The sequence below is a fragment of the Emys orbicularis genome, chromosome 1 (assembly GCF_028017835.1).
Source record: "Emys orbicularis isolate rEmyOrb1 chromosome 1, rEmyOrb1.hap1, whole genome shotgun sequence".
NCBI lineage: Eukaryota > Metazoa > Chordata > Testudines > Emydidae > Emys > Emys orbicularis.
The window spans coordinates 324,049,186-324,121,274 of NC_088683.1; the positions used below are offsets into that span (position 1 = coordinate 324,049,186).

Consider the following 72,089-nt stretch of genomic DNA (forward strand, 5'->3'; position numbering starts at 1 on the left):
GCATTTTTGTTTATTTGCTAGGTAATCTGCTTTGATCTGTTTGCTGTCATGTATAATCACTTAAAATCTTTCTGTAGTTAATAACTTGTTTTATGTATTATCTAAATCAGTGTGCCTTTAAGTGAAGTGTCTGGGGAAAATCTCAGCTCAGTTAACAAGGCTGGTGTCCATTGTCCGCTCCACATTGAGGGAGGGGCAAACTGGATAATAAATTCATACTGGTCGGCCTTTAGACCAGGGCAGGGTGGTATATCTCTGGGGTCCTAGGCTGGGAAGTTGGGGCTATCTTGGCTGTAGCCTCTCTATTGTTGGTGCATGCAGTGGCTGGTCAGAGCTTGCATGTAACTGCAGCTGGGTGTGTCCCTGCCTGTGTGAATGCTAGTGGGATTGTAGGACTGGGAGCAGTCTGCAGGTTGTCACACAGCACAGTGTGAGAGGGAGCCCAGGCTAGTGAGTCAGAGGGCTCAGTGGTACCCCAGCTCCAGGTGATACCTGGGGGGAATCTGTCACAGATAGATCCTACATTTATGCTCCCCTTACAAGTCCCCATTGTAGCAATCTGCATGGAATTTGGAGGGAGGAGCACAGGTTGCCGGAGGGAAGAGGTTGGAGGAGGCACTAGGAAGTCAGTCTCTTTGTCCATGGCTGGAATGCCTGCTACAGTTGTAGCACCTCTTTAAATAGTTTTCTTAAATAGCTAGTTTAGTTTTAGAAACATGGAGATTTCTTATATCATTACCCAGCATGTGTTACATGAAACACACAAAACTTCCCTGAGAAGTGTGAACATTCCCAAGCTATAGTCCCACTGTGATGGACCTGCTCACAGCTGCTGGGCTGTGACTCCCCTATGGCAAACAACAGGAGGTTTCCCAGAAAGAGAAGGTGCTGCAAAAGGCAAACTGGGGTGAAAAGGAAGGTGCTAGCAATAGGTTATTTTCATCAGGGTTCCTCACATCTGAAATTCACTCCCCAAGATTTTGTTAATCTACAAGGTGGCCAGCTACAGGGGTTATAATTGTTTTAGCCTGCGTTGTCTTTGTTGGAGAGTTCATTACATTTAAAATACACAACAAATACAATTAAAAAATCCTGAAAAATATATAAAGTGTCATTGGGCATCTTTGTATGGAGAGTGGAACATTTTTCCTCATTTTTCTTTTATTAAAAGGTCTGGTTGCTGCTGCGTATGGTGCAGGTTGAAGTCTAGGGGCTTCCATAGCAGCCCAGCCACCCACTCACGTATTGTAAATTGCAGGATTGGAGCGTAGGTTATTAAAAATGGCTTTTGATGCTAAAATGGAGAAGGCCATACCTCAGTTTTTCTGTATCATTTAAACAAACAGACAAGAAATGAATATATAACAGTGGTAACACTTCATACGAGTAGCTAAAGAACAGCTTGTTAAATATTTTTAACATAAAATAGGGGTATTTTTTACAGTTTTGACAGTCTGATAAACTTTAAATATTATAGACACTTTATTATTTATCTAGAAAATTAAAGAAAAAAACTATCATGTATTTTTTTTTTTGCTCTAAAAATGTTTCAATGATTGGTGAGTTCACCCATGAAAGCTATGTCCCCTTTTATGTTGACAATCAATAGTAAATAAAGCAACAAAACCTGTTCTAAACAGTGTTTCTCAAACTTATTTGATTGCGCGACCCCCCCACTGTGTCTGTAGACGTTTACGCTCCCCCCCGCCACACAAGTACATATACCACCACCTAAACCTGAAAGCAGAGCGGAGACTGGAGGCTGCTGGCCGGGCACCCAGTTCTGAAGGTAATGGTGCTGCCAGTGACGCAAAAGTAAGCGTGGCATGGTATGACATTCCCACCCTTACTTCTCCGCTGATGCTGGCAGCAGAGCTGACTTCGGAGCTGGGCACCCGGCCAGCAGCCGGCACTTTCCTAAAGCTTCTCACGCCACCCCAGAATACATTCCGCGCCCCCCAGTTTGAGAACCTCTGTTCTAAACAACTGCAAATGGAATAGCCCACGTTAATGCAAAAACAGGTAGTTTTATGCAAAGATGGTGTGGTCTTGATTGTGCAAATCCTCATTCGTGAGCAATTACTGGATAACGACATGAGCACGGACCACTGACATGAGTAAACGATTGGTGGATCAGACCCTATATTAGCAAATTGAATAATATTCTTCTCTGAATGCAATCAAAATGTGTTTTGCTACTACTTACCCAAAGAAAGCCTACTTTTGTGTTTGTCCAGTTTCATTAGCTGAAAAATTATTATTAATGGACATTCTGATAGGGCAGAAGAGGAAATGTGCTTCTCACTAATCAACTTGCAGATAAATACAAAAAACAGTTCTGTTTGTGCAAAAGCAACCCCCTCCTGCTACATTATTCCATTGATCTAAAAACATTTACATCTCCTTTGTTAACTAGTTTTCAGTGGTTGTTTCATAATCACTGTGCAACTCTATTATAACTGCACCTCAACAAGCTGCTCTGTGTAGAACCACAATTTATTTCACAGCTAGAAAAAAAATCTGTTTTTAAACTTAAGTCTGTCATACATCAAATCTGTCAGCCTTTTCATGGACATTCATGGCTTTTATGATGCATTGTAAATAACTCAAATTGTTGTTCCAAAGGAGAAAAAAACTGTACAATGAAGTTAAGAAGAATTGAACATTGTAATATTCCTGTTGTGGATTTTAAATCCTTCCTAAAACAAAAAAATGGACTGCAAAGCATATAAAAGTGTACCATAAAATCCACTGTTACATATTTTGATTACATGTATATTTGTTTTCTATGTTGAATATATTATCTGGATATAAATTTACTGTTTAGGGATTTTCCCCCATCTAAATGTTTTTTAAAATATTCTAATCACTTGAAAATTCTTGTCGTTATAGTAATAATGGTGTCCTATGCTGAACAAAGCCCTCAGTTGTTTGTAGCAAACTACGAAACAAAAGGAGGTAGAGTTTAATAGCCGATGGCTATCAAGTTAACAGGAAATACCTTCAAGTTATTACTATACTGACATTATTTCATTTAAATTCTTGATTTTTTTTAATAAATAAAAACCTACAAAAACTGTGAAACAACTTCTGAATGGCAAACTGTTTGTTTTATTTTATTTTAAAAACCATTGTTTTGGTCCTTCCTTTCCTCCCAAACTTTCATCTTTCCTTCCCGCTCTCATTTCTCTATTGTCTTACAGGTCAGCCAGGTGCTTCGCTATCACACTGCCGTATGCTTTTGTTAAAATTGATATTAAATTGCAGTGTAGAGAAACCCCCCTTTCTGAAATAGCCATTGCAAATTTACTGAGTAAAGAGTTGCCAGACTGATAGTAAAGAAAAATTAAGTCCTTTATTTATCCTAGGAGAAAGATCAAGGCCAGTGCAATTTATGTTTCCCCAAACTGTCCCAGCAATGTCCCTAAACACTATTCAGGCAGGAACAGCAGTAAGATGGCAGTTCAGTCTCCAGCCCCATTCAGCCCTTGACACCCTTGCTGGCAACCTCAGAAAGCCAGTTAGTGCCAGCTACATCTGTTGATCTGTGTTGATACTTATACGTTCCCCATCATCACAGTATCTGAGGCACCTCACAAGCATTAATTAATATGTCCTCACAATCACCTCTCTGGGGTAGGGAAGCATTATCATCATCCACACTTTACAGATGGGGAATCGAGGCACAGAAAGAGTAATAGTTTATCCAAAGTCACAGAGGAAATCTGTGGCAGAGCCAGGAATTAAACCCAGAAGGAATCTCTCAAAACCCTTCCTTCCTCTCTTCCCTGACCAACAACGATGACCATGAATTTTCTGATGTGACACCTTGCACTGAACTTGACTGAGAAACAGACATCAATCAGTCGGTAACAACATTTTAGCCAATACTGCTATGGGCTGAATGGATCATGGATCAGGTATGGAAAGATGACATTGCAATAGTTAGTAACCATGGATTGCTCTCTTTTTAAATCTGGTGGATCTTCATTCATCTGATGGATGATTTACTGATTGTGGATAATTCACCCAACAAATATTGATATATTCCACCAAATAAAATTGTGATGATTTCCCCCATTCTTTGGCCTGCTCTGCTGCCCACAGCCTTTGTTTTTAGCCCTGAGAAACTTTTCCTATCTTAGCTTGTCAAGCAACAAATCAAAATGGAAAGTGTTACAAAATAAAATAACTGAATCCCCAGTATAAGTTTGGCAAGACAGCAATTCTCAATTGCTTTTCACTAAATGCCCTCCTTAAATTAGAATTATTTTAACTTGTTTTTTAAAAAGTCAACTTGTGCTACAAATGTTTACAGGGACAGTATCACCCTTAAAGCAGTGCAGTGCTTTAAAATGATTCTTTTGAGCCAGATCATCTCAGGGACCCACTTCTGCAGCACTGTCCACCTACCTTCCTAGTCCATCCCAGAGAGTTCTCTGCAGTGCTGGGATCTGTGTGTAGGGGGAGTAGGACTGGGCAGTGAACTGACAGGGCCTGGACCAGATAAATAATCCATTGAACTGGCCCCATGTAGATGCTTGAAAAAGGTAACACAGCCTGGTGTGTGTATTCCCTCCTGTGAGACACCACACTCAGAGAGGAAACTAAGGAAGGGTACCTGGGGCAGCCCCTTATTGGTACTGTTGTAGCATTAACCCGGTAATGCAACACTTAATAAGAGCACTCATGTCTATTATTATTATTTAACATTTATAGTCTGGTAGTGCCTAGAGAGCAACAGAGTCCCATTGAGCTAGGATCCCATTGAGCTGAACACCATGGAAACAAAGCAAATGATGGTCCCTACCCCAGACAGTCTACAAATCTAAAAGACAAGGCCAGGAATGTCAGTGCTGGGTCTCTGACTCCTGTTATTCCACTAAAAGTAGATACATACAACATAACAGGGATGGTAGATTTCTCCTCGCCCCATTCTGGTTGTTCAGCCACAAAAGGATAGAGCAGTCGTCATTCCATGTAGTACTGCTGAAACAGGGAGGAAAGGTAGCTGCCTGTGCTATTTGCCCAACAAACCTGTTACAAAGAATCTAGTCACAATTCAAAGTTTTTTTATTTATTTTTATTTTTTTATTTTTTATTTTTTAAATATACCTCTTCCTACCACTACTTTGGCATTTAAGGGTTCATCTATGCTGCAAATATAATGGTCAAGGAATCCACTTAAGAGATAGCGACATTCACTGGTGGGACTGAAACGTGTCCCTATAACAGGGGTGGGCAAATTTTTTGGCCCGAGGGCCACATCTGGATATGGCAATTGTATGGCAGGCCATGAATGCTTACAAAATTGGGGGTTGGGGTGCGGGACAGGGTGAGGGCTCCAGCTGGGGGTGTGAACTCTAGGGTGGGTCTGGGCAGGGCCGGCACCAGGCAACCAAGCACATGCTTGGGGCGGCACCTGGTAAGGGGTGGCAGGGGGAGCGCGGCGCGGCATTCCGCGGGGGGGGGGGGGTGCTCAGGCGGCGCTCGGCGGGAGGGCGGCACGGGGCACGGCGCTCGGGGGGGGGGTTCCGGCGGCGCTCGGCGGGGGTGGGCGGGCTCCGGCGGCGCGGCGCTCGGCGGGGGGGCAGCGCGGGGCTCGGCACTCGGGGGGGTTCCGGCGGCGCTCGGCGGGGGGCGGCGCAGGGCGCTGGGGTGGGAGTTCCGGCGGGGGGGGCGGGCTCCGGCGGCGCGGCGCTCGGGGGGGGTTCCGGCGGCGTGGCGCGGCGCTCGGCGGGGGGGCGGCGCGGGGGGCGGCACGTTTTTTTGTTGCTTGGGGCAGCAAAAAAGTTAGAGCTGGCCCTGGGGCTGGGAATGAGGGGTTGGGGATGCAGGAGGGTGCTCTGGGGCTGAGACCGAGGGGTTCAGAGTGTGGGAGGGGAATCAGGGCTGGGGCAGAGGGTTGGGGCGCAGGGGGGATCAGGGGTGCAGGCTCCAGGCGGTGCTTACCTCAAGCAGCTCCTGGAAGCATTGGCATGTTTCCCTCTGGCTCTTACATGGAGGCGCGGCCAGGCGGTTCTGCGCCCTGCCCCATCCACAGGTGCTGCCCCTGCAGCTCTCATTGGCCGTGATTCCTGGCCAGTGGGAGCTGTGGGGGCAGCGCTTGGGGCAGGGGCAGGGGCAGCATGCAGCACCCCCTGGCTGTCCCTACGTGTAGGAGCCAGAGGGGGAACATGCTGCTGCTTCCAGGATCTGCGTGGAGCGGGGCAAGCCCTCGACCCCGCTCCCTGGTGGGAACTCGAGGACCGGATTAAAACGCCTGAAGGGCTGGATGTGGCCCCCGGGCCATAGTTTGCCCACCCCTGCCCCATAACATGAGAGAATAATGCTTTTACAAGGAATACAGGAAACGATGATAGTTATTGTTCTCTTCACCTGATTTCCCCTTGCTGTTTCAGAATGTTAGTGTTGCCATGTAAACTGTTAACCAGCTACCACTTTCCAACCAAGAGGAAGCTGTCTTTTATGGGCAGCTGAAACAATTATTTCTCTTTTCCTTAGTGAGCTCACAGAGTCTATGAAGCAAAATTAGCATTTGTAAAGTGTTCTGATATCCTCTAAGGAGAAGTGCGAACGTGTACTACCACCTTATGGCTCCCACCAGCACGCAGAGATCATTGAGTATGGAGAAACGGAGGCACAGGAAAGAGTAGTCTGCCTGTTCTGCCACTAGGAAACAGTTGCATGGTCCCATGATGGGAGTTACTTTTGGCTGGTAGCCACTTCAGAGAATCCCTCCCATGGGAGCCTTAGTAAATTGGAAGCACAGCACCACTCAGTATAGTGGCTGCTTGAAAAGACCCAAAATAATACTTTCCCCCCTTCCTTTTTCACCTTTATTGAAGAATTATCAGAGGGACTATTTTAGGCAGTATCACTGCTCCCTATGTACATATCCTTGATCTGAAGTCAGTTTTACCTTCTCCTCAAAACCGGCTGGTGTGTTGTCCCAACAGCAAGCCAGTAGTATTACTGGCTTCAGATGTCTAATGTCTTGATTAGAATCATTTGAGGAAGGAGGAAGAAAAGTAGGGTGGGGATACAAGAGGGCAAAATGTGACAAAAGGTTGGTGGGAGGGTAACATTGGGCAGGGGTTCCCAAACTTTTTTCCCTAAGGCCCATCTGTGCTGCTTCAATAGGCATGGTGGCCCACTATTAACATGCGTCCGTCAGGGAGAGGGGCCCAGTGAGCGTGCGCGGCCATCTTGCCGCAGCAGAGACTAGGGCCAGCAAGAGGGCAAAGGGGCCAGCAGGTGCCACAGCCAGCCCCCCCCCCCCACCTCAGCAGCCTGCTGAGTGCCTTAAGCTGGTCACCTGGAAGCCCTGCCTGTCACCCGCCCAGCACTCTGGCTGCCTCACAGACACCCACTCCCTGGGAATTAGGAAAGGGCTCGAGGGCTGCCAATGCCAGGCAGAGGCAGGTGCTCAGGCTGGGCCTCGCTGTTACCTTGATGGTCCTGATCACGTCGTTGTAGTCTCCAGGCAGAAACAAAGGGGCACTGCCAAGCCTGGTCCCTGAGGCTGATACTCCAGGGGGCCCAATAGCCACAGATCATGGGGTGCAGCAAGTGGGAATGGCCATAGGGTTACTATATTCAAGTTCCCCAATAGAGGACACTGCCGGAGGGGAAGGGGGATACAGCTGGGGAGTATTGGAGGGGTGTGTGTGTACTGAGAGGGGTATTTGGGGGTGCTGGAAGGGGTACCTGCAGCCTCATTCTCAAGGTGGGGGACAGTGTTGTGATCCCTGGCACAGTGACAGGTGCAGGCTCGGGACAGTGCAAACCCATCAGTCAGTGTCTCTCTGCAGGCCTCTCTCCCTCCCCAGGATGGGGCTCCAGGGCCACGCCCTGTCACCCCTCCCAGCCAGGCTCTGGGGCCACGCAACAGAGCAGGTGGCCTGAATGAGAGGTGCCTGGCAGTTCTGCTTATGGCAGCAAACCCTCCAGCCGCCCTGGGAGCCACCACCTCTCGGGACTGGCCCCTTCTCCTCCTCTGCCCACCGCCTGGCAGCTCTGCTTTGCCTTCTGCCCACCAGGGGCGCTGAGCCATCGCTGGCTGCCACTCCGCCAATGTATACAGTTTGGGGGAGGGCAACACCCCCCCATTCACCCTCACCAACTCCGCCCATGGCAGACCACACAGGACTGTGTCATGGCTCACTGTCTGGGAACTCCTAGCACAAACTGTATACATTAGGGCACAAACCCTAAACTGATTGTGAGTTCTACACTGAGATTTCACCAACCAAGTAACAAACGAACTCCTCAAGCACTATAGCAGCCTAAGCATGGAGTCACAGACCGTCCTTTGGTACTTTGGTCTCTTGCCACCCAGGCAAACTTGCCTTTGTGACAGATGGTCCCTTACACCAAAAATCACAACACTATTCAGGTTACTCCCAGTCCCAAAGGACCAGTCACTTACCTTTGGTGTGAGTTTTAAGGTGCAATTGACCTAGGGTAACGTATAGCCAATCCTATAATAAACTAAAGATTTATTAACTAAGAAAAAAATAAGAGCTATTTACAAGGTTGAAGCAGGTAAACACACACACACAAATGAGTTACAGTGTTTGGTTTCAAAAGTTAACAAAAACTGCTATGATGTGCAAGCTTTTTATGTCCTCTAAAGCTAATCCAAGCCAAGCAGCTTGGGGATCCCTTGCTTGTGCTTAGAAAATTTGCCCTCTCCAAATTCCAAGCAGCATAGTGATACACTTCTTTCTGGTCGGGGATTTTTATTCCATTCCCCCAGAGTTCAAACTTATGGGACAAGTGTTTGTGCCTGTCTCCTCTTCATGGGTGTGGGGAGGCAATCAACAAAGTCTTTGTCCTTTGATGTTTCATAGTGCCTCATTTGGTTTCAATGGGCCTTCTTGTGTACAAGACCAGTACTTTACATTAATAAATTCTTCTTTCCTATTTGGGGAGTTACACAGTTACAGACGTTTACAATGCAAACACTCACCATAATTTTATACCATGGGATATAGATGTTATGAGATCAATTCATGGAGCATCCTACAAGCATTTCATCAAGTCTAAACACTAAACACATTCTTATAAATATGGCCCCACCAAATTCACCGTCCATTTTAGTAAATTTCACGATCATAGGATTTTAAAAATCTTAAATTTCAGTTTCAGATATTTAAATCTAAAATTTCAGTGTTGTAATCATGTGGGTCCCAACCCAAAAGGGAATCGGGTGCGGGGGGGCACAAGGCTGTTGTAGGGGATTGCAGTATTGCTACCCTTACTTCTGCGTTGCTGGCAATGGCACCACTGCCATCAGAGCTGGGCTCCCAGCCAGCAGCCGTGGAGCTTCCTGCAGCCAGGGGAGGTTCCTGGAGGTGGGTCTGACCCAGTCCCAGGAGCAGCCTATGCAAGGGAAGAGGAAGTCCCATCATTCCCCAGCCCGGCCGGGACTAGCAGCTGGAGCCTGGCACATGGTAGGAGCCCCCAGCCCTGCCCCTCCCTGGCTCCGGGCCCAGAGCTCAGGGGCTAAAGCGGCCTTGGGCTGTGTGCAAATGAGTGTGTGGGGGTGACCATGGTGCTTCCCTGACCATGGCGCCCTGGGCGGTCACCCACCCATAAGGCCAGCTCTGCCCCCCCCAAAGTCATGACCCCCCCCCCATACCAGGCCAACTTCTCTTCCGCACTGCTGCTGCTGGTGGTGCTGTCTTCAGAGCTGGGAGCCCAACCAGCAGCCACCGCTCTCTGGCCACCCAGCTCTGAAGGCAGCGCAGAAGTAAGGGTGAGAAAACTGCGACCCGCCTCCACTAGCCAGATTTCATGGGGAAGACCAGATTTCACAGTCCATGATGCATTTTTCATGGTCGTAAATTTTGTATGGCCCTACTTATAAACTTAAAATCTATTTTAACAATGCTAATACGGAGATGAGCCAGACTGGTTTCCAGCTACGCATCTGGCAGTGTTCAGTGAGGCCTAGAGGCCTTGGCATGAGCTGGCACCTAGTCTGCCAGAGTCACAGCACACACACGCAAAAGGAATCCTATCTGGAAGAGTACCTCATCAGACCAGAAGCACTGCCTCCTAGGAAAGGGGGACATTTTGGTCAGATCTAGGAGGCGTGTCCAGGAGTGGGACCCCACTGTTTTAGGCACCGTAAAAACAGACTAGAGAACAGTTCTTTCCTTGCAGAGCTTACAATCTGAGCTTACAAAAAAGATGAGACACAAAACTGATAACCCATCGTCAGAAGCCCAGAACTACTAACTTACAATCCCTCCCAATTTCCCCCTCAAACAAACCACCCTTCTCACTCCCTTTCCCTGAGTCTAGCTACCAAAGCCAAGATCCTTTGCTACCATTGCTCAGAGTTCTCTTCCCATCTTCCCTGCCCCCACAGCAGAACAGTGAGCCTCACTGTGGGAAGAAATAGGAAGTTTTTTTCTCCCCATTTTGTTTTTCAGAAACCTGTGAGGGGTGTGCTCAAGACCACTTCCCCTCCCAATGGAGGGGCCAGGGTCCATGCTCACCCCTAGGGGCAGGGGCCCACATGGCCTGGTCTCTGGCAGCAGCTCAGAGCCATTTTCCCTCTCCAGGGAGGGGAAACACTGAATTTCGCAATTCTGAAGGGGGGGGGGGGGGAATGTGGGCATAACTCTTATTTTTTACCTCTATATTCCCTCTTTGGTATGACATAGTCCTAATTGAATACATTTCTGAAATGAACCCTTATTTAAAGCACTAGCAGATATACTTAGTAGAATTCAAATGGTGGTAATATTCATGACTTGTATTTTCAGTATAATTTTTTTTGTTATTTTAAATTTAATGAAAAATGAATATTGTTTAAAGTTAATTATATATTGTGGCCCATGAAATCTGGCAATGTCCCTTTAAGGAAGCCTTTCAAAAAGACTGAGTCCTCTTATGCAAGAGTATTTTTAAGCTATCATGTTTAGGTTTATTCTAAAGTTAGAATCAAGCAATTTTAAATGTTCACTTTCCCCAAGTTTACAGATGATACATGATGCATCCTCAGTTAACAGGTTTCAGATTTATTCTCAACTCACTTGAAACAAAAACTAAGCCATATGCTCATTCAAACAGTTATGTCTGAGGATATTTAAATCCCAAATGCTTCACAAAACAAGTAACCAGAACACAGAGAATAAAGACATACAGAGTATACTGATGTGTAATTACATTTATGAATTTTAGAATTTTACCACTACAAAATTGTCATACAGGCATTGAAAGTTGTTACATCAGTGGTTAGAAAACATTTTTTTAATCCTTGCTCTGTGACTCTAGTATTATATCTAATTGTAAAATTCACAGGCGTGGATAGAGACATGGTAATGTTAGCTGCTGAGGTTGTTTTCAAAGCACTGTCTCTATGTTTTTCACACTACTTCCTCTGAAGAAGGAAGTCTAAATACAGACAGAAGTATTGCATCTAGAGTTTATTACTGCTAATGTTTGTCATCCCTTCTGATCAGTTTGTAGAACACATGCGAACAGGTGAACCATATTACATATTCCATATTACAGATAATTCCTCCTAGGTATTAAAGCTAACATTGCCCATTTTAAATTTGTTCTTAACACTAAAGAAAATATCTATAGAAGTCAGCAGTTCTCTCAGTAGATAGATATTGACCTCTTACAAGCTACAGAAAGTGTACATGTGGGCTAGGAGTGCTCAAGTCTTCCTTTCTTCAGATCTGATCTATCCTGAAAAATTAACATCAACACAAATGAAGTTTTTAAACTGAGTTTAGCATTAAAGTTACCATTAATTTTGCATGTAAATACACATTTGCTTACATTAAATTCCAAAAAAGTAAACTGACTAAAAGAGTCATACTGAACAATGAAATATATTAACTTGCAACACCCACTGAGAGCAAGTCCCTAAGTTTAATTAGGGATGGGGAGAAAAAGGGAGAAGTACATAGTTCTAAACTAATCAACAAATTAATGTTGTACTTTATTTTCTCTTAAGGAGCCCCAAATAAAGTCCTATAAAACCACTCCAAGATTATTTCTCACAAAAGCTAAGAGATCTGTATTGAACAAGATCTTCTTTTTAAAGACTAATAAACATCCCCACAGTTCAAGGTTTAATTACATTCTTGGCTTATAACAGCACGTATTCATCACCTTCTCTGTTTGCTTGGTCACTTTTCGTACTTATCCTTTGTGTGCCGGCTCCTGTTCCGGTACCTAGGAGGAGAATAGCTGACTCTTCTTCTGGCCTGAAAGCTGGGTGTGTAAGGATAAGTTCTATGTTTCTTTGGTTTTTCTTCTTTCCTGCTCTCACTTGGCTCAGGCGGTTTACTGTCCTCCTCCTGTTCGTGTTCTTCGTCTTGCTCTTTTTGGGAGGGTAACGTGTTCTTAATAGTATTAATAAGAAATCTTTTATTTGTACCTGCAAGAGGGCACTTCATCCTGTAAAGACATTTCAAAGTAATCATAAAACAACATCTTAACACAAATATAAAAGTTCCACATGAGAATTCCCCACAATTTTTAGAAAGATTCAAGTTTGTGGTTTTGGCTTTCCTTGCATGCCACCTAGTGTAAACTCTGAGTACAGGAAAAGACATTCAGGATGTTCCCATTCCCCTTTTCTCATAGTCTTAAGGTTGGAAACAGAATGGTTGTGTTACTTTAATAAGGAGGAAATACAGATTAGAGAAAAAAGATGTGGAGACTGAAGCTTATGTTACATTCTATATATGTGGACTTGCATAGTTCATATTAGAAATTATTTGTCAATGCTTAAATTATCTGATTTTTTAATAATAATATATCCCAAGTCTGAGGGGAAAGGGCTGCAAGATCATGTTTTACACATTCAGTGTAGTTTATTTAATGAATTGAGAAATTTAGAAAGTAAAAGGCATTTTTGCATTAGGAACATCAAGCAGTTATAGCAATAAAATAGATAGGCTATTGAAGTGTTTAACTTAGATTTGGGAAATGTCTTTCAAAAGAAATGTTTATTTTTCAAAAAACCCAAGATATCAATCCCCTTTTTTCCCTTTTATGTTTATAATCTTACCAATTTTTCTTTTTATCAGCTAGTTTTATTAACTAAATATTTTGCACTTATTTCATTCCTCTCGCTAGGATTAACTCTTTACAATCTTTTATTCCCTACATGTGTCATCTACTAACACATGCACTGAATAAAACTGAGATTGTTCAGTATCTGATTTAGATTTTTTTTTTCTGCTGTAAAAGTTTCTGAGATTTGTTTTACCCTTGTGAGTTGCACTGACATTTTTCTCTTTCTTTGTTTAGAGTTCACGCGCAGGTTGAAAACCTTCAAACATTTCTCTACAAGTTGATTCAGTAGATGGCACTCTGTCCTCTAATTGTCAATGAATGACCCAGAATCATGTTAGGGACCACAGTGCTGTTGGAGGCAGAATGTTTTGTATGAAATATAAGAAATACATCCTGATCATTTGCGGTCATTCAGAGCCTATGCCTATTTCTGGGAAATTAGGGCTACTAAACCCCACTGTACAGGGGAGATTATTACTGTGCAGCTCCAGTCTGTACATCTAGCATCCTCCCTTAATTTCAACTGGATACAGTATTCATTCTTGTCCCACAGGAATTTGCATAGCACTGCTAAACAGTTATCAAGCTTCACTCCAATGGTGGTTTCATTTCTGTATTTAAAGAAATGATTTATATAGAATACATGATGATATGTGGTGATATAAATGTTTGATTGGCAAGAGTTATGGATAATTACTCTTGAAGTAAAGCCTCAAGGGAATTATGCAGGTCATTCCAGAAGAGTTCCAATGAAAGAGTTATGCCACAACATCTATTTTCTGTGATTTACAGAATAGATCATTTTAGCTGCATGTAAATCTGGGATCTTTCAGCCGCACAAGTCCAGATGAATGAGAAAATGGAGTACAAATAACTTCTAAGAAGTTATTTAAAATAGCTATTCTATAAATCAGGGTAGAAAGATTTAGACATTAAGGATCCGATTTTGAAAGGCATTTAGGAGTTGTGGTGCTTGATGTTGCAACGCCTAACTGATTTAGTAACCTGAATCTCATTTTTGAAAGGGATTTAGGCACCTAGGAACCTGAATTCCTATGGGATTTAGGTTCTTAAATGCCTAAATCACTTTTGGAAATGAGATTTAGGCTCCTAAATCAGTTAGGCATTGCAAGGCCAAGCACTGCAATGCCTAAATACCTTAAAAAAACCTGGGATTCATTGTTTAAGTGACTGGAAAGGTAGGATTACTAGTTTTCCAGTATGATAGGGCTTCCATTTCAAACTCCTAACACTCAGGGAATGTTTTGACAGATATGCTGGGACACAAGATAAATTCAGAAGTACTGAATAACACAGAACAGTAAGCATTTGCTTTGTTGTGTGAACCATACTTCTGTCCTGACTGAATGGCTTCCCAATGCAGGTGGGAATGAGGACCAAGATCAGACATGTTCAAAGAGATTTGGATTGAGTTAACCAACCTTCCTGAGAGAATGGTGAATAAGCCAAAGGACAGAAAGAGAAGTAAACAAAGAACAAGTTTGGGCAGATAATATACGTTTTCAAGAGTGGGAGTGGGGTGGTTGTCTGTTTTCCTTTACAAAGAGCCTGTCTTTGGTATAAAACAGCCAGACAGCTTCTGGAAAGACAAAACTTTATGGAAGCATTCGCACAGACTGGAAGGACAAGTTACAATAGCTGACAAGGCTAGGCCTGAATGATCAAGCTCAGAATTTTTTCCAACATGTCGGAAAACTTACCACCAGCTTTAAACCTTTGTGCCTTACGCTTCTTAAACTATTAGGGCAGCTTTTTGCAGCCTGTGCCCAGATGAAAACTTTAAATGCTTTGCATGTGTCTGTTTGCGCTAGCTTTTTATTATTATTTTTAAGCAAATGTACTGTTTTAGCACTGATGTGCATGGCACAATACGAGGCAAGACAGTCCCTGCCTTTATAAAACAATCTCCTTAAATGAATAGCATCTTGTTTAACTGTTTGTTTTTGATGGTATAGTGGCTGCCTGCACAACATTGAGAATGAAGGGAACAGTCCTCTGTGGAGGAAAACTGATGGTGAAACAGGAGTCATGGGCTGGGGTCTGTGCTGGCATGAAGTGAGCCCTCAGAGCTTAGCAGCAGAGGGAAAAAAATAACTCATTACAGTGAGATATCAATCTTTAGGTTTTAGTGATCTAGGAGTAAATGGAGCAAATCATCATCTTCAAGACAGTATTCCCTGCTCTTTCTTAATCCAGTCCAGGCTCCTGCCATGCTAAGATACCGAAGAGAGGGAGAATAAAAGCATTTGATGTACATACTTTTTACTTTTTAAAATGGTGGTAGTTTGAATATGAACAGTTTGGACTGCTCAAGTAGGACAGAAAAGATGGACTAGTGGGCAGTATGCATGGGAAATGGTCAGATGTGCAAATTTAAGGTAGTTTATTCCCTAGTTACACAAATAAAGGGATTTTTTCCATTTCATCAGCAGATGTTGGTACATTTATTATACTCTCACGTGGTGGCGATATCCATATTACATTCTAACTTTGACCACATCACCTGCAATCTCCCTCATGTATTGCGATATTCTAAACCTCTGCTTCAAACAGTCTCAAATTTTTCATGTCTCCTTATCTCCCTCAAAAATGCAACTCTCCATCTCCCCAAAATTACATTGGAGGCTGACAGTAATATTCAGTCCTGGACCAGTATCTTTCCTGGTCTGGATACCTTATGACAATGCTGCAAAACTAGAGATGGAAGTATTATTCCATCTCTAGAAAGGAAATGGAAAGAAATGATTCTTCTAGCACCAGAAAGTTTCAAGACCACTGGATACTATAGTCAAGACATTTTTATGTCTACAAATAGCTATTTTAGCTTAATTTTAAGAAGGCATTGTAAATGTCAGTGTTATTTTTCCTCCCCTTCTATACTGAGTGTGTAACTAAACTGGACTCCTAACTAAGGATTATGGCTTTCTGGATGAAAGGAAATAATAAATAATTCCAGGATCACTTCAAAAGTATTTTTATAAAGATGTGTAGCATGTACACAGTTGTATTGTGAAAAATAAAGTTTGGGAGTGACCTGTATTACTCACTGGTGGACTTCACCAAGTGTGAGCAATGGTGGGAAAATTTTAGAATGTTTCTTTAGGGTAGACAAGCCTTGTGAGGCAAGAGCCCTCGCCTCACTAAGGGCTAGTCTACACTGGCAGCGCTAAAGCACTGCCGCGACAGCACTTTAATGCGTCTTGTGTGGTTGCAGCACAGTGCTGGGAGAGAGCTCTCCCAGCGCTCTAAAAAAAAACCCACCTCAACAAGGGGCGTAGCTCCCAGCGCTGGGGCAGTGTTTACACTGGCGCTTTACAGCACCGCAACTTGCTGTGCTATGGGGTGTTTTTACACACCCCTGAGCGAGAAAGTTGCAGCGCTGTTAACTGCCAATGTAGACAAGCCCTTAGTAAAATGTACACTTTTAGCCCTTGCCTTATTGAAGGTCTGATCCACAGAAGTCGATGGAAATCGTGTCTTTGACTTCAAATGATGCAGGATGGCAAATATGCATTTTCTACAAGACAGAGCATTTTACTGCTGACTAGCAAACAGTTCCACAGAATGGAATTTGTGCTTATTGTTTTTCATTTAAAAAAACCATAGGAGCTTAAAAATATTAAAAAACATTAAAGTTTCAAAGTGAAGTATGCATAAAGCACGGGTTCTATGGTACGTGGGGTAACGTATGTGAACATATAATAAAGTGTGCCTGATTTACAGTCCATTACACCACTTTTACTCCACAATATCAATGTGATTGTATGTTTTTAAAAGTATTGTGTTTTTAAAAACATATTCTGTATGTTCCCAGAGTCTAAAATAAATGCATATTTTATATATCTAAAAATAAGTTACCTTAAACACAAGATGATAGCTTCATAATAGGAACAAAAATCATGCCTCTGGTCTTGTGGGTTTAAGTCAAAAGCGTAATGGCATTTTAATATTTGTAGTCCAACTGTTACACATCCTAATAAGCAACGAGCCACCTTCCTTTTCAAACTAATATCTGCCAAACAACTGCAGATGAATAGTAGCACTGCATTCCAGAGCATGGTGGTACTTCCTGTTTGTAAAACTGATTAAGACACTGGGCCAGGACAGTCTAATCACTTTGGGTATGTCTACACTACAGGATTAATCCGAATTTATATAATTCGAATTTAGGAAACCGATTTTATAAATTCGAATGTATTCGGCCACACTAGGCACCATTAATTCGGTGGTGTGCGTCCAAGCTACCGTAGTAGCATCGATTTCCAGAGCGTTGCATTGTGGGTAGCCAATAATATCTAATTGCCAATAACATCGAATTGCGGCCACACTAACCTTAATTCGGATTAACAATACCGATTTTGACGCTACTCCTCTCGTCGAGGAGGAGTACAGAAATCGAATTAAAGGGCTCTTTAATTCGAATTAAATGGCTTCGTTGTGTGGACGGGTCAAGCGTTAATTCGAATTAAAGCAGCTAAATCCGAATTAAAGTCGTAGTGTAGACCAGGCCTTTGACTTAGCAACAGGCACCCTGTGTATTGCATTTCTATGTGGAGCATAGGAACACTCATTCACTGCAACTGTAGGCTTGAACTTAGAGAGGAGAAATAGGATAGGGACAAGCAGCAATCAAAACAAACAACAACAACAGGAATGATCTCAAAGCATTCCTGTTTTAGCCCCAAGTTTGGTATCCTACAATGTTTCTGACTAAGGATTTCTATTTAGTATTAAATAGAAAATAGCGTATAGACACAGAACAGGAATTATTTAAGGTTGCGCTAAGAGTATAGTTAGAAGTACAGACATGAAATGATCTTTTTCTTCTTTCTGCCCCTTCCCCAACTGTTCTCTTGTAACACATCCAGCGGTACAGATTTGCTCAAAACTAAGGGTTTGTCTACACAGAGTTTTCATACCTCTTTGACTATGATCTGTCTACACTACAGGCGTTCTAGCAACAGAGCTACGACACTGTAGCTCTAGTGTAGGGACAGACTATAGTGACGGAAGGTTTTTCTGTCACTGTAGGAACTCCACCTCCCTGAGCGAAGGTAGCTAGGTGAAGAGAAGCATTCTTCCATTGATCTAGCCGAGTCTACAGTGCATCTACAGTGCTCAAGGGTGTGGATTTTTCATACCCCTGAGCGCCGTAGCTATGTTGATGTAAGTTTTAAGTTTAAACCAGGCCTACAATGGTTTAGAAACAGATGTAGTTAAATTGGTACAACCCCATACTGGGGATACAGTTAGAATCACCTTTATACCAATATAACTGCATCCCCACTAGAGGGTTGCACCGCATTACTATTTTAGTCTAAAAATCACACTTCTAACCAAAATAGTTAAATTGATATAAATCCCTGTGAGTACACCAGGTCTAAGACAAGGGGTATGTCTACACTTAAAATGCTATAGCAGCAAAGCTGCAGCTGCATCGTTGTATCGCTTCAGTGTAGACACTACCTATGCTGATAGGAGGGGTTCTCCCACCAGTGAACGAAATTCACTGCCTCAAGAGGCAGTAGCTAGGTCAACAGACGAGTCAAGAATTCTTCTGTTGGCCTAGCAGTGTCTACACCAGGGGTTAGGTCGGCATAGCTACATCTCTCAGGGTTGAGGTTTTTCACACCCAACTGACATTGCTATGCAGATGTAACTTTTAAGTCTAGACCAGGGGTTGGCAACCTTTCAGAAGTGGTGTGCCGAGTCTTCATTTATTCATTCTAATTTAAGGTTTCGCGTGCCAGTAATACATTTTAACATTTTTAGAAGGTCTCTTTCTAGAAGTCTATAATATATAACTAAACTATTGTTGTATGTAAAGTAAATAAGGTTTTTAAAATGTTTAAGAAGCTTCATTTAAAATTAAATTAAAATACAGAGTCCCCTGGACCGGTGGCCAGGACCCGGGCAGTGTGAGTGCCACTGAAAATCAGCTCACATGCCACCTTTGGCACGCGTGCCATAGGTTGCCTACCCCTGGTCTAGACAAACCTATGTGAAAAGACTGATCCTTTTAAGCAAGTTACCACTGTACTTTAACCCATTTGCAGCTACTTTAAAAACAAATCACATGAGAAGCCTACTGGCGGTGTGGTCATACCATTACTTAAGGTGTATAGCTTCCATTTGCGAGAGTCAGGGCTGTCTTGTCTAAAAACGGATTTAAACCGGTTAGAAACTGGTCTCACTAAACTGGTGCAATCTGCATGTGTGAACAGTCTTAAATTTGTTTAAGAGTTCCTGATATCAAAGACATCAAAACCAATTTGAGACAGATGAACCATGCCTCTGATCAAATCACTGAATTTATTGTATTACAATACTATGTGCAGGTACACTTTGAAGGAATAACTATGAAAATTAAAATACTGCTTTTTATTCCAAAATAATGCTATTAATAGTTGTCATAATGCATACTAAAAGTATCAACAATTTTAGCTTTCTTTCCATTAAAATTAATTGGAGGACAATTAAAATCCCCTGGATTTTATTTAAGATTACATTAAAAATCTTGAGCAAAAAAAATCACCTTCCAAAAGTGTATTTTACTTTGAGTTTATAGACTGTTGTAGTTTAAACAGAAATTTACTGAAAAAGGACAATTTATATTAAAAATATTTGTCGTAAAGTTTGTTATGACATTAGTATTTTTAATCTTAAAAAAAAAAAAAAAAAAATCCAACCCGAGTACAAATATGAACATTTAATGGCCAACATGCAACTACATCTATGTTGAAACTAACTATCAAATATGTACCAGGCTCATAAATATCTTGATTGAAATTTGATACGGTGACCATTGTGATAAGAACTTGCCACTACAAAAAGTGCCACTTGTACTCCAACTGGTATATGCTGTAAATACTTGGTACGGCAATCTTCACTCAGGCAGAAATTTCTTCAATTTCTACCCTAGTCAGCGGAGTTAAAGTTTTTGCATCTCCTGTTATCATGTTTGGAGAAATCTATTTGTAAAGTCAATAAAATAAATGTTTTAATGTTATGCTATTAAAAACTAAAAGTTGGAGATGAAAGCTCTGCCATATGTTAAGTGTAAAGTTTATATGGTTTAATTTTTTGATACTGCTTAGTGTCATTTATTTTTCATTCCATCTATATTTAAAGGTACGGTAAATTTTTTCATTCAATTTGTATCGGAACTTACCAACCCATAGCTCCCATTGTTTCAGCTCTGGTTTTCCCACGCTTTGCCTCTTTAAGAAGCTCTTCTACTGCCTTTCTAGATATGAAAAGGGAAAAAAAAAATATTAAAAACAGATTTATAGACCATTTAAGAAAAAAACTGAACTCTTGGAAGTACAGAAAAGTTGGCTCATATGTTGAAGTGACAATGCCACCAATCTGTGTAAGGTAGCGATTCAAATGGAAGAGGTCGCAACTAGTCATCATTTTCCTTTCATTGTCATAGTCCAAATCTTTACCCAACAAGACAAAAAACAGAAAAGCAACAGTAGCAACAAAATGCATCACTTTACATCTACTCACATTAAAAGCCACCAGTCATTAAAGAAACTGAAGACACATCACTTACATTATTTATTTCAAAATTTAGAGTAAACAACAAGTTTTACTACTCTACAAATACAGTCTGCTCTAGGACATAACACTGGAAAACAATAGTGCTTATCACCAACTTATGAAGTACCCCGTTTAGCAACTTCTCTCAGTGGTCTCATCTATTCTAAGGACTGGTCTATACCTAAAACTTAGGTCAATCTTGCTACATCACTCAGGGCTGTGAAATTTCACAAACCAAACCCCCTACTGTAGGCACAGCTAGGTCGACAGAAGAATTCTTCCTTCAACCTAGTTACCACCTTTCAAAAAGGTGGATTACCTACATCGATGAAAAAAACCCTTGGTTTGCTTTCCTGTCCTGCACATGAAGTGCAAGTTGTTGGCTGTGCTGGAGGAAACGATTCTTGGATTGGAGGTGCAAGTTGAGATGTTACTGAGAATCAGAGATGCTGAGGAGATCATATACTGCAAGAGTTGGGAAACACCATTACCCCAGGTTCTGGGAAGAATAGAGCTGGCCACAAAGGAACTGGAGAGAGAGAGTCAGAATGAAGGCCTGGCAGTTCGTAACCACCACAGGCAAGAGGTCATGGTGGCATTCTACATGGCTGTAGACAGAGAAGAATAGGCAGGCTATGGCCACCAGAGAGAAGGAACCAGGAGGAATTCCACACAGCTAGAAGTTTCAAATCAATACCAGGTCCTCAACATGGAAACTATGCAAGATACCTCTCATGATCCAGCAGGCCCAATAGAACAGAGAGATGTACAGGGGAGACAAGTAGATGCCAGCTTGGCCCAACCTGTAAGAAAATCAAGCTTGCCCGCAAAGAGCTTTCTAACGATCCAAGGAAGACAAAATATCCTTAATGGAGAGTCAATACTCAGAAGACTCAAAAGAACATCCCGAAAGGGTCAGGAAGACAACAGGACAGTGTGCTGCCTTCCTGGAGCCAAGACACAAGATGTCAAGAATAATAGGTAGGCAAGGATCCATAAGTGATGATTCATATTGGCATTAATTAATCTCACTGGTAATAGAAGACTAGAGGGAATTCCGAAGTATGCTGAGGAGGAAGACTGTCCAAGAGATCTTCTCTGAGATCCTTCCTGTCCCACGAAAAAAGGAAGACAGAAACGAACCACTAGTTACATGGTGTCTTTGGGTTTTGTGGAACATTGGTCCACCTTCTGTGAGGAGAAGGGACTGTATAGTTTGATGGCCTCAACGTCAGTAGAAGGGGAACCAATTTCTTCAGGAACAGGATGGGTAGAGTAGTCAGGAAGGTGTTAAACTAATATCAAAAGGGGAGAGTAAAAAGAGGGAAGATATGAGCAATCAGCACAAAATCGAGATATTCAGAACAAAATTAATCAAGGAACCAAAGAACGTAAAAAGAAGAAATTCTTTAATTGCCTCTACAACAATGTTAGGAGCCTGGGTAACAAACAAGGAATTGGAATTGCTCATTTATGAGAATAAATTCAATCTAGGTGGTATTACTGAAATGTGGTGGGATGACTTACATTATTGGAATGTGAAAAAAAAGCAATGGTTATAACCTATTTAGGAAGGATCGAGTGGGCAAAAGATGAGGGGGAGCAGCACTCTGTGTCAAATATGCATTACCTCTTTCTAAGTCACTAATAACTCGGAAAAAAATTATCTTGAATGATTATGGATCAGGGTCCTAACCAATAAAGCAAAAGATGGGGTATTAGTGTCTGCTACAGACTACGAAATCACACTAGGGAACAGGCTGACTGCCTCCTTATTCACCTATCTATAATGTGTAGGGAAAAAAACCTGTGAGATCATGGGGGACTTCAATTTGAATGACACGTGGCGATCTTATGCTGCTGGTACTAGAACATCCTGGGAATTTCTAAATACTACATATGATAATTTTCTAACTCGGATGTTGCATCCAACACAGGGGAATTCTATATTAGACCTCAACTTGACAGATAAAGAGGGACTGATCACTAAACTAAAAATTAATGGGAGCTTAGGTACAAGTGATCATGACTTGATCACATTTATAATGTGCAAATAAAATAAAGTCCAGAGCAGGAATACATATATTTGGTATTTGAATAGGGCTAGTTCCACAAAGCTGAAACAATTATAAATCAAATCATCTGGAAGGAAGACCATAATAAAAAATGTGACTGCTAATGGGGAGTTGTTTAAGAACACCTTACTAGATGCCCCAAAAGTCACAATGCCACAATCGAGAAAGAAGGCCGTACTGGTTAAAAAAACAACCTGGTTTAGAGGGGATGTGAAGGCAACTCTAAAAAATAAAATATATATAACAAATGGATGAAAGGGGAAGTTGATAGTAATGAATATACATCAGAAGTTAGGAACTGTAGAAAATAGATAAGAGAAGCAAATGGACACAAGGAGAAATCTATGGCCAGCAGTGCTAAGGACAGTAAGTTTTAAAAATATATTAGAAACAAAAAGAATCCTGAAAATGGTATTGGTCCAGTACTAGATGGAAATGATAGAATTATCAATAATAATGCAGAAAAGACAGAAGTGCATTCAATAAATATTTCTGTTCTGTATTTGGGGGGAAAAAAACAGATGAAATAGTCTCATCATATGGTGCTAACATACTTCCAATTCCACTAGTCTCTCCAGATGATGTTAAATAGAAGCTTCTAAAGTTAGACATTTAAATTAGCAGATCCACATAATTTGCATCCAATAGTTTTACAAGAACTGGCAGAGGAGCTTGCTGGACCATTAATGTTGATTTTCATTAAGTATTGGAGCACTGGGGAAGTTCCAGAAGACTGGAAGAAAACTAGTGTTGTGCCAATTTTTAAAAAGGGTAAGTGGGATGACTGGGGTAATTATGGCCATATCAGCCTGACATTGATTCTAGGCAAGATAATGGAGCGGCTGGTACAGGACTGAATTAATAAAGAATTAAAGGAGGGTGGGAAAGTGTCCAACTACAGAGAAAGAAAGGCAGGCCTCCCTAGAAATGTTCAGGAGAGGATTGCAGAGTACCTCCATGAAAGTTTCATCAAGATCTCTCAGGAAGATTCAAGGGACATCCCTGCATACGTAAATAAACTGCACCACATCCCTCCCACCCCCCACCTAGCTATGGAGAGGAACAAAAAGCAGATACCAACTCTACCTCTCTTGGTTGTACTACTACCTCTTCTAGCACAAGTAAAGTAATGACAAAAGTCAAAAGATGTGTTCTGCTACTTTGGGGGTGCCAACCCTGTTCTTGAAAATTTATCTACACACTTACATGAGATCCCTTGCCCCCACCATGCTTTACTGGCAGGACTGTGGAGGAGTCAAAAACAGATCCTGGCTCACTGCACAGCTGGATCCACAGGTCGCCTGTCCCCCATACACCTCTTCCTCATCCACCATCTCCTCCTCCCTTTCTCACTGTACACAGAAGGGGCTTGTGATTTGGGCTCCAAGGAGGTATCCACGGGGCTGCTGGGGGTGGTGCTGGGGTCTCCACTGAGCACAGCATGCAGCTCTTTGTAAAAATAGCAGGTCTGCAGCTTGGCACCGGATCATTTGTTGGCCCCCCAGCCTTCTGGTATGCCTGCTGCAGCTCCTTATCATTCATGTGGCACTACTGCTGGTCCCTGTCATAGCCTTTTTCCAAGTTAGAATATATGCCAGAGTGTGGCTACATTGTGGCTTAGAATGCACCAAAAATGTGGTTTCCCAAGATTAAAGATGTTTCTGCTCACTTCCATCCAGCTATCACAGAAACATTTTACCACATTATAATCATTTCCACCAAGCAACTCTGACATGAAATTCCCTAGCCAGGTCTTCAGAATCAGTCACTAGTATTTATTTATTTATTAAGTATTTCGTGCTCTTTGGCTACATGATACACTGAGAAAAAAAAATCCCGCCAAAAAAGGATTATGATCTATGTCAGAGACACAAATATGCTGGTGGAGCAAAATGTCTATTTTTTAAAAACTGCAGGTATTTAAATATATATACACACATCACTATTTTCGTTGGAGATTTATTATTGAAAGGCTTTGCAGAAGCAGTGTGGTTTGAGGATTTAAGTATAGGATAACTGATTGGTGCCCCAGAAGAGGGAGATTCTTGTGTCAGACCTCCCACCTGTTGACTTCATAAGTAGAGCACTGTTATAAAGTTCTATACAACACCCCAGCTTCCGGGGTACAATCATCAGTTTGACTTTACCAATACTTTGTTCCTCAATAGTTTGGGGCTAGTTTTTTAAGTAAGTGCACAGTTGTGTGTCTAGTTTACACATGCAATTACCATGATTGTTCATGAAAATTGGGTATTTGCATATGGAAATTGCCATTTGTTTCTAATGCTCATATGCATAAGCAAATACTCAATTTGCAAACAGTTACAACAACTCTATGTGCAAGTCAGGACATGCAATTGTGCATGCACTTTTGTAAATCAATCCCACAGTGTTTCCCATTATCTTTCGTGTTGTGCTAATGTCACCCTTTTCCATACTATTTCTGTAACATTAACAGAGGGCTATCTTGTGATCCATCTCACTAACAGTCTCAATAACATTTATTTAAGTAAAATTCAGGTTTTACATACTGAATATTGAAATGAGTGGTGTGCCCACCCCCTTTTTTTTTTTTTTGCTTTTCAACTCCTAAAATCTAAATAGAAAACTAAATAGCCTTTTCAAATGCCTCAGAAGAGAACTTCCAAATTTCCTCTTTTGAGAGTGCCATTTCCACACTCTACCTTGAGAGAGTGATGATAAACTATTTAAAATTGTGGAAGAAGGCAAGTTTGAGAGAATTAAAAAAAATCTGCATCTAGTTTGATAAACTATGTATCATGAGAGAACATAATGCATTTGGAGATATCTAGGATACCAAACCTTCAAAAGACAGGATTGTAATAGAAAAACAAAAAGTCTAAGTGTTGACTTTCATCACAGCATTCCGCAAAAATTCTTTGTAATTCTGTTCTTTGAAAGATCTGTGTCAAAGGTACATTAAAAGTCAGTGAACCTCATGTTATTTTATGATTTAATCATACTTGAAAGAATTAAGTGTGTCTGAAACAATATACTTTTACAATAATATAAACTAGTTACAATTTTCTTAGAAACACTACAAATCAATTAAGTGAAGCTAATAGAACTGGATTATATGAAAACTAACATACACAAAATACAGGCATTTTGATTTGTATGTATCTATAAATGATATTGCAACTCAGACTGACTTGACACCCATCCCAGCAGTCTGTCATTGGTCTGTCTCTTCCTGGCTAATTAGAGTCTTTATATCCATAATAATCCTCTTTTAGTACACTAATTTTTGTTGCTGTGCCTTCAGAAAGCCCTCCTGACTCACAAGGACTATGAAAAGTCAATTGAAGAGAGTGGTATAAAACACTTAAGAGTATCTTCCATGTAACGTATTTCCATATGCTGAATTTATACATACCAGTAAATCAGCCAAAGGCTTCACAATTGTGCAAATAAGGTTCTATATTTGCTTTTAAAAGGACTCTCGGGACTCAGCACTCCTAGCTGTCTCCAGTTATAAAGCTTGGGTACAATACAAACATTCTTGCAACTGCAATACCAGCTAAAGGAAGGGAATGACTAGCACACAACTGTCAAAACCTCCACACGAGGAGAAGAGCCCAAAGCACGTAGGGAGCTATAATTAATAAAACTGAGGCATGGTCTGATCCCAAAGGAATACCACACAGGAATGCCACAACTGGTAACACTGGCATCATTTATAACATTTATAACATGAGCAGCAAATGGCATCCAAAACCTGCATAGTTTTGAACGACTGGAAGAAGACCAAAATAATTATAATAGATTGGTCTGTTGGTGAGATAAGTTTGGTGAGAACAAGGGGTTCTTTTCCTTGCAGGAAAGGATGGTCCCTAGGGGTCTGCTTATATTCCTGAATGATAATAATTTTGCTGCATATTTTAAGTGATGATCAAAGAATACATTGTGTAAAAATTCTCTAACCTAAATTTATATTGTATACAAAGATAAAAAGGAAGTTAAGTCTGTAAAGTCAAGCCAAACAACATACATTTCCCTAACCTCATTCTTGGAAAGGGATGGCTCAATTTTGCTGAAAATCATCTAATATGAAAAGTTTTAGACCGAATGGTTAAGTTCAACTAAGATATAAGCAACAGAAAACAGGTTCTTATGATAGAAAGCGTTAGGTAATTTTAATTCTAACCATCTCTGCTAGCTTCAACTATAATAGCACCTTTCATCTGCCAGGATCCTAAAGTACATTATGAACTATACAGGCAATGGAGACATGGTGGGTGAGGTAATATCTTTTACTGGACCAACTTTGATTCGTGAGAACGACAAGCTTTCGAGCTACACAGAGCTCTTCTTCAGGTCTGGGAAATGGACTCAGAGTGTCACAGCTAAATACAAGGTGGAACAGATTCTTTAGCATAAAGAGTTCACACATATTTCAAGGGACCATTCAAGGTAAAGTCACTCACCTTGTCTCTCTAATATGCTGTGACCAACCCAGCTATAACAACACTGCATATACAGGTAATACTCAAACAGGAATTGCTTCGCAACTATAATGCAACCATTTACAGGGTGGGCACAATCAGGTACCAAAATCAGTACAACATCTTGCAAAACTAGAGATGGCTCATTTTATCAAAGAACATAGAGACTAACATCTCTTAAAAAAATTCCCTGGGAACAATGACTTGACCAGGATCATTAGAGACTCATCTGAAAGACTGTTATAGCCAATTAGTTCATTTTATCATCCATTTATCATTTATGGATCGATTTCATATATAATCAATGTATGCTAAACAGATTTAAACTGTAGGATTATAGAATTAAAGATTAAGTATTTAAGAGTGATGAGTGGGTATTAGTAAAGCATGGCTGAAACACAAGGCCAACAGGATGAGACCTGTAAGATTTTAGCATAGCCAGACTAGGCCATAGGTTCCCAAACTGGGGTTCAAGAACCCCTGGGGGTTCACAAAATGTTACAGGGGGTTCTCGGAAAAAAATTCCCTAATGGCGGATAGAGCTGTCCCTAGGGACCCCGGGCAGCATGGGGCCAGCAGCCCGGAGCCCCTGGACTTCCAAGAGTTAAGAGGATCAAAGCAAGCGTATCTATCACACTGAGGAGATTTAAACTTCAAGACTCCTTATAAGAAATGGAAAGAGAGGTGGATATTTTTTGCTGTTTTTAAAATTAAATAGGCAACTAGTATTGTTTTTAAAATTATTATGACGAACAAGTTTAAGCTTTGTTGTAACATGCGTTGTTTGTCTGGACTGCTCAAGACCTGAATGCTTGTGTAGGAGGAACTCTGAGTTGGCTTCTTAAATACCTTCATGCTGTTTCACATCTGATACTCTTTGATGAAACATAGGAGCCTTGTCTTATAACCAGCTTATTCAAAGTGATACAAGCTATGAAAGTGATATCTTGGAAGAGTGTTGCCATTTTCATAATGTAATAAAAATACTGTAATGATAAATAAGAACATAAGAATGGCCCTACTGGGTCAGACCAAGGGTCCATCTAGCCCGGTATCCTGACTTCTGACAGTGGCCAGTGCCAGGTGCCCAAGAGGGAATGAACAGAACAGGTAATCATCAAGTGATCCATCCCCTTTCGCTCATTCCCAGCTTCTGGCAACAGAGGCTAGGGACACTTAATAATAATTAGTGTGTAATAAGCATGTCATAAAAACAAATTTTATATTTCCAAGATCACTGCTTTTATAATTTATACTCAGGTAAACGAGAAAATCCCTGGAAATATTCATTTTTAGGAGGGGGTTCACGAGACTTGACATTTTAGTGAAAGGGGTTCACAGGTTGTTAAAGTTTGGGAACCATTGCCATAGGCTTAAGAAAGCTTGACATGAGTGGGTGACCTAGGAATAACCCTATGCCAGCAAGGTCACAAGGTTACTGCATAAGAAGCGCCAATAGGTGAGGTTATGGAAAAATTTATTGCAATAGGCAGCAATGTATTGTAAGACCTTTGAATGTCTATCTTGATCACAGGGTACATGTCATGCGTAGATGCTAAGGAGAATAAGAGGAACTACAAACAACCTATGAAAAATGGGGCACCCAATCAATATTCATGGGGTATGGAAGTTCAGATAAGGGAAAAAAGGTTGACACCTGCATGTGTGTGCATAAGGTGTTAGGTGTGGTCAGAACTACAATATAAAAGAGAGTACCCTGGTTGGGTAAGAGTGGGAAGACCCCAGCAGGAACTGTCCCTCTACTGATGATCATCTTTTAAGAGGTCCAGCAGACCCTAGAATAGCTTTCAGGATGTGAGTATGACTGTGACACTGCACCCCATATTCTTCAGTGATATTCTTATGATATGATTATGGCATAATTATGATGCATTTTATGCAAATATGTCATGAAAGATGTCAATTAAAAGGTTAAGATTTGCTGAATCTGATTATCCTATTTGCATGCATGTATCATTTTTGTATCTGAAGTTATAAAGGTTGACTACATATCTGTATTTCAAATGTAGTTACACCTGGGTAACGCCCACTAGACTTTCAGTCTAGATAGTGGGTGGGGAAGGGCCTATTCAGGGCAATGGGCCATTAGAAAGAACAGTAGGCCTTAGGAGAAGCTTATCTCCCACCTGGGGAGCCTTCCTGAGAACGCTCCAAACAACCTGTAAATAATGGCTGCTATGACTCTACAAGGACATGGGACCAGGCCACAGGATGCTGGCCTCCATCTTGGGATGTCAGTATTTTTCCCACAGACTGGTCTGGAAACCAAGCTTTAGAACAAATGGTTCCCGCCATATGCAGAAGCTATAAGGCAGGGAGTGACATCATCTGTGGTTCTTCACTCCCCGCACAAGAAGACTCCTGGAAACACCTCAGGAACAAAGACTGAACTGGGGAAAATGCTGGACCCAGGCTAAAGGGATGTCTAGCCTGTGAATGAAACACCTGGGCATTCCAAGCTATAAAGCAAGTGCAGCTTGCCCCTTAAGAATCTGAAGCCTGCTTGCATCATCTCTTAGGGTGAGAATCTGCTAATTCATATCCAATCTATTTAGTATTAGGGAAGCCTAGGTAACAAAATGGAGGAATTGGAGCTCCTGGTCTGAGAAATGAAACCGGATATCGTAGGAATAACCGAAACGTGGTGGAACGGTAGTCATGACTGGAGTACAGGTATGGAAGGGTGTGTGCTGTTTAGGAATGACCGGAACAAGGGCAAAGGTGGGGGAGTAGCATTGTATGTCAATAATGAGGTAAACTGCAAAGAAATAATAAGTGATGGAATGGATAAGACAGAGTCTGTCTGGGCAATACTCACATTGGGTAAAAAAACTACTAGAGCCTCCCCTGGGATAGTGCTTGGGGTGTGCTATAGACCGCCGGGATCTACCCTGGATATGGACAGAGAACTCTTTAATGTTTTTAGGGAAGTAAATACTAATAGGAACTGTGTAATCATGGGAGACTTTAACTTCCCGGATATAGATTGGGGAACAAACGCTAGTAACAATAATAGGGCTCAGATTTTCCTAGACGTGATAGCTGATGAATTCCTTCATCAAGTAGTTGCTGAACCGACGAGGGGGGATGCCATTTTAGATTTGGTTTTGGTGAGTAGTGAGGACCTCGTTGAGGAAATGGTTGTAGGGGACAACCTTGGCTCGAGTGATCATGAGCTAATTCAGTTTAAACTAAATGGAAGGATTAACAGAATTAAATCAGAAACTAGGGTTTACGATTTCAAAAGGGCTAACTTTAATAAATTAAGGCAACTAATTAGGGAAGTGGATTGGACTAACATATTTATGGATCTAAAGGCGGAAGGCGCCTGGGATTATTTCAAGTTGAAGTTGCAGGAGCTGTCGGAGGCCTGTATCCCGAGAAAGGGAAAACGGTTCGTAGGCAGGAGATTTAGACCGAGCTGGATGAACGAGCATCTCAGAGGGGTGATTAAGAAAAAACAGAAAGCATACAAAGAGTGGAAGAGGGGAGGGATCAGCAAAGAAACCTACCTTATCGAGGTCAGAGCATGTAGAGATGGAGTGAGTAAGGCCAAAAGCCTTGCGAGGGGAATTAAAACCAATAGTAAGAGGTTTTATAGCCATATAAATAGGAAGAAAACAAAGAAAGAAGTGGGACCACTGAAGACTGTAGAAGGAGTGGAGATTAAGGATAATCTAGGCATGGCACAATGTCTAAACGAATATTTTGCATTGGTCTTTAATAAGGCTAATGAAGGGTTTAGGAATAGAGGCAGCATGACAGAGGGGAATAAAGGAGGGGGGGTTGACATTACCGTATCCGAGGTAGAAGCCAAACTCGAACAGCTTAACGGGACTAAATCGGGCGGACCGGATGATCTTCATCCAAGAATATTAAAGGAACTGGCGCGAGAAATTGCAAGCCCGTTAGCAATTATTTTTAATGAATCTGTAAACTCGGGGGTGGTACCGTTGGACTGGAGAATAGCTAATGTGGTTCCTATTTTCAAGAAGGGGAAAAAAAGTGACCCGGGTAACTACAGGCCTGTTAGTTTAACATCTGTAATATGCAAGGTCTTGGAAAAAATTTTGAAGGAGAAAGTAGTTAAGGACCTTGAGGTCAATGGCAATTGGGACAAATTACAACATGGTTTTACGAAAGGCAGATTGTGCCAAACCAACCTGATCTCCTTCTTTGAGAAAGTAACAGATTTTTTAGATAAAGGAAATGCGGTAGATCTAATATATCTCAATTTCAGTAAAGGGTTTGATACGGTACCGCATGAGGAATTATTGGTTAAATTGGAAAAGATGGGGATCGATATGAAAATCCAGAGGTGGATAAAGAACTGGTTAAAGGGGAGACTGCAGCGGGTCGTACTGAAAGGAGAACTGTCAGGTTGGAGGGAGGTTACCAGTGGAGTTCCTCAAGGTTCGGTTTTGGGTCCGATTTTATTTAATCTATTTATTACTGACCTCGGAACCGAATGTAGAAGTGGGCTGATAAAGTTTGCGGATGACACAAAGTTGGGAGGTACTGCCAATTCGGAGAAGGATCGGGATATCCTGCAGGGAGACTTGGATGACCTTGTAAACTAGAGTAATAGTAATAGGATGAAATTTAATAGTGAGAAGTGTAAGGTGATGCATTTAGGGATGACTAACAAGAATTTTAGTTATATGCTGGGGATGCATCGGTTGGAAGTAACGGAGGAGGAGAAGGACCTCGGAGTCCTGGTTGATCGCAGGATGACTATGAGTCGGCAATGTGACGTGGCCGTGAAAAAAGCTAATGCGGTCTTGGGATGCATTAGGCGAGGTATTTCTAGTAGGGATAAGGAGGTGCTGCTTCCGCTATACAAGGCACTGGTGAGACCTCATTTGGAGTACTGTGTGCAGTTCTGGTCTCCCATGTTTAAAAAGGATGAATTCAAACTGGAACGGGTGAAGGGCCACTAGGATGATCCGAGGAATGGAAAACCTGTCGTATGAAGGGCCACTAGGATGATCCGAGGAATGGAAAACCTGTCATATGAAAGGAGACTCGAGGAGCTCGGTTTGTTTACCCTAACCAAAAGGAGGCTGAGGGGGGATATGATTGCTCTCTTTAAATATATCAGAGGGATAAATACCAGGGAGGGAGAGGAATTATTTCAGCTCAGTACTAATGCGGACACGAGAACAAATGGATATAAACTGGCCGTCGGGAAGTTTAGGCTTGAAATTAGACGACGGTTTCTAACCGTCAGAGGGGTGAAGTTCTGGAACAGCCTTCCGAGGGAAACAGTGGGGGCGAAAGACCTCTCTGGCTTTAAGATTAAGCTTGATAAGTTTATGGAGGGGATGGTTTGATGGGATAACGTGATTTTAGACAATAGGTCAATAACGTGCCATCACTGGTAATTAGTATCAATGGTCAATGTGGGTCTGGCTGGAGAATCTTGCCCGCATGCTCAGGGTTCTGCTGATCGCCATATTTGGGGTCGGGAAGGAATTTTCCTCCAGGGTAGATTGGCAGAGGCCCTGGAGGTTTTTCGCCTTCCTCCGCAGCATGGGGCAGGGGTCGCTTGCTGGAGGATTCTCTGCGACTTGAAGTCTTTAAATCATGATTTGGGGACTTTAACTGGTGAGTCAAGGGAGAGAATTATTCCAGGAGTGGGTGGGTCAGCTTTTGTGGCCTGCATCATGCGGGAGGTCAGACTAGATGATCATAATGGTCCCTTCTGACCTTAAAGTCTATGAGTCTATGAGTCTATTAAGCTTAGTTTGCATTTTTTGTTTATTTGCTAGGTAATCTGCTTTGATCTGTTTGCTATCACTTAAAATCTATCTTTTGTAGTTAATAAACTTGTTTCTGCTTTATCTAAACCAGTAAGTTGGAGTGTAGTGTATGGGAATCATAGCTCTAGGGGCAAATGCTGTTGCATATTCCTCTCCACATTAAGGGAGGTGGTGAACTTTATGAGCTTATGCTGTGCAGTTCCCTGTCCAGCACAAGACAGTATAATTTTGGGTTTATACTCCAAAGGGGGTGCATGCCTGGGGAGCTGGGAGTTACCTTGGCTGTAGCCTTCTTATGCAGGCGCTGGTCAGATAGCCTGCATGTAACTGCAGCTGGGTGTGTCCCTACCTGTATGAATGCTGGTGAAACTGCAGGCTGCAGGGCTTTGCAGCTTGTCGCAGCAGAACAGTGTGAGAAGGAGCCCCAGCTGGTGGGTCAGGGGGCTCAGTGGTACCTCAGTTCCAGGTGGCACCCCAGAGGGGAACCCGTCACAATGACTACAGTTATAATTATTGCGTAGGTTTTCATAGGATTTCTATATGCATAGTATAGTAGAAAGAGAGCCTGAGACATAAGGCCTGGTATAAGAAGCCTGAGGCCTGAACTAAAGTAGTGGGTCAAGTCCTGCTAATATAAAGCAAAGTTAGCAAAAGTCAGGCTGTGAGCAGACGTCAGGCTCTGCCTGCGTGCAGGCTCACAGAACCTGGCAAGAACAGGGCTGGTATTGCGAAAACACATACATTCCTAACAAGTACTAGGCACAGGACACCCATGCAAGCACATTCCAGAAGGGTGGTACCAGAACACCCCAATACAGAATTATGGTGTAAACACACTCCCCGAAGATGACACAAGGACACACTGACCCCCTCTTAAAGATAAGGTCATGATGACAGTGTGATGGATAGAGATGTTTTGACTGAATCAACATATACATGGTAAAGGGTGATAACTAGCCACGTCAGAGGGGCAGTAACTAGCCATGTCAGAGGGGCAATACGTAACTTATTATAAAAAGGAATTTCAGAGGGAGTGTCTTTGGCCAGCCTAGGGGGAAACGGAAAGTTCCGCCATTCACTGAGCTGTGTCCATTGTCACGGGCACGAATACATTAAATGTACTTGTAGCACGTATAGGACATAATATCATGCCTCGTCGACAATAAATCTGGCCAAGTGCCTTCGCTACTGAAACGGGTCTGTGGTTTTATTGGGCAGTTCGATCGAGGTCTGCTGTGTCCGCTATCTGCGCAGAGCTGGGACAGCACACTGACACAACACTCACATGCCGCCAGCATTTGACAACACACGGGTAATTGTAACTTTATTTATTGCTTTAATAAAACTTGTAGTACAGATAAGACTTTGTACTTGTGATTGTGTTTATATGGTCATTATGCTTGGATATTGTGTGTTCCTGGAGCCTCCAAATTTGAGAAAAGATCCAGAAGCAATGTCACTATTTTGAGCTTGCAGCTGTAGCAATCAGAGCCCAACCCATGGCGGTGTAATGCAACATCACAAAATTCACTGTAAATAAAATAAAAGGCTATGCTGTGGTGCTCAGATACTATGTCCCCTAGAACCAGATGGAGCATTGATTCAGTAATGACAGAGAGAATCATGTCACTGAATATTCAAGACCACTTCCTGCAGCATTAAATACATTCAAGAACTGACTAGACTCTACCCTGTTTTGCTCTGAAGAGCAGAGCTCAAGATGATAGTGCTACTGATACCATAAGTGCCATTCTATTATGCATGAATTTAATTAGAAATGAAGCTAGTTGTTTTTTGAACACATCTGAGGATCCTAACATCTATTTTTACAACTTGTCCAAGCTTTGGCACAGGACAAAGATGCCAGTCCTAGAGTCAGCAAGAAGAGGTACATACATAAGGGACATTATTAACAATGGACACCCTGGATGTAACATGAAAAAATTAAATGGATATATACAGAAACTGATGAAAAGGGATTTCAAAAAATGGAGCCTGAGGAATGCCACACTGAACAGCAAAGTAACAGGATTAAAACAAACACCAAATATGCCACATAGGCATATAAGAATCAAATGGAAAGCATGCCTTAGGAGAGTTTGGAGTTAACTCACCTGATTTAGAATTCCACTGTCTTTAAACAGTTTAAGGCTGACAATAGATCACTTCTTTAAAAAAGCATTAGTTTAAGCTTTTTTCTGTGTGAATGACCCCCACAGCCTGATTAGTGAAGATTCCATAAAGAAATTCATCCTCAGTTTTTATTTGGCAGATCACCTTTACGTTACATAACCAATGTCAAGTTATGTCAACCAATCTCATGATTGCTAGATCTATAGTCTAACTATTACTTTTAGCTATTAAATTGTGCTTCCTTTCTAAGGGCAGGTCCACACTGGGGCGGGGGATCGATCTAGGAAACGCAACTTCAGCTACGAGAATAGCGTAGCTGAAGTCGACGTTTCCTAGATCGAACTAAGTTTACTTACTGCGGGTCCATGCGGCGCAGGCAGGCTCCCCAGTCGACAGCGCTTCCTCCTCTCGGCGAGCAGGAGTTCCGCAGTCGACGGGGGAGCGCTTCTGGGATCGATCTATCGCGTCCAGATGAGACGCGATAAATCGATCCCAGAAGATCGATCTCTACCCGCCGAATTGGGCGGGTAGTGTGGACCTACCCTAACATGCAATTTTATATCTTAAGGATTTAGATTTTAAGTGCAACTTGTGCACTTCAAAAAGTAAGACTGTTCTTTGTGTTATATCCCATTGTTTTACAATAATATAAAGGAGTTTATTCCAGATGCTAAGGGCCTTATCCCTTAGGACAACAAACAATTTCAAATAGATGACACTGCAAACTAGGTTTGGAAGGCAGTTCTAGTAGGAGATGCTATTCAGGAGTTGTGAAATGTTTCTGGTAACTAGGAGGCAGCTTTAACTGTGGAAGAGATTATGAGTGAGGAAAAATATATCCAACACTCTCTCTCCAACAACCTCTAATATATTCCCAGAAGACCACATATTTGCTGTGTTGTTCTAGGGCCAAAGGCAGGATATCTTAACTGTAGGATATTTTATTGTTTAGAACGCAAAATCTTCAGGGCAGGGACATAAATGGTGTTGTGAATAACTAACATGCCAAAGGTGTAGAACAGGGAAGAAAGAGTAAGAACAGGGGAGGTGAAAAATAATCCAGCCCTGTCAGACACTTTGACACTCTTCTGTTAGTTGTTTTATAACCCTGTATACCTATCCCTTGGAGTGTAAGTTATATTCACAGCATCAATTACATTTCATTGGAATTTGGCCTAGTATTTAAGGCTATGAAAAGTTTCAGATTTATAATCTGGATATTCTCCAATATAATTAATAGTAGGATGTTCAGGCGAAACTGCCAGCCTCTAATTTCCAGCAGAAAGGAGTTGAAATTATTGGGGGGGGGGGGGGGGGTGCGAGCGGCGGAAGGATGCATATCTGATACTTGCCATAGATAGTGGCAAAGGCGAATGGGAAACTGGGTTTATTTACAACCTGCGGGTATTTGTAGTCGCTGCTTTTTTATTGCTTTAAATCTCAGACTATGTAAAGGTCAAATGACAAGAGGTAGCCAATTCAGCATCCATCATTCCTGGTGACGGTAACATTTTAAGCAAGAAAAATACAGAACATAAGACCAAGTGAGTTAGTGACAGTAAAAAAGAGAATAAGAGTGAGAAAACCTGGCATAATAATCCAAAACAGAACAAACAGAAATTAGAGAACTGTCTTTAGACCAGTGATACTCAGAACTCAGTGGTTCAGGAGCCAAATTAGCAATCAACATTACCCAAAAGAGCCACAGTAGTGTGAATTCATTGTTTCATTTATTATAGTACTACGTATTCATATTAATAGTATGATGGAGGAATATATATATATTCACACACACACACATATATACACACACACAAATGATGGGGGAAGATAGATATAGTCACAGCAAAATGACTGACCAAGTATTATTTTATCAACTACAATTGGTTAATAACATAAGTAAAAGCATCCTGATTGGTTAATAATTAAATCACACATTGTTTTAATATCATGAGCTGCAAAGAGCTGCAGGAAACGCACTAAATAGCCACTTGCAGCTCGCAAGCCTCAGTCTGAGTATTACTGCTTTAGACCATCAAAGCAGAAACTATCTTTCAATTTAATTTGCCTGAGAGAATGAAGTCACTGCCAGAAATTTTGGAAAACCAAGTTCTCTTGTCAGACCACCAGACTGTAGTCTTAGCTGCATGGGGACAAATAATTATTTTTTTCCCCCTTTGTCTGGAAAACTTCTAGCTTCCCAATGGGACTCAGCAGTTGCTCTAGACCTAGAAGGTGTCCATGTCCATAACAGAATTTAAACGTATAATGTTTGTAGATACAGAAAACACTATTTTAAGTCATTATAAACCTGTATGTTTCCTTGAGCACTTGGACTCATGGTAGCTAAGGCACCTAAAAATAGCTCAAATAAATATTTTTAAAACTCTCTAAAAACATCCCTAAAATAGCTTTTCTGTAACATGTGTGGCATATGTAGAAGTCATGATGGTATAGTTTAGATTTGCTACAGCAAGTAATGCGGCCATCACAAACTTTTGCCGATAAAAACTTCATACCACCCCTCACCATGACATATTCTTATTTAGTTTGGTATTTCAGACCAGTGCCGATGTAGTTGTTTTTTAAGATCATAGGGGAGAGGTGTCTTATGGAAAAATTATAGGAGGTAAATGGATCATTAAATTCTCTTAGGCCCAATTATCCCCTCACTTCCACCAGCACAACTATTATCTTTGTCCCATCTACAATATCAGTTGGAGGAGGACAGTGGGGGCAACAAGTTATTTTTTGTAAATGGAACCACAAGGTTAGTTCCTTATATTTGGGTGTGAGACACACTGGAAGAGCATGCTATCCAGGCTATCATTGTTAGACATACTGCTAACAGGTAATCTCATCATGAGATTCTGTTATACATGGTTTAGTTGTAGTGTTGACAAGTCATGCTGCAGAACTATTATTTCAGTCATTCCTCCCAGACAATTCTACAATAAATAGCATAACACCATCAAGATTTACCAATAATGTAAGTGCTTCTGGTCCATTTCCAAAGCAGAAAGTAAAAAAGAGGTCTGTTATGACTGAATAGTCAACTAAATGAACCTGCATTTAAACGGAATGTGTTCGTTTGGATATATCATGAGTCAATTTGTATAGTAGAATGAATGATCTCATCCCAACAGAATTCCAGTCAATGTAGCCACAATCTGACTATAATAAATACAAAGTCAGAGATTAGGCTTTTCTCATTTCAATTAACAAAACAAGGCTTATTAATTTTCCAACTTGCACTGTGATCTAGTTGCAATCATAACTGGTACTGGCATGCAACACAAATTTATTAAAGTGATCATGGAAAATCTCCCATCTTTCTTAATTTAATAGGGAGGTTTCATTTATTTATTACATACAAGTAAGCCTTTCCTTAACAAAGTAAGGAGATTGAAAAAGTTGAGTTTACATTTTATTATGAAGACACCGAGGCTCATAATCTTCCTAGAAGCAAATTTCATAATTGTGGGCCAGGTGCCCAAAAAGTCTTCTGAGCACACTACTCTCACTTCTAAGATTGGTAGTTATATTGTTCCAGTAGATCATAACCAGGCCATGGGATACAGAGTAAGACAATGAGGCAACTTGAGCCAAACCAATAGAGGATTTCAGAATTCAACAGAAAGTCAGCAGTATCTTCAATGCCCCCATTTTTTCTCATGAATAACCTAAGTTCCCTCTGTGATAAACTACTCTCCTGAATGCATCCACGTGGAATCAGATTACTGCCTCACAACAGGGACAGAGGAATGATATTGCAATAGGGAGATAAAGGGCTCCCATAGAGAACGGCAGCCTCAGAAATCCTGGAATACTATCGTACCTCATTCCATGTACTGCAAAGTACATCTTAACTGTTTTTCGGTAGTATACTGTATATGCTTCAACATCGATGTGGAAACCACTTATATAGTCTAAGACAAGTAAAAGTAAAATGTATTTGATGCTGTAGGAATAGGAAAACAATTCTAATTCTCAAACTAAAGTCAAAGGTCTCCTGCATGTAAGTTTGTGTTCTGTAAACTGGGACTCCTGTCCTCCCAAATATTCCAAGCCATGTAGGCTTGATGTTTAGGTAAGTAAAACTGTAAGCATCCACATTAATGCAACCCCCTTTAAAAAAAAGAGATTAAACTTTTATTATATGGCATACAATAATTTAAATGTAAACACTGTAATCAGCACCAATGAACAACAGACAGTAAACAAAAGTGCTCCAGCTTCTGTCTTAAAAGCTCTCTAATGGTCCCTCTGCACTACAAAAGTTACCTGTTGAGGCAGGTTATTTAAATCATCAAACCCCACACGAGAGCGAGTAGGTGGGCTCTAAATCAGCTCCTGTTACCTGACAGCAGAAGGATTAGCCAGGCACTTCCACACTGAGGAGGAAGGTGACATGACTAATGTGTATTTTACTGGGTCCAGCACCAGCCCTTCGTGTGGTTGCCTCCCCCAAAGGCCTGGCACAGGAGTGACCACGAGCCCCACACATGACCCCTTCCCACCAGGAGAATGTCAAGAGGCGGGTCTAGAAGGGAACTTTTAAAACTCAAGAGGGAACTACCTAGATAACCCCTCCCCCCAACTCTTCATCCCTGCAGTTCCCCCCCACTCCCCCGCCCCATCCCCCAGGGCTGAAGGGACGGGAACAAGTGCGCCGGGCAGGCGCGGTAGATCACAGCGGGCCCACCCCGCCCCACTGCCCGGGAACACACACCCCGGAGGCCCCCTCTCACCTCTCCAGCTCCATGTCCTCTTCCATGGCGGCGGGGCGAAGGTAGATGCGGCGCGGCCCCCGCTAGGCCAGAAACACCGCAGCGGCGGCTCAGGTACAGACGTAGGCCGGGCCCATCCACTGCTCGCGGCCGGGGACAGGGAGGAGCGAAGGGGCGGAGCAGCGGGTGCGAGGACCCCGTGAAGGGCGGGGCGAGCCGGAGCTGGGGAGGAAGTGAGCGCCGCGTACCCTGAGTGCCTGCTGCCGCCCCGCGCTGTAGCGGGGCCCGGAGCGGGCAGAGCCCGGGGGGAACTCGGGTCCCGCCCACCCTCCACCGGGCCTGGCCCCTGCTGCTGCCCCATGTGCTGGAGGTGGCGGCTAGTCCCCCCCCATGGCCTTACCGACCGCGATTCGCCTCGTTGGGGAGGAGGCCCCGCCAGCACCCGCTGCCCATAGGCTCTTCCCTCCTCCTCGGTGTGTTAGTTCCCCTCTGGAGATGGGGGCACGGGGGGGGGGGGGGAGAGGTTGCTGTGTGCTCAGGCTCTTCCTGTCTGAACACGGGCCCAGAGGGGTTTGCTGGGTACATGACGCCCCCTTTCCCCTGCTACAGAGAGAAACCCCAACAATTCACCCTAAATCTCCATCCCAAGGGCGTCTTTCCCTCGCCCCACCCCCGAGTCTTGGCATAATAGTGATGCTACAGAGGTTACCCCCTGATCACCCTGGTGCCCAGCACAGGGCGGGCAGCGGCAGCAGGCTGGTGAGTGGGGTTGCAATGACTCAGGTGCCAGTGACTGGGGAAGGGAAGCTGGAGGTAAAGGGGGCCCAGCAGTGAAAATACACACGGTCTGAAACTGCATTGAGGGGGACATGAACATGACAGTAACCGGGGTGCAAAGGGGAAGGGTTATTTACCCTCATCCCCCCTAGTGGTTGCAATTGTGGCTTCGCCTTGCATGTAACCCAGCACACGGGAGCGACCTGTGAACTGAAGAAAGCTAATTTTTGTTTCCAGTGCGGCCTCTAGCTAATCACAATTCCCTGTTGGTAACGTAGGATGGGGCGCCTGCAAAGGGAAAAATCCCCCCTTTTTATGTATCCAGCGCTCATCCTCCTACTGCTTCGTCCTGGTCTCCTTCGATCTCTTCCCTCGCTCATTTCATCTCATGCCTAATGTCTCCCATTCCCTAAATCCAGTTACTGCTAGACCCGCCTCAAATCCCCTTCCCATCACTCCTCCCCTCGCTTCCCTCCACACCCACCTGCCCTGCCGCCCCGTTACCCTCGCCTCGCTGCTGCCCCAGTCCGCCCCGCGGGGCGCGTGTGCTGCTGGAATCAGGCGACCGGCGGGGACACCCCAGCGCCGGGCCGCTGTCGCCTCCTCAGCCGGGTCCCGCCCCGGCCCCGCTCCCATAGGTTGCAGAGCTTCCTCCTGCCGCGGCCTGGCGGCTGAGTGGCTGAGCCGCGCTGTCACTCGGGTCGCGGCACCGCCCGGGGGCGGAGCCGGCCCGCCCAGGTGAGGCGTGCGGCGAAGTCCTTGCCCGGAGTTGGGCGCTTGTCTCTTGCCAGGAGCTCGCCCGTGACAGCGGGAGGCGGAGCCCCGCGGGCGGGGGCAGAGAGCCGGCCCCCCCGGCCGCGGGATGAGCAGGACCCGGGCGCCGTGCTGAGTCGGGGCCGGAGAGGAGGCGGCGGCGGCGCAAGCCGGTCGGGGTAAGTCAGTTGCTAGGCTGCGCGCTCTTAGTGCCTCGCCGCTGGGCTGCCAGTTGAGCGCTGGGCGCCCCGCTTCCCCAGTGTGGCTGCGGGCTGGCTGGTGCCTCCTGGGCGCTGTAGTGTATCAGAGCTGGTGGTGACATCTCCACCCCCCGTGGGCTTGTGTCAACTGGCTGCTGCTTTAGCCTAATATCAGACCAGGGTAGTAAAAACCTCAGCTCAGGACCACAGATAGTGATTGTGCTTGAAATCTGAAGGCATGGAAATAATCTCTCCCCTTTCCCCAGTTCTGTTTCTTGTGTTTGTGAGGGAGGATCCTTTCCTCTCTCACGGGGACAGGGTGTGTTTTGGGGGAGGATGTGTGGGAGGGTTGGTGATGATGATTACTCACTCCTCTTCCTGGGCACGATTTTCCCAGTCCCCACTCAGTGGTAGATGGGGGTAGGGAGGGTGTTGATAATGATATCTCCTCCTCCATCCCCCATTGTGCTGTCCCTCTCTCTGGAAGACCATTATTCTTTATGTATGTTGTTGCATTAGTGCCCTAAGGTTCTAGTCAGGTTTAGGGCCCCATTGTGCAGGGCACTGTGCAAACACATAAAATGACACAGTACCTGCCTCAAAGGAGCTTACTGCTTTTAGGTCCCAATCCTGAAAGCTGATCTGCTTGGGTGGACTCCTACCCCCATATAGTGTCCCGTTGAGGTCACTGAGGCTTTGCTTGGGGTACAGGGGTCAGCCTATGCAAACGAGGTTGGATCGGGGCCTAAAACACATGCAGTAAGTATGGCAAGCAATAAGAGCAAGAAGGGGGAGGGAAGACCAGGATAAAAGTAATGAGGACATGTATTTATATAGGCTAATAATATGCATACCTCAGAAGTTCTGGATTAGTTCAAAGTTTTGTTCTATATTTGTGTAAATAAAAGTATCAGCAGTCTCCACTGGTTCTCAACCTGATCAATGACTGGGTGGGGAGAGATACTGATTTTTCCTCCTTCTCCCCATAGTTCTCTCTCAGCCCCTTCTCCATGTTAGAGATTTGTGGGGTGGGTGAGTCTGCCTCTTACTGGGAGACAAGAAGGGTGAGAAAATATCGTTTATTGCACCAACTTATGTTGGTGAGAGAGACAAGCTTCAAGCTTACACAGAGCTCTTTGTGGGAAATGTACTCAGAGTGTCAAAGCTAATACAAAATGGAACAGATTGTTTAGCATAAGTAGTTAACACGTATTTTGAGGCAGATGTACTGTTTCTTGAGGATATGTTGGTGGTGATTTCCATCTATGCTCCTTCAAATTCTGACACACTGCATTTCCCATCACTGTCACTGGGAGATTGTGAATCCCCCATACGTTTCATACCTTTCAGACAGAAGATTTGGATAAATCCTGCATTGCAAGCAGAGGCTGCCTAAATATGTCTGTTGACCACCAGTTTGACTTTGTCAATATATATATTTATGTATATATTCACATTTTTATTTGAATATAAATAAGTTATTATTACCTTTGGGGGAAAAAACAAAAACAACAAAACCCACACGTTCTGAGGATAGAGAAAAGCAAAGGCAATGTCATCGTTGCAAAAATGTAATGAGAGACGTGGGGTTACTTTGCCCTCTGTCGCTGGCTGTGGCCATTTCTTCCTGGTGCTTGTGATACTAAACACACTTAAGGAGAAAAAATGGGTATTTTCTGGATGGAACTGCACACTAGGTGTCTTCCAAGAACTACAACAATTCTCTTCCCAAACCTGAACTGTCATTATGTTCTAAAGACTGTACTTAATCCTAAATTGCATATGCACCAAAACTGATGTGTTTGTGCTTTAGCTTATGTACAGAGGATTGACTACAGATGCATTTATTCTGTGAGATATTGAAATACATCTATTTTACTCTGATATAATTTTATGAAAGAGTACTAAGGTCTGAAAAGGAGTTGAATTTCTGAGTGTGTTGGAGGAAGAAAGAACAGCTGTAAACAAGCCTCTGTTACAGGAACTGGATTAAGGTGGTATGTTTTACAACCCTGCCAAAGAAAACCATAGGCATATATGTAAACTTTCCCTGAAGCATGTAGAACAGACAGCTATTTCAGAACTTAAATGTAGATGTCTACTTTTTAAATAACAAATGCTTTTTCCTTTTTTGAACTCTAGTTTTTTTCTATCAGAAAAATAATGTAAAAGATAGGGTGGTCTTCTGCTAAACAACTGAACTTTTCCAAGGAATACTTTAGAAATTATTCTTTATTTTGAAAAAAAAACCCAAAAAAACCCCTAGTATTCAGTCAGCTAAGTGAATAACCAATTATTTTAGATGTGGCAGTGGCAAATATGACTGTCACTTACCATGTTGCTAATGCATACTAGTTGATTGTTTACATCTGTAGAAATCCACTATTAAGCACTTCTGAGCTTAATTTAATTCCTTTTTTAATTATATTATATTGTGGGTTTATCTTTGGTCTTCAAACAAAATTAAAATATTTGTTACAGATTAGTTCTGGCGTATGTTTGATGATAGTCTCTGAAAATAAATTCAAAATCGTAAGTGCATTTGACCTTTTCTTAAAAAGAGAAGCTGTTCTGAGCTAGACTCTTCATTTCATTAAATAAACAATTTGAATGGCTGATATTTATTCCCCTTCCCAATTCTTTTGGTTTGCTGATTTTTATCCTAAGTATACAATCAGATAGCAGATCAAGGAGGCTTAGGAAGAAACATCAGATGGCTTGAAATAGTGTCCAACTCCATATCCACTTTGAAAATAAAGATGCTAGTGCCATATGCTGCTGTGACTTTATTAAAACAAATTTCCTCAAAATGGAAACAAGGTACATAAACTAAATACGCATTTTAGAACGTTAGCATGACTTAATAGAGCACTGTTAGCGTTTCTTCTGTAATTAAGCTTCTTGGAGCAGGAATCTTATCTTCCTTTGTGCTTGGTGCTACATAAGATGATACAGTATTTTGGTGAAGGAAAGTGTAAAAAGAACCACTTTGTTAGTCTAAAGTGAACTGAAATGATATATTTAAAAAAAAAAAACTGTTTGCTTTACTAAATCACTAAAATACACGGATAAATGTAACAATTAAAGTTTATTTTAAACTAAAATATTCTGTACTGTTTTCCTAATCTAGCTGCATCTTCATCCTGTATTAGGATTTAGTGACATCATCAACTCAGGCAAGGTAGAGAACCCAGAACTCAGGGCAAGTAAGTAAAGGAAGAAACAATTTTCAAATACACCTCTACCTCAATATAACGCTGTCCTCGGGAGCCAAAAAATCTTACCGTGTTATAAGTGAAACCGCGTTATATCGAACTTGCTTTGATCCGCCGGAGTGCGCAGCTCCGCCCCCCCGGAGCACTGCTTTACCGCGTTATATCAGAATTCGTGTTATATCAGGTAGCGTTATATCGAGGTAGAGGTGTATTGGGTTTTAAATATTTTTGCTTCTTGTGATGATATGAATTCTTGTGATATGAATTGATTCTATTCTAGCACTTTTTAAAAAAAAATAGTTCACTTTAAACAAAGCTACATAAACCATGGATCCTGTTCTGCAAGAGAAGTAGGCACCATGTTTTTGTTCTTGTTGTTGATTACAAAAAATATAGGCCATGGTACTGCAAGCTGCACTGGCGCCAAGGGTCTGCTCTCCCAGGAGCCTTGTTAACTTCAAGGTATTGGCATAAGGGTCCACCTGCACAGAACAGTCTTAAGAATCAGGGCTATGGTGCATATAGTGTGTGTCAAACCACCACAACAAAATATATCTGTGCATATACCTATGTACTTATTTGCTGACAACAAGCAAGTTTGTTAGCTTCTGATGTAAAGGAGCACCACCATCCCATTGAAATTTAATCTACTTCAAAAGATAAGTTAAAGTAGTTTCAAGCCCCGAAGTCTCCCTGCTCACTCATACGTTTTATAATCTCATTTTTGTACTTTTTAAAATAGATCTTCATGTAGTTGAAATCGACAGTACAGAGGAAAGAGTGAAATTGACAAAATTTTATGTATAAACAAATGCAAGAAAATGGAACAAAATAGATTCTTATTTTAGTCTTGCACTTATAATAATAATAATAATTAATAGGAGGTAAAATATTTTCAGACCAATGCGTTTTTTTCAGTTGAAAGTATCACTTTAAAACTAAAAGTGAAACATATAAAGAGAGAGTGTTTATTAGTTATTGGATTAATCTAACTTGATTTCAGGAATCAGTAAGATATAGTTTGTTTATTAAATACTAACAGTTGTAACTAAAAAGAAAACTGCGGTCATTTAAAAACAAAATGTTCTCTGTTGGAGCTGTAGAAGACAACAGAGGACATGAAATATCGGTCAGTGGTTGGTCTTCCATATTTAAAAACTGTATTGACTTTTATTTGGATTAACAATTGGTTAATATCACATTACTGACTTGCATGCTTCTTAATTGCCTTATAGTAGACCTATAGTTACTTGTTCAGAAAGTCTATTGCCTTTTAAAGATGAAAATTAAATCCTTTCAACTGTCATTATTTAATTATGTAACTGTTGGGTCATGGTGTCTATAGTGCAATAAAGAATAATGTTGTAATGCATGCTTTTTGTGGCCCCAATTCTGCAAACACTTATTCGTGGGCTTAATTTTAAACACGAGTATTTTCATAGGAGCCAATGGGCCTACTCTCGTGTTTGAAGTTAAACCTGTGCATAAGTGTTTGCAGGATCCGGGCTTAACAGGAATAAATTTGGTGGAATAAACCTAACCATCCATGTTTAATACCAAAACACTTCATATTTTGCATGAAACCTGTTGTTCGTGTAGGTGTGTATCGAATCCAATGGGCATGCCAGCTCCAATAGCTCTGTTAGCAGTACTCTTGTCTTATTGATGGCAGTATGATTGCATATGTCCTGACTTCATATTTGCAGCATATTTTGCAATAATATAAACATGTCATAGTTTTTTATTTTAAAAAAAGTTTTTTTGATTGTATGATTTTTATGTTGTAAACCATTATATTGTTTTAGATTTACATTTGTGTCAATGGATATTAATTCCATAAATAACCCTGAAGATGTTTATTTCATGTGCCCTTTTTAGTATTTTGGATGGGGGGAAAAAAGTAGAGATGAAGTCATGAGCTTCAAGGAAGTACATATTGATCTAGTTAAGTTAATGTTTGTTCAGTACAACAAGAATGTAAGAAAGCATTTGTTTTGAAGATCTAAGCATTTTTCTTGTTTCTAAATGTCAACACATTCATAACCAAGTTCTAAATATATGTTTGTAGGATAGTTTATGGATTATACAGTAAAAAGTTATGGATGTATGTGTATAATTATGCAGCCTTTCAGAAGAATGGCATTTAGCTTGTGAGGTTTCAAAAATTAACATAATAGTTTGCATTTCTGCAACATCTTCCATCCAAAGAACTTAGCAAATTTTTGCACAATTTAATGAACGAAGCCTCGCAACACCCCTGTTAAATAGTTTCATTCTCACTTTTTATAAAAATGTAAATAAGTTGTGAAACTGGTCTGTATCTACTGTTGCCTCTTAAAAATTATCCAAATTTTGTTTGTACTGCCATTTGGCATAGTGAAATAGGTCAAAGCAGATAATAAAGTAAAAGAAAATAAATACAATGAAGCTAGAAATGATACTGCTATTCTTATATATCGTAATTTGGATCTCTGGAGGCCCTATTTTTTCTGAAAATTAAACTTCTTATTTCTTTCCATTTCCCTAAATAACAAAAACAAATCAGATGTTTCACTCGAATGTCAGCTGAATCTGTCTATGTATACATTTTATGGTCCCAATACTGTAAAATACTTATGATATTTTATTAGTATGTACAGTAGGGAACCCTTCAACCAGAGGTGACGCATAACTGTGGATAGTAGGAGGGCACAATTGAAAGGTTCTGTGGGGGCACGTGACCGCCCTGTACGTTGCCTCTGTGTCCATCCCCTGAAACTTAGTATGTATGTACACAACATACAGTAGCAACTACCTCCTCCGTCTCCTCTCTGTCCTGTGGCTGCCCAGCCTCTTACAGAGCTTGCAGGTATCCCCTCTCTGCCTGAACTATACTCAATCATTTAGCAAGTGTTCAAAATAAGACCAACAAAAGGGGCAACACAGTTGGGATGCACAGTCCCCCATGCATCATCAGGGTGGGTGGCGCCAAGGTGGGATGGTGCTTGGGGCTGGATCGTCTCAGTTAACAAGAAGTTGGAGAATTATCAGTCACTTTTTGTTGAAAGGGGGAATATGACACTCCCAAATCACCTTCTCCTTGATAGGCACGTTGGAGGCTGCTGGAGTTTCAATGCACCCCCTGCTGCTGGGTTGCATTGAAGCAGCAGGGTACGCCCCCTTTTTCCCACTCTCCCCCCCCCCCCAGCCTGCTCCCTCGCTCACCCCTAAGGCTCTTGGACTGGATGGGGCTCCACCTGAGCTGCTTGGCACTGAGCACCATGTCACCTCTTCTCTTCCCAATCTCGAAGATGCCACTCTGACTCACCTCAGTGGGCAGTCTGCAAAGCAGGCAGCGAGAAGTGCTGGGACCTCAGCAGCAGGGAAGGAGAAGCAGTCCCAGGTAGCAGGGGTTGCTCAGCCTTCAGCCAACCGCCCTGCTGCTTTCTCCCTCCCCACGCTGCACGGACACATGGTGAGTGCCGCCGCCAGGGGGAGCTGCTGCCTCCTTGCTGCTGGGAATCCTGGCAAGAGGTGGCCTGAGAAATGGGGGGAAGCATGTGACTTCCCCCCCCCCCCCCATCCCATGTGCCATCTGCCTTCAACCATCTTTCCCCACTTCACTTAAAAAGAAGGGTGAAAGCCTATTAGAATTCCAGGTTTGAAATCACTCTGATAGATCTTTTATTTAAATGATATTCTTAATCCCTAGGTCAACATCCCAAATTTACATGGCAAATGTTTTCTTCAGGATGCAGTTTAAAAATAAAAGTGCCTAATTCACAGAACAGAAATTGTGACAATAAGTCACGGTATCCTGTTTAGACGGGAAGCTGTCTAGGATGGAAATGCTTTAGGAAACAGACTAACGTAAGTGAGAGGATATCCATCCTCCTATTTGCACATTTGATTTTTGTTGTCCAGTGGATGAAGATGGCTTAATTTGGGATGGAAAGATAGACAATTAACTGTTTCCCCCTGCACCCATTCCTTTAGAGAAGAAAAAAAAAAATATTGCATTGCAGAGGTTTGGGAACACTTAACTAATAGTAGATAGAGTAGGCAAATATTTATGTAAGAACTATTGGCTGTGGTGCTGCAAAAATCATGGTGACTGGTGAGACGCATATTCATTTCATAATTAGATACCATTTTTAAAAGGTCTTAAATCTTAGGTACAAACAGTGGTAAATATCAGAAAATAAAAAGGACATTAAGGAAATGTGATGCTTATGATGTACTTGTACCTACCAATATATGTATTGGATTAAAACACAACTGAAAAGAGGTGTGTGCAGGAAGCGAGAAGAAAAAAATAGTTGCAGAAAGGTAAGGGATAGCTTTCAATTTTTCCTGTCTGGAGTGGTGTAGTTCTGTCAAATATACTTCTTTGTGTAGCTGCTGGGAAAAATGATTGGGGTTCCCCACAGTTGTGCATCAAAGCACAGAGAGAAATATTTCCTTGAGAGCATATAAATATTATTGAAATATCTTATAGTTTTGCTAACTCTTCTAGTGATAGCAGTGAGAATATGAAACTGTAGTGCATTATCTTCCAAGATCTTGCACAGGTCCAATGGAAATTATGTCAGGAAGTCTGTTATTCATCTCTGTTTACTACTTGATCAGAAGATGATGCTGGAATAAGAACAGTTGTTATCAGTAACTGCAATAAGGTTCAAGTTAGTATTCCTTCTCTTCCATTTTTGCAACCTCTTTTGGTATTGCTCTGGTTGCTTCTGTACTAACATATGTAGAACATGCTACTTCTGCTTGAATGCAGGATACACAACCCCAGAGTCCTTTGTTATGAACAATATCCCCTTTAAAACTTATGGCAGAAGATTACTGCAGTCAAAGGACTCCAAATTCTATCTTTTGTGGTTTTCTTTGCTATATAAGAATAAGTGTGAACACTAAATTATCAGGTGGTATTGAAGTGCATATGTAGCCGCAGAGCTTTCCTAAGCAATAGAGGTAGATGTAAATAAAGGCAAAACTATAGTTACTTTGAAAGGTGAAATGCATGGAGATTTTTTCTGATATGTAAGTGAAATATTGGTATCTAACATCTGTAGGTATATTTTGTTCTGGTCACGCTTTAGCTGCCAACCCAAAGTAATTGTCATTTTCTTGTCCCAAAGTAAGTTTTCACTGGTTATGTCTACACTGCAGTTAGATACCCGGGGCTAGCCTATGCCAGGTGACATAGGCTAAGGGGCTGTTTGACTACAGTGTAGACATTTGGGCTTGGGCTGCAGCCCGAGCTTGGGACCCTCCCACCCTGCAGGGTCCCAGAGCTTGGGCTCTAGCTCAATCCCGAACGGCTATACTGCAGTTAAATAGCCCCTTAGCCCGAGTCCCTTAGCTGTAGTCAGCTGATACGGGCCAGCTGTGGGTTTTTAATTGCAGTGTAGACATACCCACTGTTTCTCAGTCAAGCAGTTCAAGTATGTTTTGAATCCAGTGCAGGTGCTTCTTGCTGCTTGTTTCACTTGGTGTGCAGAACAACCCTTTTGTATTTTAAGAGCCCTTTTGTATTTTGATTTTTTTTTTCTCCAAATAACATATTAGGTAGTGACTTTCGCAGCCAAGGAATAGATTCTTAAAGGTGACTGCTCTGTAGTGGTAGGTTATACAGTAAATCAAATTTCAAGGAGGACGTATGGGCTGTGGGTAATGGTACATTACTCATGGATAGTCAGGATTGGCAAAACTGATATTATTTGTTGAAATTATTTTTAAAAAAGTTAATGTTTATTTTAAAGCATGTTCTTAATTTTTTATCAATTTAAATGTTCACAGTTGCAGGAAATTATGGGGCGTCAGTCAATAACTAATCACAGTAGACATTGAGTTTCAAAAAGCTAAGGCTTTATAACTGTTAAAATATTATGTCAACATCACATGTCAAAATATATAAAGCAAATATCCTTAAATCAAACTAATAAGTTCTCAAGCAGCATTCTTCTTACTTTGCCTATCTGTAAATTTCAGTATTACTGATGGAAATATTTTTCTGTTGGTATGTGCGTGGATGGCAAAATCAATGTTTACTGACATACACCAACAAAAAGAACTAATCCTTCCAAACCTATTGATAGTGCACTGAGAATCTACAGTATATCACTCACATAAGTAGGGACCATGTTAGGTTGTTCCTACTCAGTTGGAGAAAAATCAAAGTAACAGCTGTTGAAATATGAGAACTTGTGCGGCTGGTTCTTTATGTTTGTTTTGAATTAATACATATTTATCTACTCCCCTCTCTTCCCTGTACTTTCTTGGTATGTCTCCACAGCAGAGAAAAGCCCGTGTGTGGCCCATGCCAGCCGACTTGGGCTCACAGGGCTTGGGAAGCAGGGAAGTATGTCTTCTAAGTTATGTGAAAACTTATAATTTGCTGTTCAATAATACCATGGCAAAATGCACGTAGCACCATTATATGTGAAGCAAGAAAAAGATGAAGGAAAGTATAGGTCCTCTACTGAGGAGGGAAGGAGAGCTAATAATGGACAACATCAAGAAGGTTGAGGTGTTGCTTCAGTCTTCACAAAAAAGCTAATTGAGACCAGATACTTAACACAACACAATTAATATTAACAAGGGGGAAGGAATGGAAGGCAAAATAGGGAAAGATTAGGCTAAAGAATATTTAGATAAGTTGGATATATTCAAATCAGCAGGGCCTGATGAAATTCGCCATAGGATACTTAAGGAACTAGTTGAAGCGATCTTGGAACTGTTAGCAGTTATCTCTGAGAACTCCATGGGTATGTCTACACTGCAGTTAAAAACACGTGGCTGTCCATGCTTGCTGACTCAGGCTCGTGGGGCTTGGGTTGCAGGGCTGTTTAATTTATGGTGTAAAGATTCAGGCTTGAGCTCTGGGACCTTCCCACCTTGCAGCACTGGTCTTGGAATCTAGGGCAGCTGGACTGCTTGGTTCCACATCCCAAAAGGGGTACCAGCATTTGAGTCTGTACCCAGGAGTGTGCCTGAAAGGCCAAACTTAAAGATAAGTGAATCTGAGCCATGCCGAGACAGTGGGCATAAAGGCACATGAGAGCTGTGGTTGTGGTCCAGTACATCAACCTGATGACTATCCACAAGCTAAGCCAGTTTTGTAACAACCTCTCTGCTTTCAGCTGTGAATTACCCAGACTATGGGATTCTGATGCACTACCTAGTCTTCTGGACAGAAGCAGAGTCTGGTGTTATGCAAGGACTATACAATCAGCATGGTTTATAAACTTCAGACAAGGTGTAGAAAAAAATGAAACTGCGAAGTCTGTGGAGAAAGCTGAGGACACCATACAAGAGGAATCTGACTTCTGGCTCTTACAGATAAGCCAGACCAATCAAAATGTGCCAAAACATGTCCGATAGATGCCATGCTGATAGGAGTGCATGTCTTCTAAAAACAGATACAGTTCTGAATTCAACTGTCCTGTTTTTCTGTTGAATTGTTTTGTTTTTGTCATTTTGCTACAATGCTCTGTGACTCAACTTCCTTCACAGAGTTTGGGTAAACATTTGGATCATCACTTCTAATTGCCAAAGGGAAGGAAGGAAGGAACTCAGGATTGTTTTTTCAGCCAAGTTTCAATCTCTTTCCTGTTCTGGGCTCAATTTAGGACTTTTTTTATTTGGGGTCAGTTATGGAAAGCTTCTCTGAATTATTTTTTAAGTTCATGTGTGGTTCTAGTTCATTTTTTTTATTAGATCAAGTCAAATTTCCACATTCTTTAATTCATGAAGAATTTGTCATTTCTAATTTTAAGGTTTTTATGTGTAGTTAACTTTATTGTACATATTTTACAGAAAGTTGATACAAAATACTTTTGACAAACTCACTGCTCATTAACTTACTGCTTTTGCCTGCACTTATTTATCTTTGGGAATATCCTTAATCTTCTAGTGCTACCAGTAACTTTTCATAGTAATAAGTTTGATGTATTGCCTAAAATATGAAAGCTGTGTGATCCATATCCCCGTCAAAGAGGTTGTTTGTACAAGATACTCAGTTACTGTGTTTATACTCCTCAGTTGCCATAGCATCTGTTACATAAAATGTAGTTGACTAGAATACTCCATATGGTTTCTGTGTATTTATTTGCATCAGTAAAATGTAGAAAACACTAAATAGATTTGAAAATTAATATAATTCAGTTAATATATCTATATTACCCTGACTGAGTCCATAATATTTTCATTGTATTAATCTTTTTCAGTTTTCAAATCTTCAGAAATACAGTATGACAGACTATAAAGTGCAATTATTCAAACACTCTGCAAACACTTATGTAGACTTCTCTTTTGTTAAAGGAGAGTTTAATATTTCAGTGTAACTTTTTGCTGAATTTTTCTAGAGTTCAGATGTTAAGCTGTAACCCTTTTAAGGAACAAACAGTAGTTTGTAGGGTTGAATTAATAGGGGATGAATGTTTGCCTTTCAAGTTTTCTATTAGAAAGTTAGTCAACTTTCCAATATTTGAAATAAAGCTGATGTAGCCCCTTTAAAGAAAAGGGCAACACCTTATTTCTGCAAATCTTAAAAACTCCAGAAGTTCCTGGTTTGTGTGTTTTTTGAAATCTGAAATCGGAAAAAATGGCTCTGCTTTAACAAATGGATTGGAAGAGGATTAGTATCTAACATACATTAATTATGGTTTCTGTTAGAGAAAAATATTTTAAACCAAGCTTTTGACTTTAAATCTTCCTTCTTTTCCCCCCAAATGTTTTTTTCAGCATGAATGATGTATTGTGGAACAACTATAACTGTTGATACCATTACCATTGTTTACAGAGGGATTTAGTAGTTTATGAAATCTTTCATACATAAATCCTACTCTTCTGGGTGCACATTGTCAGCCTCTGTTGCATGCTATGGATAATGCCCCAACCTGACCAGAGTGTCATGATACGAGCTGACATAAGTTGTCATAGTAAATGTCAACTTAACTATTGTCTTCACACCTGTGGAGTAACATTATGTTCCATGCAGTGGTGTTGTAGCTATGTTGATTCCAGGATATTAGAGAGCCAAGGTGAGTGAGGTAATATCTTTTATTGAACCATCTTTTGTTGGTGAAAGAGACAAGCTTTCGAGCTTACACAGAGCTCTTCTTCAGGTCTGGAAAAGGTACTCAGAGTGTCACAGCTAAAGACAAGGTAGAACAGATTGTTTAGCACAAGGAGTTAACACATGTTGTAAGAGACCATTCAAGGTGAAGTGGGCACTTAATACCTCTGTGGTCATAGGACAGGGAAGGGTTTGTGGGTTATAGATTGTTGTAGTGAGCCATCAATCCAGTGTCTTTATTGAGTCCATGATTTTTAGTGTCTAACAAAGTTATGAGTTGAAGTTCCCAGGCTTGTCTTTTGAAGGCATTGTGCAGGTTTCATTTGAAGATGAGGACTGCGAGTTCAGATGTGGAATGATCGTTTTGTGAAAAGTGTTCACCCACAGGTTTTTGTCTTGAATCATTTTTCTCTGTAAATTCATTCAAGAGCATAGTGATTGTCTGGTTTCATCCACATAGTTGTTGTTTGGGCAGTTAGTGCAGTGGATAAGGTACACTACATGTTTTGATAGGCATGTGTAGGACTCATGGACCTTGAAAGGTGTCTTGTGGTGTGGCCTGGTTTGTGGGGAGCTTGCTTCTGATGATGAGCTTGGAGAAGTTGAGGGGTTGTTTGAAGACCAGAATGTTCAGGAAAGAATTCTTTCAGGATGTGGTCCCTATCAAGTATGGGTTGTAATTGTTTAAAGATACCCCATATGGCTTCCCGTGTGGAATGGTATATAACAACTAGGGGTGTGCAGTTGGAGAGTTTTTTTTGTTTTTTCCATATTGAATCAGATTCTCTCAGGTTATTTGGGTGGCCTGTTCCATGATCTACTTCTCTGGTGGAATGTCCTTATTTGATGAAGGCAGTTTTAAGTGTGTTAAGGTGTATATCCTGGACTTTCTCATTGGTGTAGATTCTGTGGTGTCTGAGTGCCAGGCTTTAGGTAACAGGTGTTTTGCTATGTTTGAGGTGGTTACTGGATCTGTGAAGGTAAGTGTGGTGACCTGGCAGTTTCTTGTATATAGTTGTCTGTAGGTTTCCATTATTGAAGCTGATCATGGTCCAGGAAGTTGATGCTGGTATGGGAGTGTTCCAGAGAGAGTTTGCTGGATGGGTGGTGGTTGTTGAAGTTGGAAATCTGAAGGAGTTTAGGTCATCTGTCCAGAGGATGAAAATATCCATGTAACTCAGATATATCATTGGTTCCGTGTTGCATTTGTCCAGAAATTCTTCCTTGAGGTGGCCCAAGAAGAGGCATTTTAGGGAGCCATCATAGTGCTCATCACTATTCCCATGGTTTGGACAAAGTGTTTGTTGTTGAACGTAAAGTTGTTATGGGTGAGGATGAAATGGATGAATTTGGTGATGTGTTTGGGATGGATATCTGTGTGTTGTCTTTTGTCTTGTAGATCTCTGAGGCAGGCAGCGATGCCATCATTAGAAGGGATGTTGGTGTATGGGGAGATGACATCGAGGATGGCAAAGATGGTGCTCTGAGGGAGGTGGTTAATGTTGCAGAGTTTCTGGAGGAAGTCAGTTGTGTCCTGGAGGAAGCTGTGTGGTGTGGTGAGTGGTTTGGGGATGGTTGCTATGTTTCCCAATACTCCTTCAATAAGAGTGCCATGGCCAGCTTTGACGAGTGTGCCTGGGCTTCCTTGTTTGTGTATCTTGGGAAGCATGTAAAATGTCCCTGGGGCAGGTTGGTGGGGGATGAGGTTATAGAGTTTCTTTTGGAGTTGTCTGGGAAAGAATTTGATGATATCCTTAAATTCCTGGGTGAATTGTTGTGGGGTGGTGTCTTCTTTGAATTCTTTATAGTATATGGTGTCGGAGAATTGTCAGTTGGCCTTGATTGACGTAGGCATCATGGTTGAAGATCAAGATGGCATCCCTTTTGTCTGTTGGTTTGATTGCTATCTGGTGCTTGGATTTCAGGGACTGTATAGCTGTCTTCTTGGCAGTAGAGAAATTGTGGTGGATGTGATGTTTGCTAAGGATTTCACAGTCAATTTTTTTCCTGAAGCAATCATTGTAATGATCAAGTGTGTGGTTTTGTCCACTGTGAGATGTCCAGTCAGATGATTCTTTTTTCTTATGACTGTTAGTGGGGACATGGTAGTTGTAGCTGTGTCATCTTTGTTGTGAAAGAATTCTTTGAGGAGTCTGCGAAATAATTCTTCTAGTTCTCCAAATGTTAATATGGTGTCAGGTTCTGTGACAGGGCAGAAGTTCAGTTCCTTGGAGAGTACAGATAATTCAGCTCCAGTTAGGGGTAGTCTTGATAAGTTGATGCTGTTGAGGTATCATGTAGTGTCCATGTAGTGGGCCTTGGTATCATGGTTTCTGTGGGTTGTGGCGTTGTAGTTGGTTCCACTTTTTGTTTTTGTTGGATGGCTGTCATCAGGGGTTTTTTGATAGTTGTTTTAGGTTGCTTGCATTTCCGGATTTTATTTTCTTTCCAGTGTGTGGGAATATGTGATGATTTCTTGTTGAAGGTGGTTCCTTCTGGAATATGTGAGGTACAGGAGATGATTCCTCAGTTTTTCTGATGTCCTTCTGCAGAGCTGTTCAGCATAAATAAATTATGCATCTCTGACATACTGTGGTCACAAGGGCTAAGGTGCACCAAGACTATGGGCACTTCCACAACTGAAATGCAGACATGGCTGGGGAGGAATGCAGCAGCTCACAAAGAGTTCAGAATAGGAAATAGCAAAGAATACCGTAGCCTGTTGAAACTTTAGGGAAGAATTTAAGTTGGCAGAATGTAATCAACTTAATAAGAATTTAGTTAGTATACTGGGGTTGACATCTGGACTCCTGCAATAAGTACCAGGAGAATTAATGACTACGGATGATCAAAATTTTGCAGTTAACTGAATGTTTTTACCTTATGTCCAGCTATAACAACCCCCCTCCCATGAGGTACCTTCAGCAAGGTTTGAACTCTGAACTTTCAGTACTGCTTAAACTGTAGGATTAGATGGCAGCAGAAGGAAGCTGTTATCCCAAGGGGAGAAATGGGCTACTGGGCCTATGTGTTGGGACGAGGCGGGTAGGGGTGGTTGGGGAAAGTCAAGCCCAGCCTGACTTCTCCTCCATTGCAGCTGCTCTGACAGGTCCCAGGTGTTCCCAGTACAGTGGGGGAATTGGAGGGTGTGGAGGGTGCTGTGCTGTGGCAGTTTTGTGTGGCTGACCTTAGAAGATTCATTCTCAGTTATTTTGGGACGGTGTCCAAATTTTCCTGAGTAACACAAATGGGAGAAGAGAAATAGTAGCTTTTAATATTTTATGTTTCCACAATCAACAGAAAACTGTTGCAAGGATCTTTTATAATGGGAAATGTCTGGCAAGCTAAATCGCAATCACTACAAGCTTTCGAAATGTTTTTATTTTAAAAAAAAAGTCCTTATCCCAGTGTTCTACAGCATACATATAAATTAAAAAAAAAAAAAAAATCCTAATACCGGGGGGGGGGGGGAAGAGGGATAGCTCAGTGGTTTGAGCATTGGCCTGCTAAATCCAGGGTTGTGAGTTCAATCCATGAGGGGGCCATTTAGGGATCTGGGGCAAAAATCTGTCAGGGACGGTACTTGGTCCTGCTGTGAAGGCAGGGGCCTGGACTCGGTGACCTTTCAAGGTCCCTTCCAGTTCTATGAGATAGGTATATCTACATATAAAGAAAAAAAAATACAAAACGTAATATAACAAAGAAGCAAATTAGACGTCTCTTCTGATGACAAGTTGAAGTAACAATATCTTGCATTTCTGGCAAAAGCCGGAGTAAACAGATGGGTTTGGTGCTGTGCCTGAAGGTTAATGTACTTAATTTCCAAGCCAGTGCGGGAAGTGTAGTCCAGAGTTGAAGGCCGTCTGCCGAAAACACTGCCAATAGCAACGAAAAGCACAATGTTGGGATTTCCAGCTCAGGTGTTGCAGTGGTGCTGGAGAAGAGGGATTGTGTCAAGTAGCTAGGTCCTAAACCATGTAAGGCTTTAAAAGTCAATGTTAATACCTTGCTTTGGACCCAGAAGCATATAGGAAGCCAGTGCAGACTGTATGAGCCCTTATGATGGTGGTTTTATTTATTAATTGTATTACAGTAATGCTTAAAGGCCCTGGGATTGGGGTCCCATTCTGCTTTGCACTGCCTCAAAAAGCTTAGTCAAATGTGCTCCCTATTAAGTGGCTGAGCTGGCACATTCTGCACCAGATGCAGCTTCTTAATGGCCTTCAAGGGTATGGCTGTATGGTAATTTCTATAGTGAAGAAATGTTGATATTTTTAGCATTAACGCTGTAAAGACCTATATAGGAACAGGAACAGACAGCGATATTCTTGATTTTCCAGGCTGTTGATATTTTACTCTCATCTGTCCTCAGGCATCCCGGCTATTTTGTTTCCTCTCTAGTGGCATGAACCAGGATGTCATAATATCCAAAATCAAATGTACTCGAAAATGTAATAAATTAGAGTCAACTTAGCAGAGTAATTGAAGAATAAACTGAATTTTAAACACTAGATTTTGTTATGAATTGATTTCTATGCACAAAACATGCCATAGGAATGCAGCTTCATGTGAATTTACTATTGATGGCAACATTTCTTAGGTTGCTTGTGATGATAATGAAAACAAAGTGATTTGAACTTTGAGTTCATGCCACTATGTGATTTTTGTAACAGGGAGGAACAGCCAAACGAGTTAAACTGCAAATTAATTTTGAGAAGGAAAGATATCTTTTTGAATTGATTTTTTTTTTTTTTTAAAAGAAATGTAGTCATGCAGAGTAGTAATACTAAACTTTAATAAAGCATAAACATGAATACAAGTGGGGGGGAAAGATTCCAAATATATAGGTTTTTTTCACTACTAAGCAGTTTTTTATATAATTAATTTTGAACGCACCGATGAAGTAGGCTGTAGCCCACGAAAGCTTATGCTCAAATAAATTCGTTAGTCTCTAAGGTGCCACAAATACTCCTGTTCTTTTTGCTGATACAGACTAACACGGCTGCTACTCTGAAACCTGGGATTCTTTGTAACTCTGAAAAATAAATTTAACTCAAGAAAATTTGGCACGCGTGAATGTTAAGACGTTGTAAAATGGATTTTTAACTGTACTTCCCTTTCAACAGCACAGTCAACATTTTGCTTACATCCATTCACCAACTTTTGTGTGAATAATTTATTCATGTGCCTATGGATTATTATATCTGGTGCATTTTACATTATTTAAAATATATAATATAGGGTTCCCAATATATAATATAGCCTAATATAATATAGCCTTCCCCAGTAAAGTGGCTAGTAAAGCTCCAAATGATTTCACTGACCGCACAGTTGGACCTATAGTGCCAGGAACCACCTGGGGAAAAATAGGTTGCTTCCTTATTTTGGCAAGAGACATTTTTGAATGGCCATTACCTGGTGGCCATAGGGTTCTCAATGTCTGTAATATGGACTACATCTTAATAGAAATGTTTTCTTGGACACCTCCTTCCCTTTCACGATCACATAGCAGACCAATGGCAACTGTAGCAATTGTCCATATTAGTAAACTATCTATTTTTAGTTTATTTTAATACAGGCAAGCAACTAGATACAAGGAGAGTCACCACCAGTAATTTCACAATGTTGTAATTGTACAGGTCCTGACCCAAAAAGGAGGGTTGTGGGGTGTGGGGTTGCAAGGTTATTGTAGGGGGGTTGTGATACTGCTACCCTTACTTCTGTGTTGCTGCTGATGGCGGCGGTACCTTCAGAGCTGGGCAGCCAGACAGTAATGGTTGCTGGCCGGGAGCCCAGCTCTGAAGACAGAGCCACCGCCAGCAGCAGCACAGAAGTAAGGATGGCATGGCATGGTATGGTATTGCCACCCTTCCTTCTGCGCTGCTGCCTTCAGAGCTGGGCCCTAGGTCAGCAGCCGGATACACATAGGCAACAAATGGACACCACACAGATGTAAGAGGTCTGCCCTTCCAGATTCTTTTGCATCATCAGGATCTAAATTTCATAGCAAAATAGGCAACGCGGGAATTAGCCTCTGTAAAACACATGGAAGGACTGCTCTTCCTGCACAGGCTCCCATTGACTTTAACTTCACCAATTTTACTTCATTGAGGTTCTGTGCAGGCATAGCAGTCCATCCATATGGATCACAATGCAGGATCAGGGCCCTAGCTAGGGGGTGGTCTTTGTTTTGTTATGTTTTTTGCTCCTCCAGACCTCAATCCTGCAAACACTTAGGCACACACTTGACTTTACTACTCTGATTTTTAAAGTCCCATTGATTTTAAAGATGTATGTCAAGGCTGCTTCCCCACTCTGAACTTTAGGGTACAAATGTGGGGGCCTGCATGAAAACTTCTAAGCTTTACTACCAGCTTAGATCTGGTCCGCTGCCACCACTCTCGATGCTAATTCCCTTCCCTGGGTAGCCTTGAGAGACTCTTCACCAATTCCCTGGTGAATACAGATCCAAACCCCTTGGATCTTAAAACAAGGAAAATCAATCAGGTTCTTAAAAAGAAGGCTTTTAATTAAAGAAAAAGGTAAAAATCATCTCTGTAAAATCAGGATGGAAAATAACTTTACAGGGTAATCAAACTTAAAGAGCCCAGAGGACCCCCCTCTAGCCTTAGGCTCAAAGTTACAGCAAACAGAGGTAAACACCCTAGTAAAAGGTACATTTACAAGTTGAGAAAACAAAGGTAAACTAACACGCCTTGCCTGGCTGTTTACTTACAAGTTTGAAATATGAGAGACTTGTTCAGAAAGATGTGGAGAGCCTGGATTGATGTCTGGTCCCTCTTAGTCCCAAGAGCCAACAACCCCACAAAACAAAGAGCACAAACAAAAGCCTTCCCCCCACCAAGATTTGAAAGTATCTTGTCCCCTTATTGGTCCTTTGGGTCAGGTGTCAGCCAGGTTACCTGAGCTTCTTAACCCTTTACAGGTAAAAGGATTTTGGAGTCTCTGGCCAGGAGGGATTTTATAGTACTGTACACAGGAGAGCTGTTACCCTTCCCTTTATAGTTATGACAATGTAACATTAACTGATTTTAACGGGACTACTCTTTATAGTAAAATTAAGCACACTACTAGGTGTTTGCAGGATTAAGGCCCAGGTTTTATAAGACTGGGTATCACAGGCAAAAGTACCATCCTGGACAAAAATAAGGTAAAGGAATATTTTAAATGAAGGGGTTTAAAATACTGTAATTCAGTATGGATACAAATTTATTTTAAAAAATCAGTTTTTAAAAGATTAAATCTTTTTTTATTTATGTTTCTGGTTATTCTCATTTTGTAGTAATTTTTAAAGTAGATATTCTGGACTTTAATTTACTGATTTAGTAGAATTTCAGATTTCACATAGATTTTTTTTCAGCTAAGAAGCGGAATATTTAAAATGTTCATCTATTTAAAAAAATACAAATCAGCCTTTTGTTAATGTCTTTATTAATTGTGGGAACAACAAAAGCTCAGATTCAAAATTAGTATGTAAATACCCCCTATTATACTAGCAATCCATATTGCTACAGAGGGTCCTTTAAGACTGTGGAGGGGGAGTCTACCATATTCCGGGGCAGGGAGAGGGTGGGAGGTTCTGCAAACACAGATTTAGGAAACAACAGAGAGAGGAAGTGGGTGGTCCTGGAGTTGCATTTTGTGATTTGAAGAGGACGTGGGCAGCTAATAACTCTGTGGAAGCGTCACATCTGGAACTTTGAAGTGTTGGTAGGGCAATGCTCTTCTTTCCCTAGCCAGTGAGAGAGAATCCTAGGAAATGTAGCCCCAGAATTGCTGTGACTTTTTTTGGCCTTCCTATTAGGTAATGCTGGGGAAGGATATAGGAGTTAAACCACCTCCTTCCCACAGAACTGTGACTGGAGCTGCCGATATTCTTTGTACTGGAGACAGTCAGAACTCTACTTGGTTAGAGTATCACACAAACTTCTGATCTCTAGAGAAAGTCTGAAAACTCAGCAGGAACCCTTGGGAGGAAGAAACCCTGGGGACATTTTGTTTGTGTTTGGACTTGATTACAAGACTCTTGTTTGTTTGGGACTTTGCAACGAGACCTCTGAGGAGAGTGTTAGTTCTCTAGAAAATGTCCATCCCTAAGAAGAGGTGTATTGGTTGTTTTTAAAATAGCTCGATGGACGTAGCTTCTGGTGGACATTCCCTTCCAGTCTATTTAACATCCATAGATAAAGAAAATGGAAATGTTTCAACCAAACTATACTCCCCCATCAGGGTTTGCAGTGGCTGGATGTATCCTGGACGATGAAGTTTTAAGGTCATTTTCAGAAACTATCCCATGAGTGCAGGTATATGAGTACGGATGGACAATGTGATGTTCACAGGGAATCTATTGTGTGTACTACAAGAAGTGCTGAGAGCGTTGTTAGGACAGCATGATATCTCTGGTCAACCCTATTCATAGGTGTGGCAAATTCAATTTTTTTTTGGTAATTTTGGATAATATTGATTATTTTTAATCACTTCTTCCTTATTTTTATCAATTTAAATTTTCACAGCTGTGGGAAATTGAGGGGGCGGGAACAGGACCGGACAATAATTATTTAATGACATTAGAAACTGAGGTTCAAGAAGTTAAAGCTTTATAAGCATTAAAACACAAAATTGTCAACATTGCACCTCAAAACATACAAAGTAAATAAATATCCTTAAATCAAACTCTTAAGTTCTCAAGCAGCATTTTTCTTACTTTGGCATTCTATAAATTTTGATTATTGATGGAAATATTTTTTTAATCAGTTTGTGTGGGTATGGTGAATGCAACATTTACGGACATACACCAATAAAAATTTAATCCTTCCAAGCAGGGTTGCCAACTTTCTAATGGCACAAAACCGAACACCCTAGCCCCGCCCCGCCCCTTCCACGAGGCCCTGCCCCCCCACTCACTACATTCCCCCTCCCTCCCTCACTTTTACTGGTCTGGGGCAGGGGCTTGGGGTGCCAGAGGGGGTGAGGGTTCCGGCTGGGGATGTGAGCTCTGGGGTGGGGTCTGGGGATGAGGGGTTTGGGGTGCAGGCATTTGGAATGCGGGAGGGGTGCGGGTTGAGGCAGAGGGTTGGGGTGCAGGAGGGGGTGAGGGCTCTGATGTGGGGCTGGGGATGAGGGGTTTAGGTTGTGGGAGGGGGCCTCTGGGTTGGGGCAGGGGGTTGGGGTGCAGGGGGGGTGAGGGCTCTGGCCTGGGGGTGTGGGCTTTGGGGTGGGGCCAGGGATGAGGGGGTTGGGGTGCAGGAGGGGGCTCTGGGTTTGGGGTGGGGCTCAGGGCTGGGGCAGGGGGTTGGGGTGCAGGGGTGTGTGAGGGCTCTGGTCTGGGTGGGCGGGCTCTGGGCTGAGGCCGGGGATGAGGGGTTTGGGGTGCAGGAGGGAGCTCCAGTTTTGGGGGGGGGCTCAGGGCTGGGGCAGGAGCTTGGGGTACAGGAGGGGGTATGGGCTCTGGGCTTGGGGTGCAAGCTCTGGGGTGGGGCTGGGGATGAGGGCTTTTGGGTGCAGGAGGGGGCTCTGGCTTGGGGGGGGTGTCTCGGGGCAGGGGGTTGGGGCTTACCTCGGGTGGCTCCCGGTCAGCAGTGCTGTGGGGCTAAGGCAGGCTGCCTGCCTCTCCTGACACCACCTTGTGCGTGCCCCAGAAGCGGCCAGCAGGTCTGACACTAGTAGGTGGGGGGGGGGGGGCAGGAGGCTTTGCGCCTGGGGCCCCCACACCTCAGAGTGGGACCTGCTGGCCGCTTTCAGAGTGCAGTGCAGTGCCAGGACACGTAGGGACTAGCCTGCCTTAGCACTGCAGTACTGCCGACCGGACCTTTGATGGAGCCACCAGGGTCCCTTTTTGACCGGGTGTTCCTGTCGAAAACCGGACACCTGGTCATCCTACCTACCTACTGATCTGAATATTTTATTAGATTTGCTAATGATAGAATCAAAAGGTGCATGAGAGAGAGAGAATATAAGTGCCATGTGATTAGTTTTGTGACTGTGCAGCCAGTGTGGTTGAAAAATCTTATTTTATGTGGTAACAAATGGCTGTTTGGTACATGGTGCAGGCTTTCTGTCAATAGGCTCAGACAGAAGGTATGTCCAAGATTGCGTTGCCTGTATGATTTAAATTGTTTTGCAGCAACCATTTTCTGTTTGTATTTAGCAGCTATGAAGGTGGCTGTTGTTTTGTCATCCTCATAAAGTAAGGATGAATACCTTCGGAATTTGCCTAGAAGTTTGTTTGGGAGAAGCCCAAGTTCATGAAAATCTTTGAAGAGTATAGACAGGATATTGACTGTTGTTTGCCAGAAGGTAACAAATATTAATTTGAACTGGTGTGTAGAAGAACTACTTCACATATTTAAGCTACTAGCAATGATACTTGTTTCTGTACAGTGAAATTCACATTGAATTGCTGAAGCTGTTGAAGTGTGGAAGAAGCTTGAAAAACTTTTGTGATCAGTCTTTAATACAGTCTAATTTTCTATGCAGAACAGAATTATGATTGTTTATAAACAAGCCTCAGAGTTTTACTGCTCTGGATCTTGAGGTTTTTAGTAATATTAAATTTGTGGAGAATTATTTAAAATAGACCAAATATTGCCTAGTTTTTCTTTTGATAAGTGAAGTTATTTTCTTCTTTTTAAAAACAAAATTATAAGAAACTAATTGAGTTCATGTGCCACAAGGATAATTGATTTTCAAACAAAATTCACTTGTTATACTGGAAAGATGAAGAATGTCATGTATATATGAAAGATAGCTGGCATTAACTGAATAGACAGAGTGATCATGTACCACACTATGTTCATTATTGCTATTTGGCAGGTTGCTTAAAGAGTAACGGAAGGTTACATAAAAGTAGAAGATGGAGGAAATGGAAGAGACAGGAAGAGACCAAGACTAAAAGAGCAAAGTGGATAAGTACTGGAGTGATGTAGTTTATATAGCCTTGGTAGATGATATTCATAGACTGAGATGTCTTGTAGAAACACCCAGCAGAAAAGGAATTAGCGTGACCAGATGAGATGAAGAAAATATCGGGACACCGGGGGGGGGGAAACAACCCAGAGTGCTGCCGGCGGAGCAAAATATTGGGACAAATTGCATCCCGACCAGAGATCGGTCGGGGCGCAGGACAAACAGCTAAAAATCGGAACGGTCCCGATTTTATCGGGACGGTCCCGATTTTATCGGGATGTCTGGTCACCCTAAAAGGAATTCACCCAGGCCATTTTTCTAGTGAGGCTAATCTCCATGATCAGTGATTGAGACCTCCTGTGTCCGTTCGCTTAGGCAGAGTTTCTTGGTGTTCCCAATGGCATAAGAGAACATTCATTTCTAACAGGGTCCAAAAAAAAAAAAAAAAAAAAGACTTTCAATTGAAGTTAGGCACTGTCTTTTATATCTTTGAAAATCTTCCTTAATGGGATCTGACTGGTGCAATTGTGAGACATATTCACCCAGAACTGTCCCCAGCTCATCAATGGCCTTTTTTAATAATGCTCATTGCAGAAATACCCAGTACAGTGAAATCTATATGCCATGTGTTTTGGCTTTTGCAACAGGTGCCTGCTTAGTACAGTATGATGACAACGGTCATTCAGGTAACTCAAAATGTAATGGTTATTGGGGAATTGTCCACAAAACAGGCGGTGCTTTTAGGGGGTCATGCAAGGATAAGTTCTCAACATAACACATTTCAGTATTTATCAGTGCCGTGGAAGAAAATATAAAATCATTGCTGATAAAGTTTTTTGCAGAAGTCCACAAAGTTTGATGGGATGATAAATAATGGGTACAAGTCACTAACACAGAACAATCTGAATAATTTGGTAAGCTGCATGCAGTTAAACAGCAGGTGTTTTAATATGGGCAAATGGAAGGGTGTACATTTAGGAGCAAAGAATGTAGGCCATAGTTACAGGATGTATCCTGGAAATCAGGGACTCTGTAAAGTACTTAGGGGTCATTATAAGTAATCAACTGAACATGAGCTTCCAGTGCAGTTCTGTGGCAAAAAGGCAGGGCCGGCTCCAGGTTTTTTGCCACCTCAAGCAAAAAAAAAAAAAAAAAGCTGGAGTGCTGCCACCGAAGCAAAAAAAAAAAGTCGGAGTGCCACCCCAAAGAGCCGGAATGCCGCCCCTTGAAAAGTGCTGCCCCAAGCTCGTGCTTGGAACGCTGGTGCCTAGAGCCGGCCCTGCAAAAAGGTCTAACACTCTCCTTGGATATAGAAGCAGGGGAATATTGAAGAAGAGTAGGGAGGTGGTATTACCTCTGTATATGACACTGGTGAGACAACTACTGGAATGCAGTGTCCAGTTCTGGTGTTAATGCTTTAAAAAGATGTTGGGGAAAGCTAGAGGAGGTTCAGAAAAGAGCTACAAAAATAATTTGTGGTCTGGAAAACCTGCCTTACAATTACAGACTTAAAGAGCTCTATCTCTTCCTTTCCTTTTTCCAGAGAGACAGAGACTTGATCGGTCAGTAAGTACCTACACAGGGAGAAGATATCTGATACCAAACTTACTTAAACTACCAGACATAGGCATAAGATCCAGTGGCTGGAAGTTTAAGATCAAATTGGAAACAAGATCCAACTTTTAACAGTCAGGGTAATTTTACCCTTGGAAGAGTTTACCAGAGCAAGTAGTACATTCAGCATCTCTTTATCTACATAGTCTTTAAATTTATATTCAGTGCCCTTCTGAAAGAGATTTAGCCACAAATTATTGGGCTCAGTAGTATTCCCTTACATTCTTACAAGAATAATTTCCTCCACTTACAGGAATTACTTTGGTTTGTGTTATGTAGAAGTTCAGTTAGTGGTCTCATCTCACCTTAAAATGCATGGATCTGTGCAATCCTCCATTAGGCATTCGTAGCCAATGTACTTTAAATTCTTGTAAGTTTACCAAATAAACCATATTTACCAAATAAACCATAACATTTCACAATGGAGGGCAGGGGGAATTCACAATTTTAAAAAAATGATTACCTTTCTTGTTGTCTTAGTAGGTTTATTGCAATGCAGTTACTACAGCTGGGTAAGTGCAGGACTCTGGATAACTGCCCATAACACAGTGAGTTAATATGAAAGAAAAATGACACAAGGACTGAGATTCTGTTAACTTTTGGTATCAGTAAACATGAATAGCAGATGCCTGTAAGTGAAGATTTCACTATTAGATCAGGAATTGTTACGTATAAAACACTACACACTAATTAATTATTTTAAGTAGAGACCTAGTTTACAGTGACACTGCTGGAAACAATAGTTAATGTTACCATTTGTGTTTGGAAATGGCTGCTGACACACAGTGGATGGGCAGAGAGCTAATTATATGTAAAATTGTTTATATCATCCCAGGGCGGCTGATAGAAGAGGACAGGTGAGACCAGAGATCCCTAGGCATTGATTTAGAAAGTGGCAGCAGATGTCCTGGCATAGCAGTGTTACTACAGTGACAAGCCACAGAGGCTTATCTTGGTATCTGTGTGTCTGTAAGGAAATGCTTTTAGTCTAGTCAACAACTTTTCAGTGGAGACTGTTGTGCCTGAAGATCCCATTCAGTTTTAAATTATGCATGCCCCATAGCCGGTATAAATGAATGTTTTGTATTAGGCTGTTAGAGAGGGAGATGGATGGCTTATAAATTGAGATGTTATTCTGTTTCATGTTCAGCCAAATTGACTTTGATAGCTGAGAGTAGGAGCACAAAGTTATTTGAGTTTTCTGAATGCAAGAAGGAATATCAATGGAAAGTTCCGTTTGTACGTCAGAAAAATCCGAAGGTAGAAAAAGGAGGGAGTGCCTTGCATGTATTTTACTTTGTTTTCTTAGCTTGTTAAAGGCTGATTCTTTTCAGTTTTCATAAAGATTGCAGAAATTGAAAGGAAGCTTTTCCCATATAAAGAAAAAGGTTGAGGAATTGTAAAATGGGTTAAAAGCAACAGAGGGTCCTGTGGCACCTTTAAGACTAAGAGAAGTATTGGGAGCATAAGCTTTCGTGGGTAAGAACCTCACTTCTTCAGATGCAAGTCTGAAGGTGCCACAGGACCCTCTGTTGCTTTTTACAGATTCAGACTAACACGGCTACCCCTCTGATACTTGACAAAATGGGTTAAGTATTTCTATTTAAGATCCTACAAAGTAGCTTATATGGGATGCGTATGGTGTTCTGGAAAGGGGAAGTAGTAAAAATCAGTTACGTTCTTCTGTACATTAGTGCTCCCTGTTATGGGTCCATCTTTTTTTTTTTTTTTCTCTCTCCTTCCCTTTAAACCCTCCAGTGGGGCTGAGTAGCCTACAGAAATTACTGCAGTGCTATGTCATGGTGTCATCTCTGTGTACACCCCTATCAAAGGGCAGAAAAGAGCAGAAGAAAGAAAGCCCTAGCTGTCTTCCGCCTCCCTTCATTTATAGCAGAGGGAGCTTTCCTGTTTCACCCTTGATACCTCAAGGGAGCTTGCACTCCCAGTTGCTTTGGAGAAGGTAAGCTCTTTGGGGAAGAGCCCATGTGTGTGTGATCTTATATATAAGATGCACCGTTGTATGTAAGACCATCATCTCTAATTGAAGGACAAGGTCTCCTTAACACCTTCCATGTCCCTTCTATTATCTTGTGGGAGTGCAGGGATGACACTCTCAGCCCAACAAGCCCCTTTATTTAACTTTGATGGCTCCAGAGCTATCAGCCAGGGAAATACTACCGTGCAGCTCCTTTTTACTAGCCAAGAAGGAACTAGCAACCTTGGTTATGACACCTCTCCAATGTCATTCCTATGAGCCTATGTCAAGCTGCAAGGAAAAAGAGGAGCCACTTTTGTGTTGCTTTAATCATTACATGACAGGTGTTGAGAGGGAAGTACCCCCTCAGCATAGAGACCAGACTGTGCCACTGAGTGGCCCCAAAAGTCTGCAGAAGCAACCCCAAGAGTCTGAATTTGAGACCTTTAGAACCAGAGCATATTTTCTACTGTTTGGTATTTGTTAATAAAGTGAACTAAAAAATCAGAAATAAGCATGTGTCTTTAAAGGAAATAGTAAATGTCATCTTTAGATGTCTATTGCATTTATTACCCATAGTTTTTCTATGTACAGCACAGTGTTTATTACAATAACTGTGACATATTAAACTGGAAAAGAGGGGACTATTGAAATCCAAGAATAAAATATTGAGCGTTATAAAAATAGTGGCTGATGATGTAGGAGGTAATAGTTTGTAGTTAACAGCTGTGCTATTACGCAATATATCTAGTGTTAAAAATACAAAACAGACTTCTGTGAGAGAGACTGAGTCCCTTTTTAAGCAACAAAAGCAGAGTAATTTTCGAGTGAAAGGCTGACTTTCCATGCTGAATTCTTCCATTGTGACTAGATGTTGTAACACAAATGATACATAAGATCAAACTGCCCTGAGATATTTTCATCACCTACGCACAGTTGTGGGAAAATGTTAATATCACTTTTGCGTTTAATCTCCTGTTTTAATAATAGGGGTTTTTTTAATAAAAAAGTGTGCAGGGAAGGGAAACAGACATTAAATGTTCTTAGACCATTATTTTGTCAGGCCAGGTATAATTGGGTCCTTGATGGGCTGGATGGCCTAGTGGTTAATGCACATTCAGCCTTCGGAGCTGTAGTAAGGGAGCCCAGGCCTGCCCCCTCCAATGGACTGTGGCCCAGTGCCATAAGAGGGTCAGCAGTGTTTGGCCTCCAAAGGGGCCCTCTGAGCTACCCTCCCTAGTCACTTCCTACTGCTTCTTTCCTTCTTCAGCTTCTGGTCTCAGATAAGGGAAAAAAAGAAAATGAAAAAGAAACGAAACCGTGAGCCCTAACTGGGCTCAGCATACAGTCCTGTCCCTTCAGGAAGGCTTCTCCAGCCCCTATGTCAGGAGCCTTCACGCTAGGTCTGCACACCTCCTCAGACTCCCCTTTCTGTGCTGGGTTGCTCCATTTTCAACCCTGTCTCCAGTTGCAGCATGTTCAGGGGTGAAAGTAACTTACAGGACTTACCGGTACTGCCGGAGTCCTGAGGGGGGCGTGGCCTCATCCGGAAGAGGTGTGGCCTCAACCAGAAGAGATGGGGCCTCTCAAGATTTAAAGGCCCCGGGGCTGTGGCTGGGAGCCCAGGGCCTTTAAATCAACCCTGGGCTCCCAGCGGCAGAGGTGTCTGGGAGCCCCCGGGGCTCAGGGGCAAATTAAAGGGCCCGGGGCTCCGGCCGCCGCGGAGCTCCGGGCCCTTTAAATCCCCCCCGCAGCTCCGGCTGCTGGAGCTGCCGGGGGGGGGGGGGGGGGCGGATTTAAAGGGCTCGGGGCTCCCCGCAGCCATTCCGGGCCTTTTGAATCCCCGCCCGAGCCCAGCTGCCGGGCTGGGGCTGGGATTTAAAGGGCCCGGAGCTCCTGCCGCTGCGGGGAGCCCCGAGCCCTTTAAATCCCCGCCGCAGAAGCCGGTGCGGTCCGGCACGGTGTACTGGCTCTTGCTGGTACTCCGTACCGGCTTACTTTCACCTCTGAGCATGTTCTGCAGGGGGGAGGGGCTACCTGGGCCCAGTAGTGTCCTTTAACCCTTTCCCGCCCAGTGTGGAGTTTGTGCACTCCATGACACCAGGCTTTACATAATATTGTTAACACACTAGGACAGCATGTACTATAGTGGCTCAGAAATATGCTGTCAGTGATTTACAGCTAATATGCATGAGGTATTATGGTGCTGTTCTTGCTATCTGTGATACATACATGCTCTTGATGTGTCTTTAAAATGCTGCACATTACATATCATGATGCTATTTCATTACATGTTCATAAGAACTTGTAGGCCAAGTTTCTGCTTGAAGCTAATTTTAGCATCTGATTTATTATTTTTTGAAAAATACATTAAATACAGATACTTTAACTATTGGCAGGTGCCACTCTAGTATTTATTTGAACTCTAGCTATTGAGGCTGATCTAGCATCATACAGCATTATGAGATCAGATGTGTTTACTCGCTTTAAATAAATCAAAGCCTATGTTACACTCCAGTAGTTACAGAGGGGGCTGGTCCTATTTTAATTACCCACTGGTGTATTCACTTATACCAGCATGCTGACAACCTTTTCCCTTGAAGTTCACTGTCGTCATGTGATATCCTCTTTCTCCATTGGGAACAACAATGTATGTTCTTCTTTTCCTTCATATTGTGCAGGTATGTTTATACTTCTGTCAAAATTCTTAAATGAAAGGGTAAAAATATGTGACTAAAAAAGATTAAGGAAGGGTACTGGCATGCTTTATGTTTGCAGGTTTTGCAATACATTCTCTCTGCTGTCTGCCTTTCTGTCTGCAGAGGATTTGTAAGAAATCCTACCTGGGTGTTTCCTATGGTCTGTTCTGCATTTTTGAAGAAATTGTGCTTCAGAGGTTGGACTTAGATTATCTAATTGTATGTTAGAACCAGTGATGTGCATGACAAACAAGAATTACAGGAAATATTTTCAAATGCTGCATGTTTCAAATGCACAAAATATTCAGACAAGATGTAAAATCTACACAAATCTACTCTGTCTCAAATTAGCTGTTTTATGCCCTTTAATTTCATTTTTAAAAAATATGTATTTTTGAAGATGCCTTCCTAAATTATTAGGTTCTGCATGTTGTATTTTACAGGTTAATCTTGCTGGACAGTCTGGTCAGTACTCTGAATTTAGATGATAAGAACACGAGACCTTTTTGGTAATTTTCACAAGATATATTTTTAAGATCAGAGAATTTTAGCCACTCTGATTTGAAAAATCCAAGTTTCTTTAAAAAAAAAAAAATGTGTGTGTGTGTGTGTGTGTATGGAAAAGGAAACAGGATAGAGAACTAACATGATGGCTCAAATACATTTCACTTGGGCTATCTTTTGGAGACAATAAATGTGATTTCACTATAAAGTATTGTCCCACATTAATTATTAATCTGATTATTGTTGCATCACATTAAGTTTAATAAACAAATAATGCTAATTTTAAAACTCCCAGACACACTCTTTGCCATTTTATTTTTCTACAGTTTCTTCCATTCCAAAATGCTCCTTAATTTAGTGATAGTTAAAACAATGGAAAACCACCGAACAAGGACTAGACTGCATGCAAGCCTGGGCAGTTGCAGGCACATGTGGGTATATACACACACACACAAATATAAAATATAAAAATATTTAGGAAGCCAAAAAGAGATTTCTAGCACCTTTGTAGTCAGGAAAAAGTGGGGGACATGGGGAGGGAAGGAAGGTAATA

General features: G+C 41.8%; 1 protein-coding gene across 1 annotated transcript; it reads right to left on the reverse strand.

Moving 5' to 3' along the window:
- Nucleotides 1-11,170: 11,170 nt before the first annotated feature.
- On the reverse strand, nt 11,171-40,004 carry POLR1D (RNA polymerase I and III subunit D). Its single transcript, XM_065404283.1, has 4 exons — nt 39,831-40,004; nt 20,249-20,323; nt 12,145-12,432; nt 11,171-11,715 (listed from the first exon to the last, which is right to left on the reverse strand). The coding sequence occupies exons 1-3, from the start codon at nt 39,854-39,856 to the stop codon at nt 12,162-12,164; spliced, it is 372 nt and encodes a 123-aa protein (XP_065260355.1). The 5' UTR covers nt 39,857-40,004; the 3' UTR covers nt 11,171-11,715; nt 12,145-12,161.
- Between the last annotated feature and the right edge of the window lie 32,085 nt (nt 40,005-72,089).

What these genes read in the sequence shown, in the direction of transcription:
- POLR1D (XM_065404283.1), bottom strand. Translation starts at nt 39,856, where the DNA reads ATGGAAGAGGACATGGAGCTGGAGAG. An exon ending in GAGGACATGGAGCTGGAGAG is followed by an intron (nt 20,324 to 39,830) that starts GTGAGAGGGGGC and finishes TTTCATATCTAG; the next exon opens with AAAGGCAGTAGAAGAGCTTC. An exon ending in ACAATGGGAGCTATGGGTTG is followed by an intron (nt 12,433 to 20,248) that starts GTAAGTTCCGAT and finishes ATGTCTTTACAG; the next exon opens with GATGAAGTGCCCTCTTGCAG.